The sequence below is a fragment of the Toxorhynchites rutilus genome, chromosome 1 (genome assembly GCF_029784135.1).
Source record: "Toxorhynchites rutilus septentrionalis strain SRP chromosome 1, ASM2978413v1, whole genome shotgun sequence".
NCBI classification, from domain to species: domain Eukaryota; kingdom Metazoa; phylum Arthropoda; class Insecta; order Diptera; family Culicidae; genus Toxorhynchites; species Toxorhynchites rutilus.
The window spans coordinates 21,467,298-21,539,386 of record NC_073744.1 but is presented as its reverse complement, the minus strand read 5'-3'; the positions used below and the strand labels follow the sequence as shown (position 1 = coordinate 21,539,386).

Here is a 72,089-nt window from a genome sequence, read left to right as displayed (position 1 = left end):
TTTCCCGCGTTCTCAAAAGGCAGCCGTTCATTCCACCGCTCCATTCCTTTTCCTTCCGGTTTCGCACACTCCTAGAAATTAAAAAGCACAAAAAAAACATACCCAACAACAAGTCCGCACGTGTTGTCTCCAATAAAGAACGACTGGAAAAACGTCACCTTCCGGACGCTTCTCGGTGTTTGTTCTTCTTCGTCGTCATGAAAAATCCCCTCGTCGGTTTCCAAGCGGAGAGAGAGGTGTCAGGGCGATAAAACGGCCCCCGGAGCCCAAGAAATAAAATATGATTATTCCCTGAGCTCATTTCCGCTGGCTGCTGCTTTTTGATATCTTCTCTCCGCTCGACCACCCACACCCACGGCACGGCGTCACGTAGGTTCCTTGCAGCATCCATTGGAGGGGCGAATAATTTCCCTCTTAAGCTTATTACGTGTGCCTATTTTTGCGACGATGATGACGATAAAGTTATTCATCGTTCATATCCTGGCCGCCTTTACTTACAACTTTCCAACCGTCAGATGGAAGGAAAGAAAATGGGGAACCACCTTTGTTGGGATGTTTTATCCCCCAGGGCTGTGGCGGCGGCAAAGGACACAGAGCAGTGAGGGGGGAGACGAGGGGACCTTTCTCAGCCGCATAATCCTCCCCTTACCAACACAGAAACAAATAAAACGGGAGACAAATACGGGCAGAAGTTTTTCATTGTTGTTAAGGCAGAGCAATCATCTGACGGTTTACACACAAAGAGCAGTCGAAGATCTCGAAGGGAGGAGACAGAGCATTGAATAAATTACCGCGGCATAAAGCGTCCTTGCCGGAAGATTCGGTAGAATTCCAATATAATGGTGTTGATGATAAGTAGTATTGCTACTGCTGCTGCTGCTGCTGCTTCCACCCCGCAGCGCTGACTTGCTCTTCCCGACAGACTCTCCAAATTGTGGTGCGATATAAATTGGATTCGGGACAGCGAGGGGCCCCGTTACCGTCTTGGGTTGCTTCCTTCTGCGACTGTATTGGTGGCAATTTCACATTTTTATAGAGCCCCCCTCTCCGCCCATATTTGCAATCTCGCTCGCTTGTGGAAATCAAAATTAAATGAAAATTTCATGATGAATTATCTCGATAACGACCGAAATATATATATTTATATAATTTCCGCACTTAGCCACTGCTCAGCTTTGTAATTATTTTGTATTGTTCGGAGGGATCTGGGGGAGCGTTTTCTGTCTCATCGCCAATAAAAGTTTATTCTGGACCCGTTCAATCCATAAAGTGGGATGGAAAGGTGGGTTGAGATGGTGGGACTTCTCCCCCATCCGCATCCGCACTGGCTGGCAGAAGTTTTTATCGGCTGCTAATTCATCGCGAGCGACGGAAAACTGCTGAGATGTTGTAAATGCATGGACAGTAAATAACAATAGAAATCCAATAAATAAATGTTAATTAAACTTTTTCGTGCTGCTTCGCTGGGTGTGGGATGAAGGTGGGCGTTGTGAATGGGAGAGGAATACAAAACGGGATACGGCGATGTTACATCGAATAACAATAGAATATAGTCCTTTTATTTCCGATGTGGTATAAACGAGTTTACGTGTTTAAGACTGCGAAAGAAAGGGAAGTACTTCATTCAATCGTATTGTATTATTTATTATTTTATAGTTACACCTATGAAGTTAGTACGAGCCGCTAGACATTCACTTTATGATGACAACTTTATAATAGTTGACGGTGGACATCGATTCGGTGCTTATTATTTGAAAAAAAAATGAAGAAACAATAATATCTTATTACTTATCACATCAATAAATTGAACGTAAGAACGTAGGGAAAAATCTTAAATTGTAAAAACAAGGAAAGGAAATTGATAACTTGCAAGGAAATTGAAGCAAAGTCATTGCCTCATTTTTGAAAGTGGCAATAATTTGTTCCAGTTTTTAATGCTGACGATGCTTCCGATCTGTGCAATTATCGATCCACTACCACTCTATCAAAAGTCAATTTTTTTTTGAAAATCTATTTGTAAATAAACTGATCTATTTTGACTTTCGGGAACACATTGGGGTACAATTTGATAATCGAAAATCGAGCACATCGTGAAAAAAAATATTATATCATGATACTAACTATCGAACAATTGGAAAATCTCAACCCCTATCCTTACGGAAATACCCACTTCTGATTGGTCGAAATTTACGACACATGCGGCGGGTCCCTAACAGAGACATCAAAACCGAGCTGCCTGGGGAAAATCGGCATTGCAAATACATGAAAGTAAGGGGGAACTTTTGTTCCTACCGAAAAGTGTTCCCTAACAGAGATATCAAAACCAAGTTGCCCGGGGGAAAACGGGATTACAAATATATGCAAGTCGGGGGCATTTTTATATTGCAAGTAAGGTTAGTGATACGATAAATTCTAGCAAGTAAAATCTGAATTTGGAACTTAAATGTTGGTTGCTTCGTGAAATTTCATATCAATGGCCGATCGTGTATGAAAAATTTAGCACAAGTGTTAGTGTAAAATTGTATATGGTGGCAGTTGTGTTAAAAATGACTGGATATATGAAACGATTTTTTTCTATTTTCATAAATAAAAACCAAGGAGTGTTCCTGCTCGAGAACGGGTCGTTTGGTTTAAGCTGTCTGTTTTGTGGTGGTCATTTTCACCCAAGGAAAGTTTATACGGCGAGAAAAATTGGAAAAGTGAAGAAATATTAGAAAAAGTGATTTCCCATTTGCTCTACATATAGTATTAGTTGCTGTTAGTCCAATTAAAATTCGCATTGGGTTGAATAAACACTCAGAATGTAAAAATTATAAAAGAAAATTACATTTTCCATTTCAAATATGTTTTCTCTATATTAAAGTAATATGTTTTTACTGATGAGGAACATTGATAATTGTGTTCGATATTGATAATTATCATATACAGGTCGGACTCGATTATCCGGAGTATTGATTTTTTTTCACTCCAAATAATCGAGTCATGAAAAAAACGAATTTTCTCTCGGTAAACGTAATATAATTATAATTTGCACCTAATTATAAAATGGTTTTATCTAGGTTGACACGTTTATATGTTTGTGACTTTGTAACTTTCTAACTTTGTAACTTTGTCTGTAGCGCTGTACCACATTGATAGAAATTTAACCCCCTTCCTGTTGACCGATTGATCTGAATTTTGGAACACATCTTTATCTCTGGTGTCATTATGAAACTGCGTATTCCAGGATCTTGAAAATCCAAGATGGCGGCCGCTACAAAATGGCGGATTATGTAGATATTTTCTCAAAATCCCATCAATATGGGTTTTCCCAAAACCCCATCAATATGGGTATCGAATGAAAGGGCTTTACTAGTAGAACACAGTTATGCAACTCCAAAATGGCTTCCACCACAAAATGGTTTAATGGCTGCCACCACAAAATTGCCATATATTTTTTTTCAAAAACCTTATCAATATGATGATGGGGACCATAATCCTTCCCTCCTTCCCCTACAAAGGTTTGAGCAAGACGAGTTATCTAAAAGATATTATTTTGTTTTCTCAGCATTGAAATCAGCTTAGCAAAAAAAAACCAACTGATTTTATTTACAGATATAAGTTCAAAAAATTACAATGTCAAAAGACAAGCCAATACTCAGTCTTGTCCGCTACAGAGCCGATACGGTCCCGACAAGGCCCTTGCAGCCAATTGGTCCACCAAGGTACAAGTCCAACCGCCAGCCTTGTTTTGGATTGACTTGAAATATCCCCATCCAGAGAAATCGAGAAATTTTTCTTTTCGAACGATTTCTAGACCGGCTCTTACAAAACTTTTGAATTCTTATCCTTTATATCTGTACAACGCGCGTGACGCTCAAACTTTTGTAGACTACTTTTTTTCCAACTACTACAATATAAAAACAACAAAATAAAAATAAAAATAGTCCATCATCACCAAGATCATGACAGACATAATAGAGACGAATACAAATTACAAAAGAAAAAATATAACATAAAAGAAAAATTGTTCAAAATTGTCTAAACAATATAATCCGTTTAAAAAAAACTTCGTCAGGTCATTGGGAATTGGGAATAATAAAAACAAAAAAAGAACAAAAAACTGTTCACTTTAAGATATCCGTTCGTATAAAACTTCGTCAATCAACATCGTTATCAAAATAAAAAAAAAATAGCTGTTAGGAAAATACAGCTTTAACGTGTGAAATACAGTTTCTCTTTAATTCTGCTAGTGTTGTTGCACGTTTAATATGTCTTGGGATCGAGTTGAAAACATTTCCTCCTTTAAAATATAGAGAATTTTGTGAAGCACATGTTAAGAAATGTGGTGTTTTTATTCTTTCGCGTTTCTAGTATTATATCTATGAAAGTCACTTCCCCTTTCAACTCGATCACACAAATATCGAGGCAGCAAACCATTAACTACCTTAAAAATGAACACCATAGTTACATACACAATTTATTGCTTCACAGATAACCATTGCAGAGCGTCCAGCATCAAAGATGAGGAAGTGAACCTATTACATTTTAGTGTTAATCGCATTACTTTATTCTGCAAACGCTGTAATATCGATATTTGTGTTCCATTGGCTAGAAATAGAATGGATGAACAAAAGTCTAGATGAGGAGAGATGATTGATTTGTATAGCTGTATTCTACTGCAAATAGTTAAATCGTTTCTTAGTCGACACAAAATTCCATACTTCTTGGCAATTTTCTTGATGACATTATCAATGTGAGTATTGAACTTAAGTTTGTCATCAATAATCCCGCCAAGATATTTAATCTCCCGAACGCGATCAATGGTCTCATCATCAATCACAATGGAGACGTTTTCATTTATTCGATTTCGCGAGATTACCATATATTTAGTCTTATTAATGTTCAATTTCAATTACTTATACTTCAACCATCTACTTAAAGAAAGCGAATTTCCATTCAAGTGCAAAAAGGACCTCATGTACATTCTTAGCTGCAATGAATAACACAGTATCATCAGCAAAAAAGAATAATTTCGCAATATCGTAAAACTCGTCGCATGTCATTTTTTTTTCATCCAAAATATATATTTTTATTAAGACTCATATGGCGTCAGCCTAACGGGCCGGGAGTTCAATATTTTGACAATGTTTGCTTACAACTATGTTAGAAATATGTAACCGATTACTCGCGGTTGGCATGTCATTGATGTACATAATAAATAAAATGGGTATCCATTGGGTATTTTCCAATTTTTCTGTATCTAATTATTATATTAATATTAGATATAATTCTGTAAATTATATCTAATTATCTAATTTAGTAATTATCTGTATCATTAGTAAAATTTTCCATTTCCATTCAAACAATTCAAAATTATTTTTTTTGAATTTTTATTTCTCACCTAACTTTTTTCGGAATATTTTGATGATATACTGTATTCTCTTAGTCAAATCATTTCATTTGATACCAATATAGAGGGGATTGCAAAAATACATGATCGCCCATTTTGTGGCGGCGACCTTTTCGAATTTATGTTGTTCATAATGTAGTGTATTCTCCAAAAAGGGCAAGCTGAATGAAACCATTAAAAAGTAAGTGTTTAATTGAGAACTGCGGCCATCTTGAATTGGATTTTTCATGATCTACTAGGTTCTACTAGTCAAACCCTTTCATTTGATAAACATACTGATGGGGTTGTGAAAAAAATATATATGGCGCCATCTTGTGGTGGGGGCCATTTTGGATTTGAATTTTTCATAAATAACTGTGTTCTACTAGTCAAGCCTAGTAGACTAGTCAATTTGATACCCATATTGATAGGGTTCTGAGAAAATATGAAATTCGCCATTTCGTAGTGGCCGCCATCTTGGATTTGCATTTTTCATAAATAACTATATTTTACTGGTCAAGCGCTTTTATTTGATACCCATATTGATGGGGTTGTGGAAAAAAATATATGGCGCCATCTTGTGGTGGCGGCCATTTTGAATTTGCATTTTTCATAAATAACTGTGTTTTATTAGTCAAGCCCTTTCAATTGATACCCATATTGATGGGGTTCTGAGAAAATATGTAATCCGTCATTTTGTAGTGGCCGCCATCTTGGATTAACATTTTTCATAAACAACTGTTTTCTACTAGTCAAGCCCTTTCATTTGATACCCATATGAGCTATTCAATATGGAATTTATATACAAATTATTCAAATTTTCCGAAAATCAAAAATAAAATACTCCGGATAATCGAGTCTAAAATTCTGGATAATCGAATCCCGGATAATCGAGTCCGACCTGTATTACATTGGTGAGTTTTTTTTTTTCTTTAGTTCATCCATACATAACACAGGAGACATCTCGTCTAGGATCACAGAGAGCGGTTTTCGTCATATCTCGTTCCTCTTCGGTATCTTTTATCTGATACGCACCATCCAACGACTGTTTACCATCCTTCTGTCATCATCACTCGATAACCACAGGTGGAGTGAACAAACAATACCCAACAACCACACCAAACGACCGTTTTCAGAACCACCAAATCATTATCAAAGAGTTTAACGAGGTGATTCTTCAAACATATCCAAAATCAACAGATAGCCTAACGGAAACCTACGTCAACTATGCGGTCGTGTCTCGGGCACAACCCTTCTGTGACTTTTTAGTAGTATTTTGTTGAGATTTCTTATACCAAATAACACGCCTTGAATTTATTCTCAATGTCAAGCTTTAGAGCCGCAAGACCACAGTTCAAGTCGGAAAAATCACACGACACGATCGGGAATCGAACCCGAACCCCCGGCATAAGAAAATGTCACTCTAACTAGTCGACCACGGGACCACTTAAATATTCTCATAACTTTTTACCAAAAACGATATTTTATTTTGTCACTCTTTTCAATATGAGAATTTCCTCACAAAAAGAACTCTTTTCCATTTGAGTTATTGTTCAACCCGGATATTCACAGCACCGTTATCAGTGCTTGAGAATTTACTTCTCCTGATCGGAACGTCAAGAACAATAAGAATAGCATTGAATGTTTCAATGACATTAAATCATCATTTGCAGTGGTAATAGCCGCCAATTTTCATTAAGTTCTACATCTCGTTAGCAAAAAATATATATAGGAGGTTGTGTCCAAGACACGACCGCATTGTTGACGTAGAACTACGCTGTTATTTTATATAAGCCGCATGTTTATAACTTCGGACACTATTTTAAAATGCTGTGAAATTTTAGAAATAACTGTTTGGTAAAATGTCATGTCATCATGCTACATGTTATTTAGTATTGCCTCAGTGGAAATGCACCTTTAGGCATCGTTCTTACAACGTAAACCAAGCGCCAAATAAGCGTTTGCAAACAGAGCCATACATTGGTGGCTTGAAGCTACTAAGACTATAAACACTTCCCATTATTTTGCATTATTCTCAAAAGAAACGCTTCTGTTAATATTACTGGTATCGAAAAAAGTTACATTACTCTCTCATGCTCAAGATAAGCGCAGCTGTCATCCTTAGTGGAGAAAGTTTTGCTACTGGCAAGCGAAACCAAACACATGCAACATTGCAGAACAAAATTTACTTTCCTGGTGACTGAATAAACGAAATAAACTGTTTCTGTTAATCTCAACAACCTCGAAAAGAGTAGCATTGCTTCATTATGATCAAGATTAGCGCAAATGCAATCCTAGTTGGAGGCAGTTGGAGTTGGAGCAGACTGGCACGCGAACCCAAATAACTTTTAACATTCCAGTACGAGATTCAGTTTGGTGCAATGATAGCAATGCCAGAGTCATCAGCGCGTGAGTAATTTGGTCGCGTCCTCAGCTCAAGACATGTGATGACGCAAAACAACGAAGAACAAGCGATGTTCATTGCCTCGAATACATAACGTGACTGAAAGTTTGCCTCAACGAGATCCACTGTTTATACTCTAGGCAAGAATTACCCTTCTTTCTTCTTCTTCTTTTCCTTTGTTGATGGGAACTTTAAATCTTATGATTTCCCCTTCGTTGCTCGTCGATAAGTTGCCCGTTATTCACAGCTCTATTCGGGAAAGTACACAAATGGACAGCACAAATGTATGGGGAAATGGAAACGCTTATAGTTTTCATGAATTCTAACCATTTACACAACAGGGGATCGTAATGTATAGCATATCAATCGAATCTTAGGGAATTTCCGATTCGTTTGGTATGTAAATCGCCAAAATCTGTTCGTGGCAAAAATAGTTATTAACGTTAACTTTATTTCATAAAAACGTGACCTGTTTTCTGATTTGGCACCCTTTTATGAAAGACGTAGTTCTACCGCAAAAACATTGAAATAACTTCTTTGCGTTCTCAACTGTGTTTTGGGAAACAATCATTGATTGTTGCTTCCAACAACATCGGAAGTATTTGTACATACATAGAGATACAATTTCACTAGAAGGTAATAACTGTTCATATTACAGAGATGTGTGACTTGCAATACTTCCCACAAAACCAAGGGAATGATGCCCCAAATAAGCACAAACATTCGTCATATTCATATCGCGTACCTTCGTTATAAACTCCTCATGTTAAATGTTCCAATTTTATCGGTAGGTGAACGATGTATACAATAGTAAATACTTATGTTGCCCTGAAGATACATGAATAAAGGATGCAAACTAATGATGCCATAGAGAAAGGTAGCATTTCACTCCACAATGAGGCTGTCAAAGGGTAGATTTTCAATTAAAACAATATAAAAATTATCTAGTTGACAGTGTGTCGCACCGTATGCTTCACGTTCACACAGCATCCCTGAAACCAACAAAATATCGATCCAAGCGAAGGGACAAACACTTTTTGTGAGCACACTCCGAAAGTCACAAGTGGATGAAAAACCACAGCATCCCAACACGTTCTGATGTCTCCTCCAGAAGAAGGAAAATGGTCCACAAAAACACGGTACGAACAAACCCACACACCTGAAGCCACATCACAACAAAGCACCACCGATGGGAAGAAAAGAAATCAATAAACTTAAATTTTCTGCAAATTTCCAAATTAGACATATTGATATTACATATTTATTAGCAGCGCAGCATCTCTTTCGTCCTCTCGGTCAAAGCAATTTTCTTTCCCTGTCGGAGCTGTTGGTTTCGGCTGACGCCAAGAAGAGCAGAAAAATAAAGCACCACTTTTTACAATCCATCTCGAAAACTGTTTGCTCACTCTCGTTAGTTAATTTTGCGGTTCTTGGCTTACACATATTTACCCCGGGATGCTCGGGATGCTGTCCCAGAGAATGGTCTTCTACGGACCATCGGAACTGTGTTCGCGACATCCGGGTCATGCGCAGAACTTGCGGGATTCGAATCGAGACCGCCATCGTGCGCCGAAGCGTAGTTTTCCCCAGCTTTTTTTAACTGTGGGGGTGAGGGTGTAAAACGCTTCGTGCTTGGATGTGTGTTTGTGTGATGGATCGATATACTCCCCCGCTAAGGGTGCAAGACTTGCGACGGCCATTTTTAAAACGGAGCACCGTACAAGTTTGTACATACAGTTCCATCAAACCAGAAGGGCCATGCCCTTCTCTCGCTTCCTCTCGGTGCACATTCCACGGATACGTGCGGGGCAGCAATGCTACAATTTCTCAGACATGCCTCGTTGAAATATTATGCAAATTAAGTCATTAAGAGCGGGAGAAGGCGAAGCAGAAAAGGGTAATTATAATTGAAGCTATATTTACTCGAAACAAATTAATTATATAGAGTATTTGCGTTAATGCTCTTTCATTACATTTTCTGGTCCACTCATCCACCCGTTGGCCCCTCTTCCACACCGAGAAAGGAAACTCGGTGGGGATTTTGTTCTACCAATTCTTCCCCCTTTCCGCGGGAGGGAGCGACCCTAGAATAAGCACTACACGCGAAGGGTCAATCTCATTCAATTATCAATATTGCTGCTGATGGCTTAATTAACCCGTCCGGGTTTAACTAACTTCCGAAGAAGATCAAAACATCGATCATAAATGAATTATTTGCTCGTTTCTCGCCAGAGAAAAAAAAACACCGAGCGAACGAAAACAAACCAAACAAATGGGAAGTAACCGATCCACTCGAGGAAAAAGGTAAAGCCAGAGCGCACACAATTGGCACACAAACTTCCCGAATGAAGGTAAGAAGATTCGGGTCATTATCTTACTTTTTTACGATTTTCTCCTCCCTCGAGTGAGCCGCCGAAACAAAGCCAAAAGTGGGATACAAAAAACCTAACCCAAAGAGTGTTTGACTTTTCGACGGCGAAGAAGGAAGCCGACGGCAGTTGCGCGTCTCAACACTTCCGAAGAAGTCGTAAAATCAACAGAAACAGAACAACGGCAGGTTTGTGGGGATATGCAGCCGCAGCGGTTCCGATTGATGGGAACAGTAGTTTTTACGAGCAATCGTTTAAATGAATGAATGTATATGGGAAGGAGAGCAGCGGATAATACGGGCTGCAGCAGACGAAGGTTTTGGGGGTTTCTATTGTACCGTCGGCGAAAAATTAAGTAGTGAGCTTGCGTCACTGCTCACGTCAGAAATGCGTTATAGGAATTGCACCCATGCGCTAAGCGAGAACTTTTACTGTTTGGGAGATAGATAGTTCAGGTCGGACTCGATTATATACAGACTTGATTGTATACTGACTCGATCATATATGGTTCGATTATATACAATTTTGGACTATATACATTTAAAAAAAATGTTTCAAATATCACTTCTTTCCAGCGAAAATGAAATGTTTCAACGTTGAAGTGATAGTTAATTGGGTTTTATGGAGTAAAAATCCAGGAATTGTTTAAAAATATATTGCAGCGAAATTTAAAAAATATAGAAGTTGGCTATCAAAGAACGATTTGTAGAGAGAGCTTTAATTTGGTTTATAGAAACATTCGAGTTTATTATGATTGTTTTGGAAAAAATAAGAATAACACATTGAAAACCCATTTTTTATGTTTTTCGCCTCTAAAATGTTACCTAAATCCGCTAATTTTTTTCCAATTCATTTATTTGTAAGGCTCAATCGCATAAACTTTGCCGCTAATTCAAGATTTGTATATACAAAATTTCAACTTAAATCTATGTTTAGTAGGTTTTGGCCGATTACTCGCGGTTTACTCGAGGTTAGAGTGGCAACAATTTTTGTGGCACGGGTCAGGTTAGGGATATGGGTATGAGGTATCGTTGTCTCAACCGAGAGTTGCCGCACGGACTGTAGCATTGTGCATAATGACTAGGGCTAGCATCTGGTGTTCGACTAAAGGGTGTGTCACATCAAATTGCATCACGGAAAAAACGCTGTAGAAATTCGCCCAGTAGACCGATCCTTTTGAAAATTTTAGACAGTAAAATAAAAACTATTAAACAACTATTGGCATTTTCTTTTTATTCATACTTCGAGCCCAAGCCCGTATCCTCGCACCTTCCTCTTTACCCCGTCCATAAGGTTCTGTACAACGTCAGGTTGTAGTTTTTTTTTGAACAGAAATCCATTTTCTCTTGAAGTCCGCCTCCGATTTGACAACTTTTGGGTTCTTCCGGAGGGCCTGCTTCATAATCGCCCAATATTTCTCTATTGGGCGAAGCTCCGGCGCGTTGGGCGGGTTCATTTCCTTTGGCACGAAGGTGACCCCGTTGGCTTCGTACCACTCCAACACGTCCTTTGAATAGTGGCACGAAGCGAGATCCGGCCAGAAGATGGTCGGACCCTCGTGCTGCTTCAATAGTGGTAGTAAGCGCTTCTGTAGGCACACCTTAAGGTAAACCTGCCCGTTTACCGTGCCAGTCATCACGAAGGGGGCGCTCCGCTTTCCGCAAGAGCAGATCGCTTGCCACACCATGTACTTTTTGGCAAACTTGGATAGTTTCTGCTTGCGAATCTCCTCCGGAACGCTGAATTTGTCCTCTGCGGAGAAGAACTACAGGCCCGGCAGCTGACGAAAGTCCGCTTTGACGTAGGTTTCGTCGTCCATTACCAGGCAATGCGGCTTCGTCAGCATTTCGGTGTACAGCTTCCGGGCTCGCGTCTTCCCCACCATGTTTTGCCTTTCGTCGCGGTTAGGAGCCTTCTGATCCTTGTATGTACGCAGGCCCTCCCGCTGCTTGGTCCGCTGGACGAATGAACTTGACAAATTCAGCTTATTGGCGACATCCTGGACCGAACTTCTCGGATCACGTCTACACTGCTTAACTACGCGCTTGTGATCTTTTTCACTGACGGAGCATCCATTTTTGCCGTTCTTCACCTTCCGGTCGATGGTTAGGTTCTCGAAGTATCGTTTTAGTACTCTGCTGACCGTGGATTGGACGATTCCCAGCATCTTACTGATGTCCCGATGTGACAACTCCGGATTCTCGAAATGAGTGCACAGGATTAATTCACGACGCTCTTTTTCGTTCGACGACATTTTTCCAAATTTACGAAAAATTGACAGTGAAGCATGGCCAACGTGATCTATACACTCTTATCTGATTATAAGCGAAGATATAATTCCTAAAAATTAAATTTCTACAGCGTTTTTTCCGTGATGCAATTTGATGTGACACACCCTTTATCTGTCGAGGGTGGGCGACGGTGAGATGAGGGGACAAGACAAACAAACTAATAACGAAAAAGAAAAAAAACACAAAGGCATTAAATTTTTATACTAGACCGTTTCACAAACATATAGATCAACCTCATATGGCAGATATCGCGAGTTCCCAACACGTCTCTAACAGGAACATAGGGTTGTTTTCCTTGGGCCTCAAGGGCATTCAAAAGGTACTCTCTGGCTGCGTAGTTATCCGTACTTTGCCAAACTGTGTGATCGATGTCATCGTAACCGCACTGACAGACATTGCTTTGAACAAGATTTATTCTGTAAAGATGCACTTCTAGCGAGAAGTGGTTGGACATAAGTCTACTCTTTACACGAATGAAATCACGACATGCGTCCTAATCTTTGAACCACGCTCTCTAAGAAACATTTGAAATAATTAAATATAACCCCCGACCAAGACTTCCAGTGTCCCAATCGGTTGCCAACTCAAGCGGGATTTCTGACGCAGTAATTGGAAAAATTCGTCGTATGAAATCTGTCTATCGAACAATTCGCCTTCCTGGGCACCCAACTTTGCGACAGTGTCCGCCTCCTCATTGCCAGGAATCCGCTAATTTGGAAGTTTCACAACTGTATCCTGTATAAAATTTCCAACAAAATTGTCCAGCATAGCGTTATTTTTTTAATTAGAGCCAGTTTAAAACAAACAGAGCCCGAAACAGAGAAAAAGTTCAATAACCCTGTCTTTGCCTAACTTCGAAGAAATGCGTAGAAATTTTTTTTAATATATCATCTTCTGAAAAATAATCGTTTTTTATATGAGAAAGGTATTTTATGAATTTAAGGGGATAAACCAAAAATTAAATTCTTCTTTTATATTCCAAACTAGAAATCCAGCCATTCCATGCCAAACCGATATAGTGGTCCTCAGATTTTCGTGAAAAGTGGTAGTTTTGTTCTTCATCGCAAAACATTAGATCCGTTTTTTTTCATTTTTTTTTTTGTTAGGGTCATTTTAGGGTAGTCCGAAAAATCCATTTTTACGCATTTTGCCAAAAATTATTTTTTTTTTCAAAAATTCATAACTTTCGAACCACTGGACCAATTCAGTGGTACAATAGTTGCAGAAAATTTGAATTATGTTTTCGTTATTATTGATTGTACTTTTCTTTATAGTTTTCATGTTCTCGGTATCAAAGGCGCTATTTTTTTAAAAAAAATATTCGATTATATACAGTGAAAAAAAAATCGGAGACTGTATATAATTGGGTCCGCCCTGTACCAAATTGTGTTCAGATGAGACATCAAATGATAAATACTGATGCCATATTCGGCATCAGCTTATATTCTGTCAAACATGTTCATCTCATTCATAACACAAGAGCATGCCAATAGATGCGACTAATCTAGATGCCTAAATCATTTATAAATTGGGGATCCGCTTCTGGAAATTACGGTTTGGATTGATTTGGAAGCTTTTGGGAGCATTTTGTGGCTTGCAAAAAGTTGTTCATCATTATCACGTTTTCATAGAATAATTTCAAAGGTCAGTTTTATACCGCGAACGAATTTTGATTATTAGTATACAAATCTAATCAGAAATTGTCTAAGATTTGGTTGATATGCCCAGAGATGCCAACCTTTCTGATTTTTCAGGATTTCCCTGACTTTTTGGAACGTTCCCTGATATCCTGACGAACTATCAATTTTGCCTGATTTTTCAGAAATGATCCTGATTTCTCTTGATTTTTGTACCTTTTTTTATGATTCGTTTATTTTTACAGGATCAGTTACATAAGTTTTGAGGAGCCGAATTCTTAATTATATTTTTATGACTAGATATAAACAATTTTCTTATTATATGGTTTGTAAGGTAGAAGAAAACCGTTTACTCGCGGTCAACTCGAGTTTAGAAGTATTTTTTCAGGAAATTGGGATATAAGAAGATGTGACTAAAATTTTACACAGTGTTCTTGGTAAAAAATACGTATCAGAGTGTAATATAACTTTAAAAAACTATTTGAATTCAAAGCCAATATGTTAAGATGTCATTTGCTCGTCAGATTCCAAGTAGAATCAACTTTAATGGTGAAACTATAGTAAATATATCTATGAGCGAGTCAAATAACCTAAGAAAAAAAACAATTCAACAATTTATCAACTGCTGATAAATTGTTGATTTTTTTCTAAAATATTCCTCATAAGGTGAGTAAATGTTCTTCTCAAAGAATGAATTCAAAGAAATTATGAATTATATCCCTATAAAAATCAAAAACATGTAAAGTGATACTGAGGATTTATCAGAAAAAAATCATAAACGAACAAAATTTTCTGCAAAATTCTCTTAATGGCAAAACCTTCAACTCTATGGCCAGCATAAAAATACCTGGAACAGTTTTCGAAGAGAAAACCAACATGTACTGGAAGAGCAGAATTTCTGAGCTGCGCGAAACATGACGAAAGATTATAGAAAAAAGGATTTAAAAAATATGATATCACAATAATAAAAATAAATAAAGTTGAACGTAGAATAAAATTGCGTGAATGAAAAAGTCCGTTTAAAAAATATGTTTTTGTTTTCTCAAAAATCAACGCGAACTTTCCGGGCAACCCAATATGAGCTATCCTGATTTATCCTGATTTTTATTTTCATTCTTCCTGATTTTTGAAAATTGTAGTTTGCAACCTTGGATATGCAACACATTACGATTCCCGAAACAATGAATGGTTGAAAATAATGAAAATCGGAAGCATTCTATGAATTTCTGTGTTTCTGTCATCTGTCATCTGTCATCTAAATCGGTTCAGTAGTTCAAATGTTATAAATTTTTGCAATAAGCAATTGTCGGTAGATCATCAAAGCAGCAGACGGGCCGTTGTTTGTTCGAGCGAAACGTGTGAGAAAACACTTGCAGCCGCTAGCAGATTACAGCAGGTAGGTATTGTCACTTTTATTTTTCCCTTTTTATTTCAGGTCAATTAAAAACCAAACCATTCAAATTATTTCCAGGGGAGTATTAGCTTTTAATTACACTGTATTTCAATAATTTATCTTCAAATTAATAAACATAACCTAAAACTAATTTTCTTCGCTGAGCTTCGTTGGTTCACGAGATGTTTGACTTTTTATATCCGTCGTGACGTCATTCGTTCGGTGTGCGGAAACGATGAAACGTCAGTGGCTCTACCATACAAATGAAACACAAATTTCTGCTGAACTCAAGAACTAGTTAGTTAAGCAAATGGAATCAAACTTGGCATATAGAGGATTTAGGGATCGATAAACATTTCTATGATGGTTCGACACTCCTCCACCTCTCTAAGGGGAGGCTACCATACAAATGAAACACAAACTTTTGCATAACTCGAGAACTAATTAAGCAAATGGAGCCAAATTTGGGATGTGACGGTTTTTGGGTACAATTAATGTTTCTATGATGGTATGACATCCCCCCTTCTCTGGAGTAATGAGGTGGTCCAATAAAAATAATACACAATTTCAACCAACATGACTTAACATGACAATCGAAAGTTTCCGGAGAAAAATGGGAAAATTTGAAAAATTCAATTCGAATTTGTTCTACAATTTCATATCGACAAGCGTTGTTAGTCCATTTGATAGTCCATTTGATGATTGAAAGTGGAAATGGATTTTAATGTGATAAAACGCGCTCCTAAATAGTCTTCTATCTATATAAATAAAAATAGATCGTCGAATGTGTTGATAAGAGCAAAAATCGAGAAAGGAATTGTCCGATTTAGAGCTGTCTTCATTCTATCATATTTTCTGTATCAAACATTTATTTCATGTAACGGAGAAACCTGTTATTTGCAAATGGATGAAAAATCTTGCACGAGAATTGTAATTATTTTAAAGGGTAGATTAGAAGATCAATCAATGAACAGGTCTGCGATTGGACCCATGAACGTGCGCTTAGTAAGAAAACGTGGATGTGATAACGTAGAATAAATTTTGGGCGGGACGAAGTTTGCCGGATCAGCTAGTTTTCTATAGATTTCAAGCTTTCTTGAGTATTTGCCTATCGCGAATGCTGTTACGAAATAAATGTTGCCCATTATAAATATCCTTCGTGGAGAAAAAAATTGGAACAACAAAACAGACAGTGGTGTCGAGTGATGCTTTCGCACTCGGGCGGAAGAGTTGATTTGCAAACCCCCCCCCTTACCAAAAGTATTGGTAAGAAAACAAATCGTACTTATGTACTATCGCAGCGCAATTTTTATTGTGAATTTATTTTGTAATGAATTTTATTCTGAGGTCAATTTAAGGGGGGCGAAATCCCCATGTAACGAGGATACTGAACCGAGGCGGCCTCAAGACTCCGAGGGACGCAATACGAGTCGGCTGCCGACCCACCGTCGGAAACGGTGGTCTCTCGCAAGCAAACCTGTGTTCCATCGATTGCCCAGTTAGCTGGAAACATAAGAGACGATTCGTTAGTTAGGTCGGATGGCGTTTGCTTGGTCTTTGCTCTGAAATATATCATTCATATTTGCATGCAAAAAATAATAACGAAGCTTCTCTGTCGGGTTGTGTTCAACTGTTCTTTATCATCAGAAGATTTGAATCCTTTTGACGTAGGACTACGTCTAACCGGAAGATATAGGGGGTGAAATGGAAATCTAGGCACTGAACAAGTAGGAAAAAATGCAAGATTTGGAACGCTTATAACTCGAGCATTTCTCAATAGATCGCAATGGTTTTGGCATCAATTGATAGGAAATATATCTACGCATCTATCATAATGAATAACATTTCATTTTTCTTGAGATAAATAATTGAATAATTGTGAAATATCAAGCATTGTCCAATTGCACTATGTGCCTATTTTTGATTGGTCCATTTTGTGCTCCTCAAATCGTACCGACCAAAACGGGCAACCAGAGCAGCAGCGAAATAGAACGAAGCACCATTGGAAAGGAAAAAGAAAAAAATGAACGAAACATTGGTCGCTGTCTCACACATGCGTAGAGTAGAGTTTTCAAAGGGCCTTTCTCAAGGCTAGAGACGAATGAACTGCAAAAGTTTAAAGTCTCTATAATTCAAGACCTTCCTTCCTTCCTTCCGTAACGATCATTCTCATTCAAACCGTACACCACATCGGTTCGCATCAAAACACTTCAACAAACCAACCCAAGCAGCCATGTCTGGACATGGCAAAGGAGGAAAAGTGAAGGGAAAGGCAAAATCCCGCTCGAACCGTGTTGATCTGGAGTTCCCCGCAAGGGTAGCTAGGCCGAGCGCATTAGTACCAGTGCACCAGTCCACCTAGCCGGCGTTATATAGTTTCGGCCGTCGAAGTGATCGAGTTGGCTGGTAAAGCTGCTCGCGACGATAAGAAAACCCGCATTCAGAACAGAACACATTCGGTTCGGTGGACATCAAGACAACAACAGGCAGTTGCAACGAGTGGCAAACGCAATCGCAAAACGGCAGCTGGTAGAAGAAGAAAAAAGTTTGTTCTTTGGTGGCAAATCCAGAATAAGGCGGCATCGAGGGCGTTCGAAATGTTTTTTTTTCAAAACCACGAGTACTAAGTTTTCTAAAATTCCATAAAACACGGCGCTTATCAGGGCCATTAAACCTTTCAAAAAAGAGTTTAGGAAATACAGTTCAATGCTTTCTAAAATAATATCCAAAATAATAATAAAACACAAATTGATTTTTTCATAATTTGTTTGCCAGTATATGATGAGTATGTGAATTTGGCAGTTGTTCTGAGCTTATTTATGGTTGGGGACCGATTATTCAATATTCATTCATTTTTAAATTGCTTCTAGATTGAAAGTACAGTAATTTACATTTAGCTCGACATTCAGCTAATTGGACGGACCTGTAATGCGACATATTTAGTTGGACATTTTTGTAAACATAAAGTTCGAGGTCCAAATTATGACCCCACATCGAAAGTCGACACTGTACCACTGTCATCGCAAATGTTCAATTACAGGTTAAAATCGCCTCCAATGCGACACTGAGTGGTGTTTCGGCACGTCGCATTAAATGTAATTTACTGTACAACATGTCACAAGCTGGATGGGAAGAAATTTTTCAACTGTGAAAGCTGTGGCGAGTGGCAAACGCAATCGCTAAACAGGAAGGTTTAGCCGAACAAGATGGGGATATCGAGTGATAACAAAACAATAAACTCTTTAGATTAAAGATAATTTTGTGATCCTGAAAAGGACCCTTTTTAGCCTGCATGTGAATCCAACGAGCGAACAAATCGTAATGAATGTATTTTTTTGCCATCGCTGCCTTTTAACGCTCTTTCGTTCGTCTCGTTGGACTCGCCCCTTTGGCTTAGTCTGCTGATTTGTCTCTATCCTGTGAGTGTGTACCGCTAGAGTACAAAAGGCGCGGATCCGCTGAAAAATATATCATTCTCTTTCAAACCGTAAATCAGTGTGGTTGTGTGGCATCGTTTCACATCACATCGCATCAACGGATTGGTGCCGGAGCACCAGTATACCTAATAGCGGTTATAGAATTTCGGCCGCCGGAGTGCTCGAGTTGGCTTGCAAAGCTGCTCACAACAATAAAAAAACCCGCAAAACCGAACAGAACAGAGCACATTCGGTTCGGTGGCAACAACTAGTTTCAGCGAGTGGCAAACGCAATCGCAAAACGGAAGCAGGTAGAAGAAGGAAAAAGTTTGTTTATACAGACTGCTTTGGTGGCAAAACCAGCCACCGTAAAACACAGCGCTTTTCAGGGCCATTAAACCTTTCAAAGAAGAGTTATTGAAAGTTTTTCACAATACCAATGCATTCTAAAGAGACATAATATGACATATAATATAAACTGATTTATTTTGTTTATCTTGTTCTTGAACTTATTGGTGGTTGGGGTCTTTTAAATTGATCATTCAGTTTTCACAAACCCATGCATGGTTTCCGAATTAAAAATGGCTTCAGATTACAACACATTGTATGCAGGATGGCATTAACGAATTTTCTCGGTAGCAAGAACTGCTTTCTTTGGTTGATAACTGATGTTGAAAAATGAATGACGTTACATCTGCATTGTATAGAAAAATAACTACGGAGCAACATGATGAGCTATGTATTTCCTTATTCTCCTTTCTTTGTTTTTAAGAGGCTTTGAACTTTGCAGTTCACTCGCCTCTATGTATTTCCTGCTGCTCTGTTCTTATTATAAAGGGCTTTAATCCGAAGGTCATTCGTCCATGTATTTACTGTTGGTTTTTCAGAAAGCTTATAGCTCGTTTATTTCTCGACAGATCGTAGAGCTCGTCTCCAAAACCTCAGTTCTTTTTCATTTTTATTTACTTTGTTTGCGGAAACTACAAATTCATTCGTCTCCGAAACACGGAAACAGTTTAAGGTACGGTAATGTGCTCAATAGTGAAATATATGATAGTGAATGAGCTGATGACCACCTATGCATCCCCATCATTTTGATTGTACGATATGTGCATACGTCGAAAGATGCCCGACGTTGAACATTTAATAAGTACAAAGCCTTCGGAAAAAAATCAAGAATTAACTATAAGACAGCGAGAAAAAATTGAGAAAGTTTGTAAAAAAAAACGCAAAAACACAACACCAAAGGTTCTTTTCAGAACCCCCAACATGTTCATGAAGAGTAAACAGTAAACTAATCCATTTTTCAGGTAGATAGGTAGGTATTCACGTAGCAGAAGAAAATAAAACAATATATTTAAAATATATATTTAGCAAAAGCTGTCCCCTTTGTATAGTCCTACGTCACTCCGGTTATGTCCCCGACATTACCCACCCGTCTTTTTTTTCATCCGGGATTATTTACCATTCGGGTAAACATTCTATCGAGATAAAAGGCATTCGAGTGATCTCGTTTTTCGTAATCGCTTTAGTATCTCGCTATGTTAAAATACCTTGATCTCCTTCCAACGCATTATCTATCTTTTTGTTTTGCTTTTATTTACATATTTCAATATCTCATTCTCTGAATTTTATGGCGACTGCTCGAAACTGACAGCTTTCTTCAACGTTCATGGTCTAGTGATCCAATGACTTAAAATTTGGCACAATTGTTGCGGTGAAACATTCCGCTCAAAGACCCCTTGTACAGCCATAAAGTTAATACAGCAAAACGTAGACGTAGATAACGTATGAGAAGAATTGTCAGCGATAAGTCAATCAGTGATAGCGATAAGAGCGACAAATCAAAATATCGTATTGTTATCTTTTGATAAAAGCGTGAATTCCAATCCTATGAGGTGAATTTAATCGAATTGTCTAACTATTGAAAAACTAAACCTACAGTAGATTTCAGACAAAATCAGCTAAAATTTAGATTCAATTTGGAAACCAATAGAGAATGTATGAACTAATAATGAGACTAATTGTGAGTAGAATTTATTGATTTAACCTGAATTTTGTACTGAATATTGAAAATAAACTTTCCAGCTTTGAGCTAAGCTCACGTAAAAAGAAACGAGTTGCTTCAAGGCACAATCCATTCTACAAAAAACCACAAAGACACCCCCTAAAAAAAGTGTATTTGGGGGCTGTTCAGTTCCAGTCGACCCCACTGGGAAAAGATGAATCATCCAAAAAAACACACAAACTAGCGTTGGCAGAAAACATCTTCGGCAGAAAAAATAGCTTGTCTCGGGCTGGAGGGTGAAATGAACGAATAAAAGTTTCTTCTTCAATAGCTTCAATATGTTTGTATGTATGGGAGCAGACATCTCTTTCTCTCGGACGTTAGCTTGGAAAAAAAAAGTCCAAACTATGTCAACGGGGATTAAATCATAAAAATGCAAGGCTGTTTTACACGACCACCCTATCCATATAGTCGCTGGTGCTGTCGCATAAAGGCGTGATAATATTACACCTCATTATAAAATGAAGTTGGAAAGTGTTTTCTAAGAGTAACAAAGAGAGCATAAACGTGAATCTTTCTCGGTTTTGGCCATGTATGTGACAAAGTATGCGAAAAGCTTCAATGCGTGCTTATCTGCAATGTGTCTCTTGTTTCGCTCGCTCATATTGCTCTTATATCTCTATATTGCTCTATAGCATATATATTTAACAAATGATATACAGGTTGGACTCGATTATATGTGATTCGATTATATACAATTTTGGACTCGATTATATACAGTTTGGAAAAAATATATTTTTTTTATATTTCAAATATGACTTATTTCAAGAAAAAAATTAACCTTTCAACGTTAAGGTGTTATTTAAGTGCTTGTTACATGTACAGTGGGGTAAAAATCGTGATTTTTGAAGATTTAGCTGGAATTTTCACCAATAATTGTTTATATCGATATTGCAGCCAATTTAAGAAAGATAAAAGTTGGGTGTCAAAAAACAAATTGTAGAGCAGTTAGAAAGCTTTAATTTTAATGATAGAAACAATCAAGTTCAATATGAATTTTTAGGATAAAATTACTAATAACACATTAAAAATTATGGATTTTTAAGTTTTTCACTTCCAAAATGTTATTAAAGTCCACTAATTTACATGTTCCACTACTATATCCTGTGCTAAATTTCCTCATCTTTCAAATGAAAGCAACATAATCGTATTCCATAGCGTACTTTGTAATCTAGAGTCAGTGTGAGGCATCAAAGTCCAAAACAAAAAAAAAAGTTCAACAACTCTGTCATTGTTGAAATTCGAACATATGCGTAGAAGGATTTTTTTCATAAAATTTGATCGTCTATCACTTCCTGAGAGAATTTGGATAAATTAATTTTTTCATGTGAGAAAGGAGTTTTCTGACTTTAAGGGGATGAATCAAAAATCAAATTCCTCTTTTATATTCAAAAAAAGCTAATTAATCCATCCAACGAAACTATCCTGCTTAACATGATCCATGAAACTCTCGACTAAACATGACATCAAACGGTCGAGCGCTAAAACAAATCAAAACAAAACAACAACGACTACGAAAAAAATCGTCTCGAAATGATGCTTAACATGGAATCGGTTTGTCGGAAGAGCGTTTCTAAATCATCAACTTCTTATGAATGAAAACCCAAACTGTGGCTTCCCCTCCGTTGTTTTTTATCGCGCTTCTGGAGATGCCAGAATCACACATCACATCGGATTGGTTAATAAAAACAACGAACGGATTAGAGAACGAGAGAGAGAGGGAAGCGCTCGTTGTTTCTGTGTTTTAAGCCCTGGCTAATTTGGAATCGCTACTGTGCGGCGACGAAAGGAAGTGCACACCACACGATTTTTTTTCCTGGATTGGTTAAACTGGGGGCACCCCGATTGGTGCTACCACTTTATGGGTCATTATCACTTGGAGAAGCTGTACCGGGAAATTATAAGCAGCAGAAATGATCGAACACGCGGGGAGCATCGAAAGCTGGACACCCTCCCCAACTATGTTCCGATGATATAGGGCATAAAGTGGTACAGTTTGACGTTTGACGTTGCATGCCTCGGAATGGGGACCGGATGACAGCCGCGTTGTACCCACCGCGATTGGGCGCTGCGATGCTGTACCCATCGTCGCTAGCCCCGCCGGCGCGGCGATGGAGAGGAAATGATTAGAGCAGTAGCAGGGATTAATTAATTGCTTTTAAATTAATTACCCACTATTACACTCCGCACCGATTCATTGACAGTGGTGTAGCGATACGGGGAGATGAAAAGGGTGCGAGCGGAGGAATACAGCCGACGGAAATCTGGGAAGCGCGGCTGCTTGTTGTACTATTAAATGCGATCAAGCGGCTCAAGTCGCTCACTCAGCCGGGTTGCGGCGGCGGTGGTAATTTGAGTGAGAGAGCACCCAAAAGGAGAAAAATGAACGGAGATTCCGAAAAAAAAAGTTAGATTTGGAGTCCGCTGAGATGTGATGATGAGAAATGCGATCGCGATCGTAAATCATCTCGTTTCGTTCGGTCTTCGGATGTTAGTTAGGAGGGGGGTGGCGCCGGAAGAAAGAGAGTAGTTGGCAGCGCCACCAAGCCGCGGACTGTAAACGTGTAATTAAGTTGTTAAATTGATCGGTTTCATGTCGGTCGTTTTCTCCTAGTTATCTGTGTTGTTTGTTTTTATTATTCCTGCGTCCCTCGGAGATGGCTTCCTCCATAGAGCTTCTCCCCGTTGAGTGGCCTTAGAAGGCGATGTGCCGTTTTGTGAGAATCCAAGCGCCATTCGGGCTCGATATGTACCGGGGAAGCGCCTTAATTGCCTAACATTTCCTATGGGAAATCGTTCGACTTTTGGCTGCCAGTATTTGGTACGATGTATAACCGAAAAAAAAGGAAAAACTGTCAAAATAGGTAGAAGAAGCAAAAGAGAGAATAATGCAAATATGTATAGTGAAAAAGGAAAATAGAGTAAAATAGGAAAAAATGAACGAAAAAGTATGGAAAATAAGAATTATGAAAAAATGGAAAAATTGATTAGAAATCCTATTCCTAGTAGAAATGTTAGGAACGCCATTTCAAGTAACAAGCACAGGGCGGACTCGATTATATACAGTCTCCGATCTTTTTTCACTGTCTATAATCGAATCCTGTATATCACCGGGTTTTAAATTTTTATATGTATTTCTTAATATTTTTTAAGAAGTCTTGTAGAACATTTAAAAAATGAGTCCAAGATGGAAAAACTATTTTTAACGAACTTTGTGAAGCATCGAATTTTTATGATTTTGCGAAACTTCGAATTTTTGTATGTTAACAATCATTTTTGGTCACAAATTATGAATTTTGATGTGATTTCAAACAAAAATTTTATGAATTTTGAATTTCCAACATAAGATTTTAACTGCTTATAATTCAACCAAATACTAAGACAATGCAAATCTCCGTTTAAGTGCAATGCTGCGGATTCCAATTTTCTAACTGCTATGAACAGAGCTGTATCGTCCGCAAATAAATTTATATCGCAAAAACGTAAGACTCGTTTCATGTCATTTATGTACATTATGAATAAAATAGGCCCCAACACGTTCCTTGTGGAACACCGAACGTACTAGCTATTGGTTCAGAAACAGAATTAGCAAAAACAGTTCTCTGTATTCGATTACTCAAATAACTTTCAAACCATTTGAATGCCGAACCCTCTAAACCAAAGCGCCGCAGAGTCCGTAACAACAAGGGCCTGGAAATAATTTCAAATGCGCGTTTCAAATCCAAAAACACTGCAATGACCGCTTCTTTGTTCTCGATATATTCCTTCCACTTAGATAACACCAAATTCAAGGCGGTTTCACAGGAATGTGATTCCCGATATCCCGATTGCTCTGGTGCTAGTAATGAGTTATTATTCAAATAGTTCACCAGCTTTAACGACTAATTCTAGCAGTTTTTCTATAGTGTGCAACATATTGATAGGACGAAACTCTTTGGATTTAATCGTCCCAGCAATTTTTTGTATTGGAACCACTAACGATTCCTTCCAAACTTTGGGCACGTGCCCAGTTCTTAATGAATCATTTATCAGGTCCGGCAGGGAATGTCCAATAACATGAAAGCAATCTTGAACAACTTTTGCATTGACGTCATCAATGCCAGCCGACTTTTCTTGAGCTTGAGCTTGAGCTTGGGTAGACTGTACAATTCGTAGTTGCTCTCCGTGATTGACCTGAACCAACCAAATTGCACAAAGAACACACATAATGACACTTGGGACTAGTAAATCATTCTCATTGTGCAATTTTCGGTGATTCGAGCTTTAAATGGTCAATAACGACGTCAATGCCAGCCGACTTTTCTAGTACAAAACAAATTCTTTTAAGGTCCGAAAAAGTTATTGGGTGAAAACAATCCAGTTTACATCCACTGGCCGTCGGCTGTACTATTTCGTCAGGTTCACTTACCAAATCGATACTTTCATTAATAAGTGAAACACTGTCAACGAAATATGAATTGAACTTATTGGCTATTAGGTTTTCTGATGTTATAACTGAATTCTCGAAAGTTATGGATCGCGGGCAACTGTTTTTAGATTTAATCAACCTTTTCAAAAATTTCCACAACTGTTTGCTATTATTTTTGTTCTGATCGATCTTTCTCTGGATATAATCTGTTCTGACTTTTTCAACGATCTCGAATAATTATTGCGAGCAACTGTATAATAACGCCAATCGATAGCACTATTAGTTCTACGAAACTTTTTGTAACATCTATCTCTCGCACGTTTCATTCGCAATAAGTCAAGACAATACCAAAAGCTCGTGTTTTCAGTCTCGACCAACTTAAGTTTGACTAGTTTTTTAGTACATGTTCGCAGAGAATCTGTAAGAAAAGATGCCCTGGTTTCTGAATCACCCGATACCGGATAAGAATCCAAGCTTTTAGTTACAAGAGCACACAGAGCCTCCTTCGAATAATTCTTCCAGCACTTTGTCAAAACTCTATCATTTGTTTCACAGTTAGTATCATGGAAATTAATAAATATAGTTATATGATCAGTTATTCTCAGTTCATCAACGGTAAATGATTGAACCGTGTCGAAATTTGTATAAATATGATCAATCAGTGTTTTGCTGTACTGGGTAATTCGTGTAGCTTCAAAAACCGTTTGTTTTAATCCGAAATAATTCATCAGGCACTTCAATTGGGAAGAGTTTAGGTCGTCAAACAAATTAATATTGAAATCACCAGCAATAATATTAATTCCACTGAAATTTTAAAAATGCTCTAACCAGTTATCTAAAAGTTCAATAAAACGCTGGTCACTAGAACTGGGAGAGTGGTATAATAGTCCGTAATTTCCAATCTGAATGCTTCTCTCGATAACTATACCCAAAAACCAATTGTTATCAATCGCTTCGTTGAACCGAATGTTGAAACATATTGATTCCTGGATATACATAGCAACCCCTCCAGTATGTTTGGAGTGCGACAAGCAAAAAACAGCTCTATAACCCAAAATATAGTATTGGTCGAAAGCTTCCGCATCTACTATATGAGTTTCTGTGAGAAATACCAACGATGGACGTTCGTTACCTACAATTAGTTTCAATTCACTGAAGTGTGTAGGCAACCCAGCAATATTGAAATACAGAATATTAGAGTTTTTACTTCGAGCACTTGTCGTTGTTTGCTATTGTTCGTACCGAGTGATAGATTTCCTTTTTCCTATAATGTTTCTATAAACTGGGCAGTCTGTGCTATATGCTGGATGACCGACGTCCAAACTTAGCTTACGTTCTTTATTCATTTTTCGGCAGTTAACGCATTCGGTCGATATCGATGAACATTCAGATGTGGAATGTTGCTTACTACATTTAGAACATTTTTCATCATTTGGACATTTTTTACTTATATGGCCGAACTCTCCACATTTGAAGCACCTAATAACATTGAATGTTTCTACTACGGGACACCGATCCCATCCTATGTTGACTTTTTCAGCGCTTATTAAATTTTTGAAAGACTTACTATCAACTTCAAGCACTACGTTATATTTATTGTACTTGAAGCGTGGATTCTCATAGATAGTAACCACATTAATGTCACCTATCCCGATGTTTTCATTTTGACTTTTCAACAAGTCTATAAAAACATCAGAGGAATACCGATCAGACATTCCCAAAATTTTCACTTTTGGTTTTAATGGTTTCGGGACAACAGCTTTATATTTTTCACCTAATTTGCTTTCAATATCGGATTTTATTGAATTACATTTTTCTACTGTTGCACACTCTATAATAATCGAGCCTTCGAAAGCGTTTCGAAAGCTGCGGACATTATGTATTTTTGGATCGAGTTTTTTCTTTATTTCATTTCGGGTACTATCGTTACTTTGAATCGACTCTACCGATTTAACAACAATAACAGGACCAGCCTTACGTTTTTCTGATATCTTGGGATTTCTCGAAACAACGTTCGCGAAAGATAATGTGTCAGTAGTATGAAAAACCTCGTCGTTTTTGGTTTCAATGAGAATTGGTTTATCATTACTATTCGACATAATCTTTATTTTTCTTCTAGGATTAAAATCAGATTCCGATCGCGTATCCCTTTGAACAATTCTTTTCCTGTTCATTGCAACTATATTCTGACTTTCAATTTCATGTTTTTTGTTCAATATATTTTTTTCCACAATTCTAGCAATTCTAGCTATGCTGACAATCGTTTTCAGCCACAAATTATGAATCCTGATGTGATTTGAAACAAAACAGCTCATTATCAATCTCCTTCTGAATGCAGCCATTTTCGAGATATTTAAAAAAAATATTTCTAATTTATTATCTTGGGCTCTTTCAATAGTATTGTCGTGTTATACCGTCATGTTCATGAAATTTTATGAATTTGCTTATAATTTTCAACAACTTTTCCAAATACATCAATATGGTTAAAATATATGTTTAGGAGTTACGTTTAAAAAATATTGAAGACGCGTGGGTTAAAACTCTTAAACATAACATGGGTAACTCCTAAACATGTTGTTTAAGCAAATTCATAAAATTTCATGAACATGACGGTATAACACGACAAACATATTAAAAGAGCCTATTTAATATAAAAAAGACAATAAATTGGAAATATTTTTTCAAATATCTCGATATCAGCTTTTTTGTTTTAAATCACATCAGAATTCATAATTTGTGGCTAAAGATGATTGTTAACAAGCAAAAATTTTAAGTTTCGAAAATTCATAAACTTTGAATGTTCCACATAGTTCGTCAAAAATAGTTTTACCATCTAGAACTCATTTTTTGAATTCTCTACATAAATTCTATTTTATATGAAAAAAATTGCAAATATAAATTTAAAAAAAATTAAATTAAAAAGGACAATAAATTAGAAATGTTTTTTTAAAATATCTCGAGAATGGCTGCATTTAGAAGAAGATTGATAGAGCTTTTTTGTTTTGAATCACATCGGGATTCATAATTTTTGGCTAAACATAATTGTCGACATACAAAAATTTGCTGTTTGGAAAATTCATAAAAATTCGATGTTCCACAAAGTTCGTCAAAAATAGTTTTACCATCTTGGACTGATTTTTTTAAATTTTCTACATGACTTCTATTTTGTATGAAAAAAATTTAAAAAATTTAAAATATGTATTTTAGATATTGCAAATATTTTTTTTGTAAATAAAAAAGGGTACTGATTTGTTTTCTCAGTGTATATTTTTTTCACGTTTAATCATCAATACTCTATAATTCTTTCTAAAACATTATTTCGGTACGACACATAGTTTTTGAGATATAAATTATCGAAGATTTCTCTTACTAAAATCGATAAGCCCTTTTCAAAAGTTACATTTGAGTCAAAAAAATTTGTATTGCTGTGAAAACTTATATTTCCTCCAACCTAAACGGAATACAGGTAAACTTCGATATAACGTACATTTCACCTTCAAAATTGTACGTTGTATCGAATTGTACGTTATATCGAAGCATAATAAAGTACTCACAAACGTAGTCTATAATACATTATTGTGTTGCTGTTTTAGTGAAGTTGATGAATAACTTCAATCAGAAGACGAAGCCAGCCTTTCTCATGATGTTTTCCTTCGTACTGTTGATTAAAGCTTGATTCATTTAGAATTCGAAATTACAAAACCAACTGTATTTCGGGATTGATTGAAGGTACACAACTTGTTTTAGCATCACAATACAGATGATTCATTGTTCTATCAGAAAAAAAAATTGAAAAAAATTTTCCTTTACACTTATGAAATGTGTACGTTATATCGAAATTTCCCTGTACTAATTGTACTGTACTAATCTTTCATTCGAATAAAAAATTCTCATGTTTTGTCATTTGTCGATTTCATTTGGAATTGCTCAAAAATAAAATTTTAAATGTACTGTTACAAAATCGTACTCAATAATTGAATTTAATATTAACAACATATAAAAACTAAATAACGCCACACCGTTTTTTCGTTTTTGAGACACGATTTTTCAAAGTCAACCGATGGTTCGAAAAAAAAAAAATTTTCCCCCTCACACCCCGACCACCTCGATGTGTTGACGTTGAGAGTTCATTTGTTGCTATGTCCATTTTCGCACCGCTCAAACTCTCAACACTCATCATACTGGTCGGGGTTTGATTGAATGTTGTACGACGACGATGTTGAATTAAAGAGGCTTTAAACTTTTCAGTTCATTCGCCTCTAAAAATGTTGTATCTTCCGCCCTTCTCTTATATATGCATCGCGCTTCGATGCAACATGATTCTCTGAGCGGCGCGAAAATGAGCACAGCAACTTCATTCCCAGAACCCTTGCCATGTAAGCTTACTCTCAAATTGAATGGAATGGAGAAATGCTGCTTGTTTCATTAGAAAGCATGTACGAGTAAAATTGACTTCTTTCATCGTTACCTTGTTCACTTGTTTTACTATTTCCACTATATATGTCGCGAACAAAAACATACGTGGGGATCTTTTCTTTGAATTTGTGTATTCGGAATCAGAATCTAACCATTAATTGAAGAGATATCAACGTTCAAAATCATTCACTTTTTCCACACGAAACTTTAAAATAGGTCTCTATATTGAAAAGTTTAACGTAGTCCCACGTCAACAAAACGGACAAAAATCCAAAAATCTTTCAGTTCATTGTAGGGTCAGCAGCAGAGATGTCGACCTTCCTGATTTTTCAGGATTTCCTAGACTTTTTAACACGCTCCCTGATATCCTGACGAACACTCAATTTATCCTGATTTTTCTGAAATGATCCTGATTTTTCCTGATTTTTGTACTTTTTACATTATTTGTAATAAATATACTGGTTTCCATGTCAAAGTTTTCTGTCATGATAGTTCTCCGGTTCGCACTTGTATATATCTTACATTAGTTTAAATTCTCTAGAACCAAAACTGTACTTAACATTTTTATTATCTCTACTCCAATTGTTTCGTGGCTTTCCAAAACAGTGCTAGAAAATTATATGAAACCAGATTGTCTGATGAATTTATGGAATTACAACGAGATTAAGATTGAGGAACAACATTGCATTATTGAGAATAATGGTGTATGTAGAAGTATCCCCAGAGTTATTAGTGTAGGAATACATTTCAGAGTGTAAAATTACTCAAGAGAAAAAATTTAAATCCACAGTCAACATAAAAATATTTTATATGTTATTTGTTCGTCTGATTCTATACAGAATCAACTTTAATGATGGGACTGTGGTAAATATATCTATAACCGTTCTAAATATCATAAAAATTAGGAAAAAATTCCACTGCTGATATGCTTTCCTCATTTGTTGAGTAAATATTCATTCCAAAGCATGGTTGATGAATTCAGTGGAAATTTGAATATCGATTTCTCTGCAATTGACTTTGGTGATGCTGTAAGTTTTTCGGAAAAAATAGAAACGATTAAAAGGTCAGGCGAAACACTAGCATCTTCGCTTATGCGAAGATTTATACCATGCTTATTAATTCATTTACATATCCGGTCTTCGCCCGAAGGAAGCTATACTCTGTTTCTGGTGGGACTTGGAATGAATTATGTATTATGAGCTACTACCAAGCAACCGATTTCTCACATGTATGGCTCGCAGCAGTTTCCGACGAGAAAGCAAACATGTTCTAGGAGGATAGAATATTTAAGCTGTGTGAAAGATGACGAAAGATTGTGAAACAGAACTATGGATATAACATTAAATTATAATGCTTTGATTGAAAATAATGTTTTTGTTTTCCCAAAAATCGACATTAACTTTTCGGACAACCCATTATGAGCTATCATGATTTATCCTGAATTAGATTTCCATTCTTCGCGATTTTTTAAAAATTATAGTTGGCAACCCTGGTCAGCAGCACCGGAACTTTCTAAGGTGCCCCATTGTACGGATTTCGCTTTCTGTGCCCGGGAGAAAGGACCGCATTTTCAAGCGTCTGTGCGAAATGTGTAAACAACGACAACCTTTGTTTCATTTGGATATAAATAACGGAACGCAGCCAAAATTAAGTCGAATGCTATGCGTAAAAGTGAATCCATAAGTAAATTAATTAAATTTTCTACAGAAACAATACAATTTTTTTCCTGAATATAATCAGAGCAAAAATAAGCTTCAAAATCGGCTCAGCAACGATACGATGACCGGTATTTTGAGATTAAAAGATTTGATTAAACATCGTGGCGGCAGTTGGAATTCAGAAGAGCTATGTATAAGTATCATGAAACACACGAATATCTTGCAATTATAAATGTAGTATTTGTAGTAAATAAAAGAGTATTCTTTTCATGCTGGTAATAGTCGTTTCTGTACAACGAATATTTTCGATGGTACAGATTTTTGGAAAAAATGTACAGATGAGAAAGATTTCTAACCCCTCTGGTACAGGTTAAAATGTGACAACACTGCTCCCAGCTGTGTCACACAAATCGAGTGAGTAAAAAAACGGCGAGGCGCAATTCCCCGGGTTATAGTTATAAAATGTTTTTTCTATGTTTTCTATTGGAACGTCGCTCTAGACAGCGAGCAGGCTACACAATATGTGGCGGCGGTTAATTTGTTAATTTGAAAATATTCAATTCAGATCGTCATAACACATCATTAGGGTCACCGAAAATTTGTTGCACTATGTTGCGCTATGTGTTTGAAACCAGGGCCACTCCATATTAACCTCCCTTGCCTAGGGTTTAATTCTCAAAAAAGTGGACCAAATTTAAAAGCGTTCGATGGGTTACGCATCGAGTAATTTCGCTACTCTGCAGAGGTTTTTTTTGAAGAAAATGGATAAAGTAGATCTTTGATCCCATCAAGGCGCCTCTATATATACCAGGTGAATCAATCATATGAAATGCACTTTCAGCCATATTGGAATTGCTGTCGGTATTGTTTACAAACAGCATCAGAACGCTGCCGGCGGCTCTCTACTAGTGATCCCCGATTTTTAAAATTAATCGTTCATCAGCTAATCGAATACTTTTCATCAGTTTGTTATTCGATTCGATTAATCGCCCCAAATAATCGATTAATCGATTAATCGTCACACTGAGAGGAGAGAAATAATTAATTAGACTAATATTTCTCATCTGCTGGAAAGCATTCTAGAATCAAAAAAGTGTTCATTCCGCCTGAAAATCTCTTTATTCTCTTTTACGCTCACCTTAACTTGTAAACAAAGCTCAATTCGCGTTGATGGCATTGTGCTTCATTTACCAATTTAAGAGAGCGTCAAAGATAATGATTGATTTTTGGGATAAAACTGCAGCGGCACATAACAGAGCAACACATTGATTGCATTTATGCTAAAAGTGGTATACTCCTCATTACAATAATAGATGTATCTTCTGAACATCGGCATTCGCGGAGTTACAACATCCAATGGATGCTTAAAACTAGCAACAAGTTTTTCAGACGCCCAAACCCCCAGCTAATGCCAACCGTACTCATTGCTAACCGTTAATTTTTCGCAATTTCCCCTCATTTGCAGACCGTTTTCCGCTCCGAAATTAATATCAATTAAGCGCGGCGCAGCATTTCCCAGCCGAATTTCCAAACGCTTGCCGCCATTGTGTTGTGTTGGTATCGTTTTTTCGCCCCCGATTCGGGGACGAGAAGCAGAAGCCTTTAATGACTTCATTATGTCTTCGTTTCCAAACCATAAAATCCCCGTTGCGTATTTCGGCAAACAAAAACAGAGGAAGTGAGCGGAGAATTTCCTACCTGTTCAAATCAAACTAATTAAAGATAATTCGGGTGCTTAGGCAAAAATGGGAAATTACCCACGTAAGACACACACCGAAATGGCGAGTGAGCACCTTAATTGCAACTCGCGTCGACCTCTTTGGCAGTGTTTTCCGGTGTATCCATTTTCTGATTACCATTCATTGGATGGGAGGTGTTGCGCAGACCCCGCAATTTTGGCAACACTGCCCTAAATATAAATCTACCTTTTTCCCCCTATTCAAAACTGCTTAGTTCTTTATCGCGGATTTTCCCTCCGCTCAGAGATACGACTTCCGCGATCTTTAATCCACCTTCAACTGGTAACAAAAGCTAATTACTCTTTCGACTTTGCGATCTCACAGCCCGGGACGAAATGCGTGAAAAAAAAGACAAAACCGAAGCAATTGCAATCCCTAACAATTCGAAAAGGCAAACTTTTATCGTGCAATCGTAATAAAATTCCATATTCATAGCTCTGCTCTGTTGGGTCGGCCTGTAAAACGTAAAAAAAACTCTTCCTGGAATTGACCCGGCCCACAGCTGCCACCGCTACCTACTCGTATATAGTTTCGCTGCTCATTTGACTAATATTTTAATAAAGCCATTAAGAAGTTGGATTTCACGATTTTTTTTTTCGTTCGAACCCGTAGTTGTCGTTGCAACAAAGGAAGGAAATTTGTTACTGTTTCCCTCCCGCGCGCCGACCGCAACGAAACGTATCTTCCGATAAGAAAAGCCTGCGAGGGCGGTCATAAAAATTGAGCCGTTTTCCCTGAGAGATTAGCAGCAGTGGGCATAAACTCGGTGTAAGTTAATGAGCAATATTTTTGGTTTCGGGGAAAATGAATGGAATTGATAGAATTCCATTGATTACTATGACATGCGTGAGTTTTTTTCCCTGTATTTTGGGGAAGAGGATAATTCCTGAACAACCAGTGGAACTGTTGTAACAATTCCTCGAAGTCACAATTAGTGGCATAATTAATGAGGTGACGATAACGGTAGCTGGAAAAGATCGAATTAATAGTTTGGCTTTGTTTTAGGGTGCCACGGTTTAATAACCATAAAGTCCGGTGCATTGTACCCGAGAAAAGTTTAAGATCTCATTGAAATATTAACTTTCGTCGGAGACGTCAACTTTCTTTTTTTTATAGTTTTGTGAATATAAGGCATTTTTGTATGGAGAATCCTTAAAAAAATATGTTTTACTCGTAAAATTTTTGAGTGTAAATTTTCGTGTTTGACATGTTCTTGACATGTTTCTAAATAGAAAAATGTTAGCAAAGCGTGAAGATCGTGATAGTCTATATTAGGTAAATGATTTTGGTTTGTCCAGTTCAAAATATGATCACATCACATCACATCACTTACCTCAGTGAATCCTGATTATTACCTCTCCCTACTAACAACTATCCCTTCCATGATAAACGCTAGGGAACCACGCTATGAAGGCGAACCTTCTGACCTTCGGGCGGCGAATATCATACTAACATTCCTTCCCTTCCCCCGGTGATTATAAGGACGTGGCCGGCGTCGTTATTGACTATTCAAATTTCGAATCACCGAAACTCGCACAATGAGAATGGTTTGGCTATGGCTACTCCCAACCGTCATTCAGTGTGTTCGTTGTGCAATTTCGCTGGTTCAGGTCAATCACGGAGAGCGACTACGAAGTGTACAGTCTACCCAAGCTCAAGATCAAAAATGTTGCGAAACAAACATTAACAATAATTTTTCATGCAAAAGTTGTTGTTCGAAAAAGTTTTTCCCTGTAAATGTGCTCGTTTTCCGATGTATAGGTGACTTATTGGAAATTATGTGGGCTATTTATATCTACTTTTTCGCGAACTTTAAAAATACAGAGTTTTCGAGAAAAATTAATTTTGATTTTCAAAATATTTTTTTAATGAAAAGCCAAATAATTTCCTACGTTTCATTCTTCGAATAAAATTTTGTAGGTATGATAGATTTTGTGTGAGATTTTTTTTTGAAATTTTGAGTTTTTTCTATCGACAAACCTTAATTTAAAAACTATAAGATCTACAAAATGTTGGTTAAAGAATGGAACGTATGAAATTATCTATGTATTAATGAAAAATATCAAATAATTTTTCGAAAAAAAAATCATAAAAAATATACATTGAAAAATTAAATAATTTTTCTCAAAAACATGTGTTTTTCATATTCTGGGGAAATATATGCAAATGGCCCTTACGATTTCCAACAAGTCACCCATACATCATAAGATGACCCTTACTGGGAAAAAGTTTTTCTGACAACAACTTTTTCATGTTTTATTTGAAAAAAAAATATTATTGATTAACTCGTAACATTTTTATATATCAGTTATCGCGATTTACATGTTACATGAAAACTCTTTTCTTTTTAAAAACATGTCAAAAAATGTCAAACGCGAGAATTTACACACAAAAATGTTACGGGTAAAACATTATTTTTTCAGGAGTCTCCGTACAATAATGGCTTATTTTCCAGATCTATAGAAGTTAGAAAGTTGACGTCTTTGACAAAAGCTTATATTCTAATGAGATCTAAAACTTTATCGAACACACTATATCGCTATCTTGACTTTAAAAAAAATGAGGATTAGTTGTAAGTTTTTTAAAGACATAAAAAAATTGTTTAAAAAAAATTCTCTTTCAAAGTGCTCTTCCAATGCATGGACGACTTGTTGGAAATTGTAAAGGCTACGCCTAATACGGTTTTGAGGAAAATGAATTTTAATTTGAAAATTTTTTTTTCACCGATATATTTTTTTAAATTTTGGTATTTTTTTATAAAAATTTAAACAATTTCCTACATTTCATCCTTTGCCCAGAATTTATTAGGTATTATAATTTTTGAGCTATGATTTTTGACAAAAAATCAAGAATAAATTCTAGTTGAATTCAGTTTGCAGGAACGCAAGTTCAGGCCATCACATGGCTTGTAAATAAAATATCGGAGATTGAGTAGTCAGAAGATTCATCAATTGTTTTTTTTATCTTTTGCCAGAAATAGAAGAATTCACGACAACTGTCAATTAATTATATCCTCAATTGAATGATTATGAGGTGGTGCATGATCTCTCTTTTCCTTGAGGCTTCATGAAGAAGCTGATTTGGAACTTCGAAGAACATAAAAAACTGAGAACTGAAATGGTAAGCGACGATAGTAGATGCAGGAGAAACCTACACTCTTAGAAGCACAATTTAGAAGAGGAGATTCAAGACAACACAAATGAATACGTTTTATGTTATGAATATCGTTATGCCGATATTTCTTTAGATTTAAAGATATTACAAAAATACGGCTCGTAATATTATTAGTAATATACACTGAAGTCGCTTTTTACGCGATTTTTTTCATGCGATTTCAGGAATTTACGCGGTTTAATTTCACGCGGATTTTGGAATCTACTCGGTTTTTTTCATGCCTTACGTTTTAAAAAAATATATTGAAAAGTATCAAAGGGAGGGTCTTTTAATATACAAAACTTTATTGTCCATAATTTTAAACAAATATATTGATTCTGAATTCCAATTTTTTGAAAAATGCTTTGTTTCAGCATACTTCCTTATAAGAAATCAGTCGTAATTAAAATCAACATATGATAATGAAAATTCTTATCGCAGTGTTGCTAGTTTGTTTTATATTCTGCGAAATGGAAATCTGTAACAGTTGTGCAATGAACATGACATCTGCCGAAGTTGCTTGCGCTGGCTTTTGTAAAGCAACTTTCCATTTCAAATGCGCCAGAATAACAGAAACATTGTACAAGGAAATCATTGGAAATCCCGCTGTATTCTGGATGTGCAAAGGATGTCGCGACATAATGGGGAACGCACGCTTTAAGAACACAATAACATCGATGAATTCTGTAACAGCGGAACTGAACAATATGCACAAAAAGGTTGTCGAAGAGTTGAAGACGGAGATAAAAGACAGCTTGATCGCCGAACTGCGACTGGAGATACAAGGAGGCTTCAATAAACTTTCTCCGGCGCTTTTATCACCCTTACCGCATCGTTTTCAATTTGGCAATCGATCATCGCCAAAGAGAGCCCGCGACGAAGACCTCGAACGACTCGAACGGCCAACGAAAATATTCCGTGGTACAGGTTCGATGGCAAACGGGGCATCTATTGCTGCCTCCGTAAGGACAGTGAGTAGACTTTGGATGTACCTGTCGAAAATTTTACCCGAAGTCTCGGATGCGGATGTCCAGAACCTCGCCAAGGAATGTTTGCAGACGGATGACGTAGTGATAAAATCACTTATCCCCAGGGGCCGACCGTTGAACACGTTAACGTTTGTGTCGTTTAAGGTGGGTATCAACCCAAACTTAAAAACCAAGGCAATGGACCCCTCTACTTGGCCGCAGGGGATCGAATTTCGCGAATTTGAGGACAATGTTTCCAACTCACGGCATTTTCGGAAACCAGCGCCGATAGCCGACCCAGGAGCCTCAACGTCGACGTAACAACTCCGCCACCCCCAAACAGTACTGTTATCCAACTAGTGTTATCTACGCAGAGCTTGCACGTTGTCGATCAAATCATCTGCCCTTCCAATCTTGACACTGCGGCGACATTATTCTCAAAACATTTGACACTTTATTATCAAAATGTTCGAGGCATGCGTACAAAAACTAGCGAGTTCCGTAGGAAAACGACGAGTTGTGACTACGACATAATTGTTCCGATCGAGACGTGGTTGCGCCCAGACGTAGTAAACGCTGAGCTTGCATCAAACTACAGCATTTTTCGTTGTGACCGTAATGCTAACACAAGCACTCTACAACGCGGTGGTGGCGTTTTGGTCGCCGTTAAATCCGATATTCGGTGTTGTGCGTTTACGTTAACAAACTGTACTCATCTCGAACAAACGGTCGTTTCTATTAGTCTTCCCGGGACAACTATTTACGTCTGCGGAATTTATATTCGCCCGAGCTCTCGTCCTGATATTTATGAATCGCACGCAGCTGCTGTTCAAGATAAATAAAATTGATCCTCACCATAACCCGTTTGTTCTCCGGCTTGAAATCGTGGCTGGAAATCAAAACCCTATCGGCGTAAGTGATGTTGATGATTTCGATTTTAAACGATGTGACTTCGTAGCGCTTAATGACCTGCTTGCGGCGGTTAACTGGGATGCTATACTCGGCGACGCATCCACAGACCAGACAGCTGCACTGTTCTATGAAAAGGTTTTTAGCATACTCGACGATCAAGTTCCACGAAAACACAGGAGTTCCGCAATTCACTCAAAACTCCCTTGGTGGACACCAGAACTACGACACCTTCGTAATATCGTTCGGAAATCACGTAAACGTTTTTTCCGCGAAAGATCTTCGTGCAACAGGGATAGATTAAAACACCTTGAAACGATCTACAATGAATGTCAAGAAAACGCGTTTCGAAGTTACAACAACCGCACCGAATCAAACTTGAAACGTGATCCAGTATCTTTCTGGTCCTACATTAGGAACCTGAAAAATACTACTCCAATTCCCTCAGGAATGACGCATGATGGAGCTACTGCGGACTCGCCCGAGAATATCGCTGACTTTTTCGCGAACTTTTTTAGTAGCGTGCACAATCGTGACACTCCCAGTTTATCAGCGGCTGGTCGAAACATTCCATCGTTTGACATAAACCTTCCGCTATTAACTTTCGCCCCAAATGACGTAGCTGCAGTTTTGAAAAACCTTGACGCTTCCAAGGGTGCCGGTACAGACTGTCTACCTCCAGCATTTCTAAAGGAATGTGCAGATGCATTAAAAACTCCTATCAGCACAATCTTCAATCGTTCCCTGAGCGAGCGTAGGTTTCCAGCGGTGTGGAAGATGGCATCGATCACTCCAATTCACAAGTCTGGTAGTGTTCACGCCATTTGTAACTACCGAGGAATCTCGATATTATGCTGCATTGCTAAAGTTTTTGAAGAACTCGTCCACCTTAGTCTCTTTAATGCGGTTCGTTCGTTCATAACTGATGCTCAACATGGTTTTGTGAAGAAATGTTCAACCGTTTCAAATCTGATGAGTTACATGAGCGTTCTGTCGGAAACTGTAGAAAGTCGCAGTCAGGTAGATGCTATCTATTTTGATTTCTCGAAAGCTTTTGATAAAGTCCCCCACGAACTGGCTATCGCGAAACTCAAACATATTGGACTTCCTGAATGGATAACTGAGTGGCTCAGATCGTATCTAACCGATAGAAAAGCTTTCGTGAGAGTTGGAAGTGCTCGTTCCCGTACATATCTTATTTCATCCGGCGTCCCTCAAGGGAGCGTTCTTGGGCCCTTGATTTTCATTCTCTTCGTCAATGATCTCGCCAGCCGGCTGAGGTCTGGTAAGCTTTTCTACGCTGATGACCTAAAAATATTTAGGAAAATCTCTTCCATATTGGACTGCTATGCTCTACAAGCTGACGTGAATGAATTGGTTGCATGGTGTGCTGATAATGGCATGGAGTTGAACATCAGCAAGTGCAAGACAATCACATTTACAAGGCGCCAATCGTTTCTGTCCCATGACTACATAATCGGTTCTGCTGTTATCGATCGCGTTACCTCCATTCGAGATCTCGGGGTAATTCTCGACATCAAACTAAAGTTTACCGAATACATCAACAACGTCATCGCAAAAGGATACGCTGTTCTAGGGTTTGTCCGGCGGAACACGCAGTCCTTCCGTGACCCGTACACGCTGAAGGCTCTGTACAGCTCAATGGTTCGAAGTGTCCTTGAATACGCAGCATGCGTGTGGGCTCCTTACCATACAACGCACATCATCAGGATCGAAAAAGTGCAACGCTGTTTTATTCGCTACGCCTTAAGACAACTGCCATGGAATGATCCCGCTCATCTTCCTGATTACGAAAGTCGCTGCATGCTTATTGACATAGAAACGCTTTCGGCGAGGCGGAAGAAAATTCAACGTCTGTTCGTCTTCGATTTACTGTCCGGAAACATCGACTGTGCGGAGTTAATCAGCGAGATACGGTTTTACGCTCCCACCAGACAGCTCCGCGAAAGACAGCTATTGGCGATACGGCCGCATACAACGTCGTACGGGCAAAACTGTCCTTTGTCCAGCTGCTTCCGTGCGTTTAATGAAGTTCAATGTCACTTCGATTTTAATGTATCTAAATGTGTTTTTAAACGTAGAATTAGGAATATTAGGTAGTATATTAGCTTTGTGTAACTGCCATCATATGTACAAGGTTTCAAAAAAAAACGGAAAGGGTGGAGTCAGCGACAGGCTGATTTGCCGTGAAATCGTACTACAAATACAATCAGTACAAAACATAGCTTCCGTTTGACAGATGACCATTTAGCATGTTTATGAATAGTTTTCAGTACAAGGTATTACCAAAGTAGTAGTAGTACAAAAATATGAAAAGCTTGCTGAAAATATGCAATATCATGTTTTCAGCGATTCATCAGTTACATAATAAGCATTTAAGATATTATGTGTTTAAAATAAAATTGTTCGCAGTAAAATAAAAACATGAAAAAGGATATTGTGACTATAACTTATTAGTTTTGGGAAGAAATCATTATATTCGCTACCTCAAATAACTTGGAATGAGTAAATATATGGTAATTTTATTATCAAATATAAATATTTCTACTTATTTACGATCACTTGAAACATATTGTTATCGTAGCCCGCCGTCTGTATTCCAAAAAACCGTCATCCAAAACATATTGGGGTACAAATGAAAATCGAAAATCAAGCACATCGTGAAAATTGTCCAATTTCAAACGCTTATTGCTCAGTCATTTCATGATGGATTGATGAAATTTTTGCGTTAATCGATTTCGGAACTCCATAACAATTTTTTATATTGAAGAAAATAATATCTGTCATGGAACTAACTATAGAACAATTGAAAAATCTCAACTCCTATCCTAACGGAAATACCCACTTCTGATTGGTCGAAATTGACGACACATGCGGCGGGTCCCTAACAGAGACTTCATAACCAAGCTGTCTGGAGGAAATCGGCATTGCAAATATATGAAAATCGATGGCATTTTTATAATGCTCAGAAAGTAAAAACTATAAAAGAAATTAGCTTTTCCATTTCAAATATGTTTTCTCCATATTTAAGTAACATGTTTTTTACTAATGAGAAAAATTGATAATTGTTTTCGGTATTGGTCCATACATTTCATCCATACATAACACAGGAGGCATCTCGGATCACAGAGGGCGGTTTTCATCATATCTCGTTCCACTTCGGTAACTTTTATCTGATACGCACCATCCAACGACTATTTGCCATCCTTCTGTCATCATCACTCGGTTAACTCTGGTGGAGTGAACAAACAATACCCAACAGCCAAACAAAACGGCCCTTTTCAGGAGGCCACCAAATCATTATCGAAGAGTTTAACGATTTAATTCATCAAACATATCCAAAATCAACAGATAGCCTAACGGAATTCTACGTCAACTATGCGGTCGTGTCTCGGGCACAACCCTGCTGTGACTTTTTTAGAAATTATAACATTTTCTTGGCTTGTAAAGGATCTTTGTGATTTGTTCATTTTTTCATTGAATTCTTAACTTGTGTCACGTGCATAGCAAAATGTCAGTAGCCAAATTATCTCGAGACACTGTAATTATACCCATTGAACGAAACGAGCGCTTCGAATGGATCCAACTCTTAAACAACTCAATTTCCCTATCAATCCGCCGCACCCACGCTAACCATCCACCGATTATCCACCATAACCTTTCTGGGCATACTTATCAGGATGTTTCATTCCTCCCCCTCCCCACCTCACCAATTTGCTCGTTTATCGCCTGTTCCAGCAGTCAAATGAAGTCCAAATGTCGTGGAAAAAAAAGTGCGGGAGAGGAATGAGTACCCGATATACACCGTCGATGACAAGAGAACAATGCAATTAAACGTGTTCATTTTCGGTTAATGGCAATGGGTCTCGCGATCCACCACAAAACAGTCCAAACGAAACAAAAACCAAAACTAACAGCACGAAAGTAAGCAGTAATCGAGAGAGCCTTATGTAAATATGTGAAGTCACCACCCCGAGAGTGGGAGGAAAGGGGGACCAAGGAGAACAATTGAGCCACATGAAATCGTGAAAAGTGCCCCATAAAGAAAAGCTCATTAAATGTCTTTATTAGTAGCGGTTTGGTTTGGTTTGGTTTGGTTGGTTGTTGAAAATTGGAAACGAAGAGCACAACAAGAAAATATTATAATCTGGCGTTTTGGGTGGGGAAACACGAAAGGGCAGCAGCAGCTGCTGCCGCCGGGGAAAGTAATCGCCACTAATAAAGGAAACCACTGTTGAATGGTAAGTGTTTGCATAAAAATTATTCAACTCTCGAAGGAAGCCTCAGCCCCCGATGAGTGTTTGGTTAATGCTGCCTTTTGCCATTGTTACGAGACCGATTGCCATTTGTAACCTATTCTTCTGGCGAGTGGCAACAATCGTGAGACTGATATCTGCCCTTTCTCACAGACGAGGGAGGAGGGGTTGAGGGTGAGCAAATATTAACTATTTGCACACAGCATCATCGATGTCGTCGTAGTCATTGTCATCTTCTCGAGTATCTTTTTTCTAGGTTAACAGTTAGCCTATTGACAGATGGCAGAAGCGTCGTCGTCGACAACGGCTTCGAATGAAATTGAGACATCTGTCAATTATTGCTAATTCCGCATGGGAGAAAATCTCCGAGCGATCGATCACAAATGAAGCTGTGAAGGAGTCAATTAAAAAATCATTTTCAGTTTCGCAAAGAAAAAAGTGATATGATTGTATGACCCCCGTTGAGAATGAACAGAATAGGATTAGGGGTCTAAATCCTCCCGAGACCCTGTGGCAGCTTTTTTGTGTGAGGTCTTTCTTTTTCCTTCAACATTCCTGAACCGTATCGATGTCAAAGTTCGTGTTGGTTCAATAGGAAAGTGTCATTTTTTTTGCGGGATCTATGAGAAGTGAGTGATTTGTAGCTTATTCTCGGATTATCTCTTGTACCTAAGGCCGGGAACCGATGCCAAGAGAAGAAAGAGAGTGTGACGAGGATTTGATGAAGTCTATCCACTTTGTTCCCTTTTGACGAAGGAGATAATCACCAACAATAAATGTCAATTCCCAAATCGAATTAGCACAAAAGATAGAACATGATATTTTTGTGTTTTTTTTTCTATTGGGATACTTTGACTTATAGAGTCGTCATTTCCAACTTGAATACTATACAATAGAATATCTTTCCTCCTATCAATTGTTGACATATTTGAAATAGTTTTGAGGAATAACTAACTCCTGATCCAGTGATCAATGCACTAAATTCATCACTTTTATATCATCAAAACCATTCCCTGCTAATCAGAGCTGAATGACCACAGGATGGTTAAAATCTCTATAAATTTCGGTCGTCACACCGGGTTACTAGGGTAGGGCGGGGCTAGTTGGTCAGTGTCTTAGAATATCAACAAATACTCACGAGAAACGAATACGATTTTGTTCCAGTGTCTTTCTTTCAGCTTGAAACACACTGCCCTCATTATATTGATGACAATAACAAACGAGTTCATTTTGTTCATATTGCTGTTGCATGAGCAAATTTGCTATAATGAATGAATGCGACATTGAGTGGGGTTTATAACTTCGTTGTTATTTATACTTTGGATATCAAAAGCAACAAATTGATATTCATCACATCCGAAACGATATTCGCTCTGGCAGTGAATTTAAGTTCAAAATAAATTTTATTTGGCGAGACGGTAGCAACGGCATATGCAGAATGGATACAACGAGTGGTTTTAGCTACCGTCAAGTCATTTTCGACATCGGGAATTTCATAAGGTATTTCCGATTACGGCATCCGGCAACTACAAAACCCAACCGCATACAGCAGCCTCAGGTTAGAAGTTAACAACAGCTGATATTCATTCGGCTGAAATGAAATTCAGTTCTGACGTTTCCGATAATCAAGATGAAAATGACACTGGGTGGAAAAAATAAACATCAAAACATATTGAAGGACAAAAGTTCATTTGCTCATATTCAATGGTTGCCTGGATCTGTCATTTTAATTTTCGTTTGGAATATATAGGTTTTCGATGCAACCTAGCCCGAAAATCTATGCATTTGATCTTAGCGAAGATGATTTTTTCCAACACTGGTTGGTCATATGGGTAAGTTGGTCAGTGACGATATCTTGGAATCTGAGCGTCCAAACAATTAGCGATCTATGGATGAAAAATAGCGAATTTCTGATACAAAAAAATAAGCAAATCATAAAAACTTTCTATTAAGTAGGTTAAAAAAATACGGACATGGTTCCGTTTTCGCCAAGAATCAATCACGGTTTGCGCATTATAAAATGTGTTCTAAAACTGGTTAATAACCATGAAAAAAATCGGCTCGAACGTAAAACAAAGCTTTATTGTACGTATTAGCTTTAAGTGTTAATGAAAATCACTTTTAAAATTATTTTTGTTGAATTTTCATGAATATTCTTTTTCATATATAGAGAGGCTAGTTGGTCACACAAATTGATCGTGTGAGAGCAACGCATATAAAATTTTCAGGTATACTGTGTTTCATTACGCAAGCTATAAACAAATATAGAAGGCATATGTTTTACTACTAAACCCAGTGTATTTGAAACGAGACAACCACCACACAAACCACTTGCAATATAATTGACATATTTATATTTTTTGTTGTAAAATTTTCATTAAATATAATAAACACTATCATTGAATATCAGAACTCACAATAATGCATTGAGTAATGTAGCATACCTGGAGGCTATTTCTATATACTTTGGGGCGTACGGTACAAATGTCATCAAAACAAACGCAAGCGGTTGTGCGTCGCAGGGATGCCAGGTAATTTTCTTCAAATGTCTTGACATGGTACGAAAATATGTCTTCATAATATTGGAGGAAAGTTCTTCACACAAAAACGGAACTGTGATAACTAAATTTGTTTATTTCAGCTTTGAAATTTTGGTTGTAACTCAAACCATATCCATGAAACTAATTGTAAAAAAGGCATGTAACCGGAAGACCTTCGATTTATGAAGTGGTCGTTTGAAAGATCTAGGTTAATCTATTGTATAGTAGGGCCAAAATAATAGAAATTTAATGTCAAAACCATTCGAATTTTCGAGCGCAAATGATCTTATATCCTCTAGAGAGAATATGTATTCGGACCTAAGTGGTGCGGACTCAATCCACATCATTTTCAAGCAAATTCATGCATGTTTTCAAGCGATTTCTTGCAATAAATTCTTAGACCACCAGAGATGCCAGATTTACAAATATGTTTGTGAATTTACAGACATATCTGTAAAACACTTTTTATTTTTGTTGTAGACTTTGGATATAACAATATTTCACAGGTTTTTGAAAAATAAAAGGGCTCTATTCATCACATCAAAGATATTTGACTCACCATATGCCATTTTTCCATAGTTTTAATACAGAAAAGTTATTATATTTAGTTTATATCAATACACATGACGTTAGACCAGCGATACTCAACCTGCGGCCCGGCAGTCTTTCTGGTTGGCCCATCTGGTGTGTATGAAGTTTGGAACTCATACACATAAGTACTTTTGCCCTGACATAATTGCAGACGAAAGAGAGGATACGGTTATTCACAATTAATGAAAAATTGCATTCTCTGCAGGTAACGAAAAACCTTGAACGAGAATTGTCTCTGATAATTATTTTTTGTTCTAGAAATAGCATCTCTGAAATCGAGATATTTTATGTAAAAACTTCTCAGCTTCCAAGAAAAAATATAAAAAAATATAGCGCCCCCTAGTCCAAAGCCATGAAAACATTAAAAAACGACTACAATCAATAATTACGAAAATAGGATCCATATTATCTGCAAGTTCAATATTTCTCAATTAAAGCTCATTGGCTTCAATTTGATATGTCGATCATCTAAATCGGTTAAGTGGTTCGAAAGTTATAAATTTTAGAAAAAAGTCATTTTGGGAAAAAGTGGAAAAAAAAATGATTTTTTGGATCACCCTAAAATGGAAATGGGCACCCCAATGAAAAAATAAAAAAATACGAGTCTAATGTTTTGCGATAAAGAACAATATTACCACTTTTGGCGAAGATCTGAGAACAAAATACAATCTTACGTGCATCACGATGTACAAAGTATTCATGAATATGTGAAAATTAACGTTAAAAGACATTTCTATAGATCTGCACACTTTTACAGACTTTTCCACATTTTTAACAGACATTCACATGTTCTTACAGACTTTTTTTAAAAATAATCTGGCATCTCTTCCTTCCACTTTTTATCGAATATTTTCAAATCGCAGGAGTAAACATTTACGTGACTCTGACTTCGTTTGTTTTTATTTCGTTCGAAAAAACGTTATGTCAAAGAGAGGGGACATTAAAAAGGCGTAGCTCAGTGAAAGGCTGAGATGCTCTTTCAGAGATACAATGGTTAATCAAACAATTGACGGAAAAATGTAGTTCGTTCATTTTGTTATTTTAATTTTTTTTGCCCCTGACAACAATACCTCTTTTATAGTGTTGATTATCATAAGAAAAATAACACTCCTGATCGTTGGATCTCTTTTGACATTTCAATTGGATCTTTTTTGACAGCCGTTTTGATTCAGTCCGCACTACCTAGATTCGGACCGCTTCGATCGCTGAGACAAAAGCCCTACTTTTTTGACGATATTTTCGGTCAATAGTTAGAATTCCATGGAAATAATATCTTTTAAAAATCCACGTACGCTATAATACTGAAATTTCTTCACATATTTCATAATGTCTTCAAAGTGTCTTCACAAAATCAAATGTCTTCAAAATGAAGACATGTCCTCAAACCTGGCATCTCTGGTTCGCCACAAAGTGGAAGAGAGACGAAACCGCTAGAAATGATTGTCTGACTAATTTTCAACGATGATAATTTGAAATTTTCATTAATTTATTTTATTACTTACTACATGATATTACAGTAATTTACATTTAATGCGACATTTTTTTAATTGGACATACCTGTAATGCGACACATTTAATTGGACATGTTTACATCTAATTGGACAGAGAAAAATCCGCACTGACAGTGGTTAGTGTCGACGTCTGGTGGCAACTTTCGATTTGGGACAAAACTCGATAGTGTAATCTCTATCAGATTAGAAGGCACGAATCCAGTTTTCAAATGTTAAAATTTGAATGAAAATTTCTACATCATGTTATTTAATTACTTTAAACACGTATTTTTGACTCTTACGTAGCCGTTTGTCTATACATTTCTGATATTTTGACTGAAACTTTTCATTATATATAATATAAAATTATCTTCAAACACGATTTTCGTATGAGATTTTTTCACCACCTGTAAAAAAAGTGTTTTTCATTTAAATAGAATACTAATTTGATACGGATAAGTTAATTTTTATTCATAATTTTTATTTTGAAAACATGCTCATTCCGCCTGAAAATTAATTACTATCTTTGACGTTCCCGAAATCGTGACACGAAGCTCAGTGCCGTCATCGCAAATATCAACAAACACAGCACAAACGAAAAACAGAATGTGAAAAACAAGTTAGAACCAGAAAAGAAAAACATCAAAATGGACTCAGATAACATTTTGATAAATCGTGGTGAGAGTGTTCTACAAGTGGCTGACGAAACGGGCTTTCCACCGTCGAGAATTTACGGAATCGAGAAGCAAGAAATAGCATTGAGGCATTGCAAGGCGTTGGCCAACAAAACTATCCACTGATTTCGAGATAGTAATGGGAAATATAAAGGTAATGAAACCAGATGCCGAAATCGACACAACTATCGTTAAGGAAGGATACGATGTGAAACTTCAAAATACGAATGCAATCGCTCAGCCCATGGCGCCGAAGGAATTAACCAAGAACATTCATAAACTTATCAAAAAATGTTTAGATGGATATTTTAATGCTATTTCCGCGTGTTCTTATCTATATTAATTCATTGCAGCCTCAAAACACAAATCTTATTTATGTTATGGATTAAGGGATGTTCAAGTGCCTACGCGGAATAATGAAACAGGGTAAGCAATGTGTATATTGTGTGTTGAAATGGGTGTTGCAATTTACAAAAAAGTCTAATAAAGTCATATATCTAATCGGAAGTCTCTAATTCGCATCTCAATTTTTACAGGATTGTTATTTTCGCTGCAGAAAAGTGGAAATCATGTGTCGCTTGCCAACTGTTTGTGAGAAACGCAATATCCCATATTGCTATACGCCGAGTCGGAAAGACTCGGGAGCAGCAATGGGTGTGAAACGAGGCACAGTTACAATGCTAATCCGAGAGCAGCCCGATTATCAAGAACAGTTCGATAAACTAAAAGTGAAAAATCAATGCCGTCAACACGAATATACCATTGTGCGAGTTTTTACAACACGAGTGTTTCAACCATTTTTCCAATCAAGACAACTTATGGTGTTACAATCAATTATTTTGTATTTTTGTTATCATGCCATATACCTAATTACAATTCACTATTGTTATTCGCCAAGAAGGCGAATAATTTCATTTTCATATTCGTTTTTCCATTTTTCGACTTCCACTAATTTATGGTCATCACCAACAGCAATAAGAACATTTTTAAGTACATCCATGATGCTGATAGCCTTCTTATAATCATTGCGTTTTTCGGATTGACTGCTCCAAGAGTACATATAACCCGAAGTACTAAGATCACCCTCAGCACTTTCGTTAGCATCGCAATCTTGCTCTTCATGGTCGGCCTCGAAAAAGTCACCACCAGAGGCAATATACTGGGTCAATTGCTCGTCGGTATATATTTGCGCTACATCTATGTTGTCTGAGTTGCTTAGCCATTCTTGAACTTCTTCTTCGGTCAGTACGTAGTTTGGATCAACGAGTTGCACTACTTTAGAAAGTAACACGCGGGGGTCACTTGTTGGTGATGAAATTGTGAAATCGTTGAACGAGTTATAGTTTTGATCTTGACTGACACTTAAGAGATTGCGCCAACAGTTAGCAATCGTTTCTGGAGTTATAGTGGCCCACGCATGAGTCGCTAGTTGAATAGCGTCATAAAGGCTAAATGATTTGATAACTTCTGTGACTGGGCAATCGCTGTCAGTTTCCAACAGAACACGGCGCAGAAAATTCGATTTGTAGATAACTAAAAAATAAAAATAATATTCACTATCTTGGACTCGAAAATGTAATGACATTGTTACCTTTAAAAGCATTGATGATGCCTTGATCCATAGGCTGCAGAATGCTTGTCACATTTGGAGGAAGGAAGATCACCTGAATTTCTGCGTCATCCACTTGAAACTTATCTTTACTGCAATGTGCGGTGCAATTATCTAAAATTAGAAGCGCTTTAGCCGGTCTATTCTGTGCAGCTGCCTTCCGTTTGATTTCAGGAACGAAGACGGAGTAGAACCAATCAGTAAACGTCGCACTAGTTTGCCACGCTTTCTTATTTGAAAAATAGTGTATCCCATCAGGCACGCCTTGCGTTTTAAAGCATCTAGGATTTGCTGCGCGGCCAAGTACTTGTAATGGTAATTTGTGGCTACCACTTGCATTGCTGCAAGGTGTAATTGTCAGTCGCTCCTTCAAAGACTTGCGTCCGGGTGCAGTTTTTTCGCTAAAACTAACCAATGACTTTGAAGGCAAGGCCTTTACAACTAATGCCGTCTCATCAGCGTTATAAATATCATCAGCACTATAGTTGTTTGAAGTTATAATCTCCGTCAATTTATTCTTAAACGGTTCAACCGCAGCAATATCCGCGTCAAGTTTCTCTCCAGAGACAGTTAACGTTCTGATCCCGTTTCTAGCTTTGAAGCTACGTAACCAACCATAACTTGCTCTAAATCGACAATCGGGCGTCGTGCACGATGTTTCGTGGAGAAGCTTGCATTTTTCACATAAGAGTGCATCTGATATCGGTATGTGTTTCTGACGTTTTCCGTAGAACCACAATAAGACGGCTTCATTCAGCAATACATGCGTCGGAAGTCTTATCCGTTTGCGAAACTGGATCGTTTTGTTGGCCATCGTCTTGCAATGCCGCAATGCTATTTCTTGCTTCTTGATTCCGTAAACCGTCGACCGTGGAAGGCCCGTTTCGTCAGCCACTTGTAGAACAGTCTTACCACAATTTAGCAGGTTCAAGTCTATGTTCTTATCTTTGATGGTGAGGACATTATACTTTCGTCTCTTGTATTTCACTGGACGGTTATGTTTATCGGGCTTGCTGTTAGCTTCACTGGCAGTGATTTGTTCTAAAGCAATAGAACAGCTCGAATGAATGTTGGCCGATAGTACATCTTCTAAATGTTCATCTAAATATTCTGCTTGCATGTATTCTTCACCAATGTCTACGAAAGTTGAGTCCATTTTGCTGTTTTTCTTTTCTAGTTCTAACTTGTTTTTCACATTCTGTTTTTCGTTTGTGCTGTGTTTGTTGATATTCGCGTTGACGGCACTGAGCTTCGTTTCACGATTTTGGGAGCGTCAAAGATAGTAATTAATTTTCAGGCGGAATGGACACGTTTTCAACATTAAAATAATGAATAAAAATTAACTTATCCGTATCGAATTTGTATTCTTTAGAGATGAAATACACTTTTTTTTACAGGTGGTGAAAAAATCTCGAACGAAAATTGTGTTTGAAGACAATTTCATATTATATATAATGAAAAGTTTCAGTCAAAATATCAGAAATGTATAGACAAACGGTTAAATAAGAGTCAAAAATACGTGTTTAAAGTAATTAAATAACATGATGTAGAAATTTTCATTCAAATTTTAACATTTGAAAACTGGATTCGTGCCTTCTAATCTGATAGAGATTACACTATCTAGTTCGGGACCCGAATTGAAAGTCGCCACCAGAAGTCGACACTGACCACTGTCAGCGCGAATGTCCAATTACAGGTCACAATCTCCTCTAATGCGACACTGAGTGGTACCTCGGCATGTCGCATTAAATGTAAATTACTGTAGTTAACTGTTCTTGTTTTGATTCAATTATTTTATTCATAATGAAGGAAACTTCTAATGGAAAAACGCTTATTATTTGCTCAAAAATAACATGCCTATTATTGACCAATGTACCCCGTGTGTGGGGTTAGTTGGTCAATATATTCTGAAATACAAAGATGTTAAATAAAAGAAAAATGTCAAATAATTGATTCTCTGGTTATTTTTCATTGAAAAGGTAAAAGGTGAGCTTCATTGTGGTACATAACATTCTAACGCAAAACTTCGTACTACAAAGTTGTAACCAAATTTATTCAAAAATGTCCAACTAGCCCCACCCTACCCTACCTTAACTTCCACAAGCATTCGATACGCTTCAGCTGCACTTTTCTTCCAATGCTAAATGGTCCAGGAGATGAATTTAAGTGGAAATTAGCATTTAGAGCTCGACAGTTATTCTCTAGACAGCAACTGTCTTCGACAAAGCGCTCATTTTCATGTTATCAATAATAGGGTGACCAAAATTGTCGTTGAAATAAAAAATATAACTTTCTTATCTTTATAGATAGAGGTAAACATAGTTCGACAATGTTGTAGTCCCAGTAATTTAAGGCACCCTTGTAAAACTTTTTTTTTCTATCTCTTGAAATAACCGATATAGCACTTTTTTTCTAAGTTGCGTTAGGGTCACCATGAAAAAAACTGTTTTTTTACTCTGACTTTTATATTTCAAATTCTACATACAAACTGTCTTAGAAAGACTTTTAGAACATACTAACACAAATATTTTGCGACTCAGAACTTGTCAATATCTCAACTTTACTCAAAGTTATTGTATTTTTTTTTTTCAAAAAATACGCTCTCTTTAATTGCTTGCCATTCTTTCTGGGGGAAACATAAAAAATGTTTGTTGACGGAATTTGAAAGAACAAATTTCACTCTATATAATATGTGATTTTCAAAGATATGTTATGTTTTGTATTTGAGTAAATTAAAATTGAAATCATGAGCTTTTGGGTGAAAACCAATCAATAACTTTGAGTAGGATTAAAATATTGGCGAAATCTGCATCGCAAATTGTAGGTATGTAGGTATTGATAAGAGCTTGAGCTTGAGCTTGGGTAATGCCAAGACGGGTCTATGGTACTAGGTGAGGCCGTTTCGTCACTAAGTGGGATAGGGGAGCGGTATATGAAAACAGTACGGAAGAAAGCAGAAGGGGAATTATTTCCTTAAAGAGACAGACTGATCACAAGCGAGCTTGGACACAAGCGTATTGTGTTTTGTTTACAAACAAAACACAGTAGACTTCCAAGATGGCTGAAGAGTGGTTTTAGCAAGTTGGCCCACCTTAGGATATACTTCTACGCGCCTTGGGTAATGCATCGCAAATTGTAGGTATTGATAACCTCTAATGGGCACCTTACACGATCAACCGGATTGACAATAAGTGTCTTCAATATCGTGACAGCTAGGCTTTCAACATCTGATCTAACCTCAATCAATATTTTTCCACCTTACACGGTCAATATCGCCCTCAACCCGAGACAACGAAAATATCCGCGATGGCTAGTGGCGACATTCGAGTTTGGGATCCAAACTATTCTCTATCAGATTAGAAGGCTAAAAGGCAATTTTCAATTGGTAAAATTTGAATGAAAATATCTACTTGGTAATATTTAATAAGTTGAAGCGCGTAGTCCTAACCTTAACTTAACCTACTTCCTCTGAATTTTCAGATATTCCTACTAAACAGTATTATTATAATATAACGTCAATTTCAGACATAATTTTTGTATGGGATTTTCTCACCACTTGCAGAAAAAAAAGTGATTTGCATTCACATAGAATACTAATTTGATTCGTAAAAGTTAATTTTCATTCATAATTTACACTTTAGAATTCGGTTTTTCTTCTCAAAAATACATCATAATACTCGTTTCACAAATACAGACTGTTCCTTTCAGTTTCAGAGATGCCAGATTATTTTAGTTTGCGAAAATATATGCAAGTTATTTTATCTGCAAGCAAATGTTTATATTCCATAAATGAGACTATGACAGTAGAACCCCGATTATCCGCGAGCGGGTGATCCGCCCTGCGGATTATTCGTGACTGCGAGTTCCATAGTAAATCAATAGGCCTTTCCGGAATTTGTTAGTGAGTGGTAGGCCCATGCTCTTTTGTTGTGGTCATGGCTTTTACATTATTTAGCCACTGGTGTACACGACCTTATAGATGGATAGTTGATTGATTTTTGTATTGATAGAACATAGTTTTTATGTTGAAACATCTCTTTTCGTGTTTGCATTTTTTTGTCCTTTAATGGGTCATCGCGATATTCGTTAATCGCGGTGAGTTTGCCCGACTATTCCGCGGATAATCGGGATTCTACTGTAGCTTGAATTAACACATGATGTTTTTTCATCTGTGATTTCCCCAGATCTTCTCATTCTCCAAATTTTATAGCGGAGTGTGAAGAAGCACACAACCCGCTCACTAGCGCAAAGAATGACCGAGTTCAACGTTAAAAAATTCCTAAAACGTTGTTAAGTTTCATCCACTCTCTCACCATCACATTGTCAGTTTACTTTGAAGTTTTGATTTGTATCGTGAAAAGTACCGTATTTTGCTATTCAAAGTATCGGTTTTCCAAACCAAAAGCTTCCATTTATGATACCTACAATTTCAGTAGTTTATAAATTTTAATTGCAATCGCAAAAAAGACTAACAAAAATTAAATGTGCGCTTGCATATCTGGCAACTCAGTCTGGAAGTCCGTGAGGTAAAACGTCAACATCATGCATCTATATGAAATGTCACGATATTGATGCTCGAAAATCAGAAAATCCGGATTTCTGCGTCGTCGGCCATGTTCAGCTGTCATTATGCTCTCAAATGTCATCATATTGTCAATAAAGTTGACCGTGTAAGGTCCGCTTAAAAGTCGTACGAAGACAATTTTGATGTAGAATTATGAATATAAAAGTTACAGTAAAAAGCAGGTTTTTTCATGGTTACCCCAATAAAACTTAGTTAAAAAACAACTTTGTGGGAGATATTTATTCTTTAGACAAAAACTGTCTTCGACAAAGTTGCTACATATGATAGAGCGCTCATTTTTATGTTATAAAAAATAGGGTGACCAAAATTGTCCAACTTTCCTATCTTTATAGATAGAGATAAACATAGTTCGACAATGTTGTAGCCCCAATTATTTTAAACAACTTTGTAGAACAATGCTTTTTTCCATCTTTTAATATAATCGATTTAGTGTTTTTTTCCAAAGTTGCTTTAGAGTGACCATGAAAAAGCGAAGTTTTCCTGCTCCAACTTCTACATTTAAAATTGTACATCAAAACTGTCTTCATACGACTTTTCGAGCTTATCGAGCCCAACATTTTGCGATGCAGAACTTGTCAATATCTTAATCCTATTCAAAGTTATACATGGTTTTTTACCCAAAAACTCATGATTTCAATTTTTATTTGATTGCCTTACCAAATGATTACCCGAGAAAACCCTCCAATCATTCCTCACTTTCCTCATTCTCCGTAGAATAATCAGCATTACTCCTTTATATAAGACGCAATTGATTCAACTCATAATTAAACAAATCAAATTAATTAATGTTATTTTCTTTTATTGTTCCACTTCAATTTGTTTAACATCAAGCTTTTATTTGATTAATTCTCGCCATATTTATTTTCTTCGTTCTCCGTATCCGATTTCTGCGAGCAATTATCCTCCTCTTCTTGTTCGGGCTTCTCCTTAGCAGACTCGTTGGCGACTCCATCAACCTTCTCTTTGGCCGGTTCGTGGGCCACTTCTTCGGTGTTTTCCTCTCTGCGCTGCTGATCCATTATTGTTGGTGGAAATGTCTGGAAAACGAAAAATATTAGATCGTCGGTCTCGATCGATTTGAAATATTTGTTTCCCAGTATCCATCTGCTTCGTTTCTTTCAACGAAAAAATGGACTCCGGGAAGCTTTCGTATAATACTTACCAAAATAGAAGTAATCTTATATTAACCGAGCACACGTTTAAACGCCACCAAATTTCGAACGGGAATGAATAATGGCGACGCAACGAAACTATATTTAAGTTCAATTTGGATGAATGTGTATGTATTAGTGAGTAGTTTTTGCGTTCGGTTTGGATCGGAACAATTGAGAAAAAGAAACTTTATCGATCCGATTTTTCGGCAAGATAAGTATAAAAAAATAAAACATGAGAATTATGAATCCGCTATGACGCCAAAACCAAGACGGGTCTATGGTACTAGGTGAGGCCGTTTCGTCACTAAGTTGGTTAGGGGAGCGGTATATGAAAACAGTACGGAAGAAAGCAGAAGGGGAATTTTTTCCTTGAAGTGTGAAAGAGACAGACTGATCACGAGCGAGCTTGGGCACAAGCGTATTGTGTTTTGTTTACAAACAAAACACAGTAGACTTCCAATATGGCTGAAGAGTGGTTTTAGCAAGTTGGCCCACCTTAGGATATACTTCTACGCGCCTTGGCCAAAACGTTGTTGACTAGAGATGGGCAAAACAGTTCACTTCGATGAACCGTTCAGTCGCTAACCGTTCATCTATGTCAAGGATTCTCAAACTATTTTGGGCAAAGGACCCCTCCTCCAGAATGAAGTGATGACAGTAGATCTTGACGTTTCATGCAACTTAAAGACACTTAGCATCAACTTCGTTTGATATACATTCTTTACTTTTATGGGAAAACGGTTTTAACCTACGCACAACAATATTTTGTGTGTAACTTAATTCGTTCCGTTTCCACAAGATGGCTCAAGGTGCTATAAATAGTCAACGGCAACAGCTAGAGAAGAATGAACTGAAAAAGTTTAAAGTCTCTATAATTCATTACCTGACCTTGATTTTTGCTGAATCGTGAAATGCTGACATATGTCAACCAAATATTTGTTCACGAATATTTGAGTTTTGCACAACAAGTTCATTTTTTACTGCGTTGAAAATGTCGGGTTTCGTTGCAAATAAGCACCATTTGCGGGATGTTTTGGTTTTTCCTGGTCCAGGAGATGAATTTAGGTGGAAATTAGCATTTAGAGCTCGACAGTTATTCTCTAGACAACAACTGTCTTCGACAAAGTTGTTACATATAAAAGAGCGTTCATTTTCATGTTATCAATAATAGGGTGACCAAAATTGTTGATGAAATAAAAAATCTAACTTTCTTATCTTTATAGATAGAGATAAACATAGTTCGACAATGTTGTAGCCCCAATTATTTTAAACAACTTTGTAGAACTATACTTTTTTCTATCTTTTAATATAATCGATTTAGTGCTTTTTTCCAAAGTTGCATTAGAGTGACCATGAAAAAGCGAAGTTTTTCTGCTCTAACTTCTATATTTAAAACTCTACATCAAAACTATCTTCGTACGACTTTTCGAGCTTATCGAGCCCAACATTTTGCGATGCAGAACTTGTCAATATCTTAATCCTATTCAATGTTATAGATGGTTTTTTACCCAAAAACTCATAGGGCCATATTCCAGAAAACGAGACGAGAAATTCGTCTCGTCTCGTCTCGGCTTCAGTCACTGTCGAGACGAGCAAAATATCCCATTCCAGAACACGAGTTTCATTGAAATGTTTTATTTGGTAGACTGGAAAGACTTGTTTTTGTTTTGAGAAAAACAACAAACAGTTTTAAAATTGATCAATCGATACTCTTTTCTCAGTGCCAAAAAATTTAAAAAAAAACATAACAAAAAGGATTAAGTTTCATATATCTTTTGGTTTCATTGATATTTTTCCTCGAGCATATGGTTTTATCACTCAGACGTTTTGTTATTATGAATTTATTGGGGGCAATGTTTGTTCACCTAATCAACGATTTATCAAGAAAAGTTTTAAATCTAAATATACGTATTTCCAATAAAGAAGTTGTTTTGAATTACTCATTTTCGTTCAATATATGAAGACCCTTTTCGTGCCGTGTTCATATATTCAAAACAGTCATCTAGCATCCCTGAATATGAGATCAATGTTTACATTTGGTTTTGTTGTTTGGGAGAGGTCCATTTGAAAATCTGTAAAATCTTGCATTTACTGAATTGAATTTGATGGTTGCAGTTGAAAACATACATTGCTTATGCGATACTAGTTTAGCCGTGAAACAATTTTTGAAGATAAAGGCGGAGCAGAAGAATACCGATGCTTTTAATCAACAAGGTGAACAAACACATCAAACAAACTAGACGATTCGACTGATTCATCGACGAGCGCGGCCGAACGGTCGTCGAGCCAGAGGAGCTACTCGTCTGTTTTTAGTCGAGCTCGGCTTCTGGAATATGAAAATAAACGAGACGAGCGCTCGTCTGCTCGTCTCGTTTTCTGGAATAAGGCCCATAATTTCAATTGAGGGGCTTATAATGAAAGGGGTGTAAGTGATTTGATCGATTTCTCTACATCGACTCTCTCTTTTGGTCATAACTTAGCTGCAAATACATTCCGTACTGTATTTGGCAATGTGGAAGATAGGTCAGAACCTCATCTATCGGACTCTATAGCAAACTTAAATTGGATCGTTTTTGCAGTTGAGTTATTAACTAAAGAAAAAGTTGATGAAGAGAAGTCACTTACACCCCTTGCATTCTAAGCCCCTCAATTTTAATTTGACTGCCTTACCAAATGATTACCCGAGGAAACCCTCCAATCATTCCTCACTTTCTTTATTCTCCCTAGAATAATCAGCATAATTCCTTTATATAAGGCGCAATTCAACTCATAATTAAACAAATTATTTAATGTTATTTTCTTTTATTATTCCACTTCAATTTGTTTAACATCAAGCTTTTATTTGATTAATTCTCGCCATATTTATTTTCTTCGTTCTCCGTGACCGATTTCTGCGAGCAATTATCCTCCTCTTCTTGTTCGGGCTTCTCCTTAGCAGACTTGTTGGCGACTCCATCAACCTTCTCTTTGGCCGGTTCGTGGGCCACTTCTTCGGTGTTTTCCTCTCTGCGCTGCTGATCCATTATTGTTGGTGGAAATATCTGGAAAACCAAACATATTAGTCCGTCGGTCCGTGTCGATTTAAAATATTTGTTTCCCAGTATCCATCTGCTTCGTTTCTTACGACGAAAAAAATGGACTCTGAAAAGCTTTCGTAGAATACTTACCAAAAGAGAAGTAATCTTATATTCACCGAGCACACGTTTGAACGCCACCAAATTTCGAACGGGAATGAATAATGGCGACGCAACGAAACTATATTTAAGTTCAAAATAGTTTGAGAATCCCTGACTTAGATAAACGGTTAGCGACTGAACCGTTCATCAAAGTGAACTGTTTTGCCCATCTCTAGTCAACAACGTTTTGGCGTTTTTTATACTTATCTTGCCGAAAAATCGGCTCGATAAAGTTTCATTTTCGCAACTGTTCCGATCCAAACCGAACGCAAAAACTACTCACTAACACACGTTCATCCAAATTTAACTTAAATATAGTTTCGTTGCGTCGCCATATTTCATTCCTGTTCGAAATTTGGTGGCGTTCAAACGTGTGCTCGGTTAATATAAGATTACTTCTCTTTTGGTAAGTATTATACAAAGCTTTTAAGAGTCCATTTTTTTCGTCGTAAGAAACGAAGCAGATGGATACTGGGAAACAAATATTTCAAATCGACACGGACCGACGGACTAATATTTTTTGTTTTCCAGATATTTTCACCAACAATAATGGATCAGCAGCGCAGAGAGGAAAACACCGAAGAAGTGGCCCACGAACCGGCCAAAGAGAAGGTTGATGGAGTCGCCAACGAGTCTGCTAAGGAGAAGCCCGAACAAGAAGAGGAGGATAATTGCTCGCAGAAATCGGATACGGAGAACGAAGAAAATAAATATGGCGTGGATTAATTACATAAAAGTTTGATATAAAATAAATTGAAGTGGAACAATAAAAGAAAACATTAAATATTTTGATTTGTTTAATTATGAGTTTAATCAATTGCGTCTGATATAAAGGAACTATCGCTGAAAGGAATTATGCAGGTTATTCTACTGAGAATAAGGAAAGTGAGGAATTATTGGAGGGTTTCCTCGGGATTTGATAAGGCAGTCAGTTCTTACAATTTTCCCAATTCATAAACCCCATTTAGTACTTATCGCCACAACATGTGGAAATGAATAATTGATTACTTTAAAATAAAAGAAAGCGTCGGAAAATGGCAACTCAAATTGTCGATGTGTGCGTGTACCCGTTTGAGCTAGAAATGTGCCATTCGCTCATGAGCTGTTCATCCGACTCGCTTCATCATAGTGAGCGGATTCGGATCGGCACACAATGAGCCTGATCACGAACGCCACTTCACGGTGAAAACCAAATGAATTCTATATAACCTTGCATACAATTCATTTCGTTTTCACCGTGAAGTGGCGTTCGTGATCAGGCCCAATAAAAAGAAATGCTGCTCTTCAGTTCTCATCGGAGCTACTGAGCTGTTGAGCTAATGAGCAGCTGAGCTGAAGAGTTGTGGAGCGGTGGAGCGGTAGAACCAGGGGTTAGACATCAATTGAATATAGGCTACCCAAAATCAAAATCAATATGGCGTCATTTGTCTACCAACATATTATTTGCGAGGATTGAAATCGTTGAAATCACGGAGATAGTAAAAATAAAGAAAAATGCACTGCTTTTTTACTAACTGCATGAGCGATTTTCATATTTCGGTTTCACATGGAGGTGTTCACATTTAACATGGAGTTTAAAGTAAGCCACTATTCGACTATATAACCGGACCGAGTTGTAAACAACAGTAATTGACAGAACCAAAATGTCAGTGAACCGCAGCAATACACTGGCAATATGAGGGGTTTGACGTTTTAATCATACCCCTGCGTAGAGCAACAAAGAGTGTGAGTGGTGAGATGCGTGCAGGGATACCATGTGATTTTTTCAAATGTCGTCACATGGTACGAAAAAATGTCTTCACAATCATATCGGAGGAAACTGAAATTCGTAACTTAATTTTGAACAAAATTTGATAGCTTATTCAATGTTTATTCAGATTGGTATTGTTATTTAGCTCATTTCATAAAACTTACCTTGAGGTTTTGAAGTTTATTTCAATAAATGTGAACAAATAGTCGAGGAGGCGATCTGGCGTAGTGGTAACATCCATACCTCTCACGCTAAGGGTCATGAGTTCAATTCTCACTCCCGACATTCTTCCAAAAAATGGAAGTAACAGTGACGAACCAGCAAAAAAGTGTTGAAAGTCAGTATAATACAGAAAAAAATGAACAAATAGTATATTTCGCAACTGCGAACTAAATTTTATGAGTTTGGAAACGATAATTGGCTTGATAAACAGTTGATTGAGTAAATATAGCCCCAGTTCTGATTGTGACTCAAACCATATCCATAAAACTATTTATTGAAACGGTATGTAACCGGAAAACCTTCGATTTGTTAAGTGGTCACTTGAATGATGTAGGTTAATCTGTTCTATAGTATAGGCCCAAAATAATAAAAAAAAACAATGTCACAATCATTCTAATTCTTGAGCGCAAATCAACTAATGTCTCCTAGAGACAATATGTGTTAGGCCGGGAATCCCGTGAATCCCGAATTATTTTCACTACGCTCATATATTTTGATGTTTCGAATGATTGCTAGATAATTTCATAAAAGCATTTACAATGCAATAATCGACCAGTTTCATAAGGACAGAATTTCTTACAAGGATCGTCCGAGAGGATTCCGTAATGTGCTTGATAAAAAAGCGCTTGATCCAAATCCATTAAACAACAAGAAACAAATACAATCAATAATTACAAAATCAAAATCTAAAACTTTTGCAGGTGTAATATTTGTCCAGAAAGAAGAGCCAGAAGAGCTGGAAAGTGTTTTCTAAGAGTAAAAAGAAGAGAATAAACGAGAATAAAACTACCAATTTTCACGAAAATCTGAGAACGACTATATCGGTTTGGCATGAAATGGCTGTATATACAGGTAGTTTTGTTCTTTATTGCAAATTATCAAACCCGTATTTTTTTTTTTTGTTAGGGTGACCATGTCCATTTTAGGGTGGTCCGAAAAATCCATTTTATCACATTTTGGCCAAAAATGACTTTTTTCAAAAAATCATAACATTTGAACCACTGGACCGATTCAGGCATTCGGCATATTAAATTAAAGCCAATTGGCTGTTTTTTTTTGGAAAAAATACTGCAGCTGCAGAAAATTTTAATAATGGTTTCGTTATTATTGATTGTATTTGTGTTTATAGCTTTCATGGTCTCGGGACCAAAGACACTATATTTTTTTAAATATTTTTTCTGGATATGTCGAAAACAGAGAGTTTTTTTGAGTTATGATTTTTCCAATTTAACCGATGGTTCGAAAAATCAATTTTTCTTCTTTTTTCCAACACAAAAATTCATGACTTTTTTTCTACTGGACCGATTCAGACGATCGACACATAAAATTAAAGCCAATTAGATAGTCTTTTTTGAAAAATATTGGACTTGAGAAAAAAAAAATGGATCTTGATTTCGTAATTATTGATTGTTTTAGTTTTTTATAGTTATCATGGTTTCGGGACCAGGAATGCTATATTTTTTCTTGATAGCTGATGTTTTTTACATAACATATCCAAAAATCAAAGATGTGTTATTTTTCTTTTTAAGTTATTATTTTTCAAAGTTAACATGTTTCAGTCTTCGTTCAATATTTTTATGCGACTAGACTGGATGTATACGACTAGAATTCTATTAGTTGGCAAATGTGTCATTTTTTTCAAAAAAGGCTAGCTAATTGGCTTTAATTCCATATATCGATCATCTGAATCGATCCAGTAGTTCAAAAAAAATATACATTTTTGAACAAAGTCATTTTTGAAAAAAAGTGAAAAATGATTTTTTGGGCCATCGGTTAACTTTGAAAAACTCAAAAACGAAAAAAAGCCTCCCTGGTTTCGAGATTTGTTATGTGAAAAATCCTCAGCTTTTCAGAGAAAATATAAAAAATATAGCGCCCTTGGTCCCGAGACCTTGGAAACTATAAAAAAAACAGCTGAGGGCATAACAAATGTCGTAACCCAGAGAGGCGGTTTTTTCATTTTTCAGTCATGATTTTTCAAAGTTAACCGATGGTTCGAAAAATAATTTTTTTTCTTCTTTTTCCAACACAAAAATTCATAACTTTTGATCTACGGGACCGACTCAGCGGATCGACACATACAATTAAGGCCAATTAGATAGTCTTTTTTGAAAAATATTAGACCTGAAAAAAATGGATTTTGATTTCGTAATTATTTATTGTATTAGTTTTTTATAGTTTTCATGGTTTCGGGACCAAGGATGTTATATTTTTTTATATTTTTTATTGAAAGCTGAGGTTTTTTTACATAACATATCCGAAAATCAGAGATGCGTTATTTTTCGTTTTGAAGTTATGATTTTTCAAAGTTAACATGTTTTCAGTCTTCGTTCAATATTTCTATGCGACTAGACCGGATGTATTCGACTAGAATTCAATTAATTGGCAAATGTGCAAGTTTTTCAAAAAAGGCTAGCTAATTGGCTTTAATTTGATATATCGATCATCTGAATTGGTCCAGTAGCTTAAAAGTTATGAATTTTTGAAAAAGTCATTTTCGGAAAAAAAAAAGAGGAAAAAATTGATTTTTCGGACAACCCTAAAATGGAAATGGTCACCCTAATGAAAAAATAAAAAATACTGGTCAATGGAATGGCTGTATATATACATATCTTTCTCAGTGTGGGCCGTGTATTTGGAAAACAATACGAATAGCTATCAAGCGTGCTTATTTCAATGTATCTCCTGTTTCGCTCACTCATATCAACCTTCTATTCCTATGACATACAATTATTGAGAAGAAGCGCATTTTCTGTTATTTTTAGGCTCATTTAATGTAATAAATCGGGATGCCAAAACATGTGCTAAAAGTTAATTTTGGTAGACCTCAAGTCTTACATTTATTTTCAGCTGATGTCCAGAACATATATTGAGGTGTACGTTTTGCCCATTTTTTTTAAACGGAAGATTTGGAAACAAAAAACTGTTTTAAAGTACCGGAGAAAGTCGATGGCGAAACGGACGGAATGAGTGATTCTGCTAGAAAAATATCCATCATCAAACCACATCAAATCTGGACGAAAAGTACTTAATGCAAATTAAGCTAAACAGCGTTTAATCGTTTCTCCTCCAACGTGGAACCAATAGACAGATAAGGGGTGGGGATGTAAATACGCATGGAACGGCTCCAGGGGGGCAATTATGCGCACGATATCTCGCACCGTTCTCCGCCGTGTGTATACCTACTCATGAAATTCGAACGATGATTTGGACGGACGGCACGCGCGATGGGGTGTCTCGGATTTCGATCCGACCCGACCGTCAGCTTCCGCCCCTTCGACTCTGTTTAGCCCCACCTCTGTGTCTGGTTGTGGTGATGATGGTGATGGTATAATATTCAAAACGGTTGGGGCAGGTAAATATTTGCGGAAAGCGATTTGCATGAACGAGCAGACGGTGATCTGGAGGGGGTCTTGTTTGAGTAGAGACTGTTGCCTTGAGCGGTTGGATCAAAATTTGATCCAAATTGGGCAAATATTTGATGCGGATTGGATCACGATCAAATATTTGATTGTTCTTTGCTGGCAGAGGAAACTCCGGATCGGAATCGGGTCAATTAGCAGATTTTCATCAGACTTGCTCACGTACCACATATTTCACGTAGTTGAATATGTAACGAATTTATGAAAGAATACGGTTTTACGGAAAAAATCATCATCACCGAGGGTTCAAATAAGAGCATCCACCCAAACGCCGACCCTCATTAGGTTTCCACCAACGTTTCGTCTCCCAACCCTGCCCATGCCGCCAAATCACCGCCCCATATCGAATGAAGACGCTGATGAAATAATAATAATCGAATCAAAAATAATTACGCGCTATAACACTCACCCCCGCGCGGCTGCCTCTCTCGCTTCTTATCCTGCTGTCAGCAGTTTAGCCACCAGCGGGAGGTGGTTCCGCAGATTATGATTTTATTACAGCCCCGGAGACCCAGCTATGGCGAGCGGCAAAGGTTTCCGAAGACGATGACGCGGGACGACGCGGCGAAAGTCACTGACGATGGCCCGGTGGGTGGTATCCGGAGGAATCACTTTCCATCCATTCACTGGGGGTAATTTGGAAGGATAACCTGCTGATTTGGTGGCCTGGCTGACGGCTGGGATGGTCGGACTTTTGAAGCGGCCGCCGCCGCCGAAAGCGCCTCCTGCTGGGAGTGCTTACCACTCCGATGTGGCTTTCAACCGAACGATGGGTAGCGAGCGGTGGAGTTTTCGGGGGTGGGGGTTGAGAGTGGAACTTATATCGAGCGTGTTAAATGGGTCACGTAGAGTGGTTTCCAATTGATCTGGTTTTGATTCAGATGCGCGGCGCTGTGTTTGTTTAATGACATTTGTGAATTTCGATGACATCAAAACAACAAATGGGAAAGCATCTTGCGAAACACACAAATTCGCGTGCACACACACACACTTGGTCCCGCCGATATTTAGATCCCAATCAGTCGCATAATAAAATGTCTATTTAGTCGCAATACCCGCTACATGTGTTTGCACCCGCGTTTGTGTCGACAGAGTGCGCGCGCGTGTTTCTCGGAATTAATTAAATCAAATTAAAGCCCGAGTGAATGCGTGTAATGGTAATTATATTTCACATAATTAGCAATAAAAAGCAAAACAAAAAAAAGGGTAACGCTTCGAAGGAACAAAGTATGAACGACAGCGGCGCACCCAGAGCTGCAAGTGCACAACAATTTGATTATGTCTGTGCGATGGCTTCCAAACCGCAACCTGTCGATGCGATGGAGGAGGGAGTGGAGTTTGGAGCTCAATGCGTGCCATATCGGACACCATTCCCGGGACAGATTTCCGAGAATTGCAACGGCTTTGCAGCATTGAAATGCGTTTGTCTTCTCCAAGCCTTCTGTAATGGTGGGGGGGGGGAGTTTGGTAGGGACGCAGGACCAAACAAGATCCTAATCGATGAAGAGCCGCAAGTCTCGCTGTCTGACTTACGACGAATCGACGGCTGGTGGTGCTGTTGATCCAGCACGGAATATTTGTGTGCGTTTATATATATATAACCAACCGACCAACCAAACGACTGTCAGCCCGCCAGAGGACACATCGGGAGATGAACCAGATCCACACAGTAGACGACTAAACTGATGGCTGGATGATGTTGAGCGTTTAATTGATTAGAAGTCGAGATTAGAGCTTCGCTTCTGGTCTGCGGCGGAGGGTTATCCCAGCGATTGGAGAAGAAAACGAAACGGAGCGAACGGATTCTTTCTTTTTTTTTTGGGCGCTTGCCGAGAGTGAGTTTATACAAATACAAATTAACCGGGACCAGAAAGATGAGATAAAAAGGAAATTAATATCACACGGAGCGGTGAGTTAGTGGGAAGGGAAGAGCTCGCGAGGCAGGGTTCGAGCAATCGGTGACGACAGCTTAGACAAGTCCTCTGTCCAGATGATTCGATCTTGTCGCGCAGAGGTTCGGAGAAGTCTGACGGCAGATGGTTGCGCCGCTGCTGCCACACATATTCGTTGATTAGGATCTCTGTGAATGGAATCGATGAGCTCTGTGTTCTGTTCGGGCCCTTTGGTAGATTGGATCGGTTCACGGGAAATTAAAAAATAAACTGGACCGATGGCGTAGAGAGCTAGGAAAATATTTTTTGTTTTGAAAAATCTCCGAGGAATTCATCGATTATCAAAGAAGGAGGGTAGAAGCGTTACGAAACTGTATCTTCGTCTATCTGTCTATACAGTCGATTCAATGATCAGAACATAACCTCAATCTAACGAATATTGAATATATTTTTCCGCAAATTTATTTTAGACTGCTTTAACACATTCCTGATTTAACACGAAGAATCATAGTTCATAAGATTCATATTTGGTCGGGGTTCTGCCAGAGCGAACCAAGCTCCAATTATTCCATGTAACCGTGTTATTGACAGTTCGCAACGGCTCCAAAGCGAATATTCTGTGTAGCAGACTGCGAAAAAGACGAAATTGCATTCAACTAGAGCGAACCATAAACCAACAATATGGCATACTGCCCATGATTGCATAGGAGACGTAATCGACAACACCATTAGTGTTGGCAAAACGCATTTTTGTTGTTTTTTGGCCTACAAGCATAACCATGCAAATTTCCGATGAAATGATCTGTCCAGTTGAAGGATACTATAGACAAAAAAAGGGCCTAGGTGATTTTGCGGATTGAAACATATTTTTTCCATTTGAAAAACGCTTGCGTCTATTTATGCGGACAATCAATCGTTTCAATGAACATTTGTCCGCATAGCTAGACGTAATCACCAGGTTGCTCTGTTTGTAGCGTTAGTATTTACAATTCCGATAATAGTCAAAACGTCTCCGACGGTAGTTTCAGTTTTTATCGGATAAAATCAAAAAGGTTTGGAAGAAATTTAGTGAAATGTCTGGAAAAGTTGCTTTTGATTTGTTGCGAGTCTATGATAGCACTTTTTTCCTGAAGAATACTCTGGAATATGATAAGAACAGCAGGTTCGTGTTTTTTCAATTAATTGAATTTGTAAAGGCAATCTGCAATGTTGGTAATTTTAGCAACATGATTCACCGATATCACGATCAATCGCATAACGATGGTGAAGTGACTTACTCCAACGGTATGAGTAAATGCTGAGTCTGTGGAATAATTCAATGTTGAATCCGAGGAGTTATAATGCTAAGAGCCAATATTATTTTAATTTTACTACTGATCTGATTGTTTCATTATCTACTCGAAGATTCAAATGCAAAAATTTTGGTAATTATAAAACTAAAAAACACAATTGCTTCTCTTTGTTTATCGTGTACAGAAAATAGTAATTTTCTGAACAGTGTTTCAATGGTTTCTTATATTCATCTATTAAGAAACACTAAGTAATCAGACACCATCGTGACATACATGTTTGGACTCTACAAAGAATGCGATTCGAATGACAATTGTTGTTCGTAATACTGACAATTGTTGATTTTCGAACGATGTATGAAAGCTGTATGGAACTACGTCTGTTATGCGGATGAACAGTGATTTTTCGGAAACGTTTTTTCACAATTGCTCTAATGTTTTCGAACAAAAAATGTTTGTTTGCATGTTGAGCAAACGTATTACACTGTGTATTGAATGCGAAACAGCGGAAAAGTCGATTTTGTTCATTTTGTCGTTTACGTCTCCTATACAAACATGGGCAGCATAGGTACTGATCGTTTCCTTCAAAATAGCAATTTTTCCTATTGAACCGAATCTTTATCAGATTTTTTTTTTATTTCGGACAGTTCATGGGAACAGTTGTCGTCGGGATCAGGTAAGTAAGATAGTCAAAGTTCTGCTATGATGTATAAAATCATGTTAAGAGGGCAGATCTGCATTTTTCAAAACTGAATTCAGCCATAACGAACCATCAAACATGAATGCATCGGATTCGATCTCGAACATCTCGAGTCAACGGTACCCTCTGCAAGACAACCGGGACGCACGCTGAGAAGCTCTTTGGAAGCTCCTTCTAATCCCGTAACAGTCGAGCCATCTTCCACCACACTCTTCAACTTCGCTTCCTACCGTCGCAGTCGTCCCGGCCCTGTATACGAAGGTTTAGAAGGGGTCTTCCAGCCTACACCTCCCGGCAAGTATACGTGTTTTGTCAGTCGATCTGTCCCTGAAGATCCTCCAAATTTCAGCCCTGTCTCTGACATCGACCATGAAGTACAACAAACGCTTTCTGTAAGCCAGCCTAATTCGATTGTGTCCTGCATAAGTCAGCTGATTTCATCTTCGAATCAACCGGGACGCACACCACAAAGTATTATGGAAGCCTCTCCTGACCCCGTAACAGTCGAGCCTTCGTCTTCCGTCACCTCTACACGCTCCGTATCCTGCCGTCGCAGTCGTCCCGGCCCTGTTCACGGAGGTTCGGAAGAGGTCTTCCAGCCTGCACCTTCAGGCAAGTACGTGTGCGATAACAGTCGATCATTCCTTGAAGGCTCTTGTAATTTCAGTTCTACTTGCGACCCTCTTATTGTTGATGAACACGTAACATACGATAGCCTACAGTACCCACTTCTCTCAGGATGTGCTTCAGAAGGAGACGATCGTCATTCTGTGGCTGTTGGTACTTATTCACATAACAGTGATCGCCATCTTTCAACTTTGCACGTTTACTACCAAAACGTTGGTGGTATGAATAGTAGCATTAAGGATTATTTGCTGGCCAGTTCTGATCTATGTTACGTCTATGTGACATTATTGCACTCACCGAAACTTGGTTAAACGACCGTACCACATCCACTCAGGTATTTGATAAGAGTTACGATGTTTTTCGCTGCGATCGCTGTCAGTCAAACAGTTCGAAAGCTTCTGGAGGTGGAGTGCTGCTTGCCATCCGCCGTGAGTTAAAACCCCGCATCGTTCCAAATGACTCTTGGTTAAGCATCGAACAAGTGTGGGTTGAAATTAAGATGTTTGATCACTCGCTATTTCTGTGCGCCGTTTATGTACCACCAGACCGCGTCCGTGATGTAGCTTTGATGACCGTCCACACGGATTCGATAGCAACAGTGCGTTCTAGACTCAAACCGATGGATGAAATTGCTATAATCGGGGATTTCAATTTACCTGGAATCAAATGGAGACCTTCGAGATCAGGATTTCTGTACCCGGATGCCAATCACTCTACACTTTCGACATGCACAGTCTCCCTATTGGATTCGTACAGCACCAGCCTGCTTCAACAGATCAACCATGTCGAGAACAACAACGGAAGAATTCTGGACCTCTGCTTCGTTAGCAGTGCTGACTCAGCTCCAGTTATTTCAGCAGCGGCTGCTCCGCTAGTTACAACCGTTCCTCACCACCCCGCTCTGCACCTTGTTTTGGAAAACCGTGCTTCAAATCAATTCCGCAAAACCGCAACTGCAGTGTACTATGACTTCAAAGAAGCTGACTATAACGCCATTTCTAACGTCCTGTCTACTATCGACTGGGAAGATGTTTTAGATTGTGACGATGTAGACAATGCAGTTCAAATGTTCTCCATTATCGTGAACTATACTATTGACAGGCATGTACCGAAGCGAACTACTTTAGAGCATTCGCATACTCCATGGCAGACTAGGGAACTAAGTCAAATGAAAACAGCAAAGAGAGCGGCATTACGTCGATTTGCCAAGTACCGAACCGTGCCACTTAGGAATTGTTATGTGCGACTAAACAATGCATACAAGCGAGCTACTCAATCGTGTTATCGTAGTTACATAACTAACATGCAGCTGAAACTGAAATCAAATCCTAAGTCTTTTTGGAAGTTCGTAAACGAGCAAAGGAATGAGTCCGGTCTACCTTCTACAATGGAGTACAATGGGCGCTAGAGTTCTGACACACAAACGATATGTGACCTATTTGCTGATAAATTTGGAAGCGTGTTTTCGGATGAGTCGATAACACCCGAGCAAATTGAATCTGCTGCTGGAAACGTACTTTTTCTCGGCCAGTCTTGCTCCCATATCGAGGTTGACGAGCCAATGGTACAAGCTGCTATGAACAAACTCAAGGCGTCTTGCTCAGTTGGTCCTGATGGTATTCCGTCTATTATATTGAAGAAATGCGCAGCTAATCTGATGATTCCTCTTTGTCGCATTTTTCGCTTATCGTTGATTAGTGGAAAATTTCCAACTTCCTGGAAGTCGGCGTTTTTGATTCCTGTACATAAAAAGGGTGCCAAGATTCAAATCGATAACTACCGAGGAATTTCCGCACTAAGCTCGGTCGCCAAACTGCTTGAGCTTGTTGTCTTGGAACCGATCTTTAGTTTCTGCCAGCATTACATTGTAGAAGACCAACATGGATTTATGCCTAAGAGATCTACTGTAACCAATCTGTTGACTTTCACGGCTTATATAACGGAAGGTTTCAATAGCGCCAAACAAACAGATGCGATATATTTCGACCTGACAGCAGCGTTTGACAGCATTAATCACGAAATTGCGATTTCTAAAATGAAGAATTTGGGGTTTGGCGGCAGAATAATCAGTTGGCTGCGGTCATACCTAATCGGTCGCCAGCTAGCAGTAAAAATTGGTGATCATTTCTCGCGCAAATTCGACGCGCCATCTGGGATTCCTCAAGGCAGCCACCTGGGGCCGTTGATTTTCCTCTTGTACTTCAATGACGTCAATTTTAAGCTGAACCTTCCGCGCTTGTCATTCGCCGACGATATGAAAATTTTTTTTATAATCAACTCGACTGCCGATGCCTGCCTACTTCAGCAACAGCTGGATAGTTTTGCCGAATGGTGTATTGCTAATTGCATGAAGGTGAACCCAAGTAAATGTGCTATTATCACCTATTCAAGAAAAAAGGAACCGATCTTGTTCGATTATAAACTCTTGGATACTTCCATCGAGAGAACCAACTGTATCAAAGATCTAGGGGTACTTCTAGACAGCAAACTATCGTTCCAGCAGCACATTTCATATATTGTGGGCAAAGCTTCCAGAAGTCTGGGCTTTTTGTTTCGAATCGGTAAAGATTTCAATGACATATATTGCTTGAAGTCTTTGTACTGCTCGCTGGTACGTTCGACTCTTGAGTACGGCTGTCAAGTTTGGAGTCCTTACTACCAAAATGGTGTCGACAGAATTGAAACTGTACAGCGCAGGTTAGTGCGCTTTTCTCTTCGACGCTTGCCGTGGAGGGATCCTTTTCGGCTACCCAGCTATGATAGTAGATGCCTTCTAATCAATTTAGACACCTTAGCTGTTCGCCGCAATGTCGCCCGTGCTATGCTAGTGTCTGATGTCCTGACGTCGAAAACAGAGTGTCCGGCGTTGCTCCGTTCATTCCAACTACAGGTGCCTCCAAGAAGTCTGCGGAACCAAAATTTGCTGCGTATACCGGTCCGGCGAACAAATTACGCGACCTACGGTAGTATATCCGGTCTGCTCAGAATGTTCAACAGAGTTGCAGAGGGCTTTGATTTCAATTTATGTAGGGTAGCTATTAAACGTAATTTTAAGAGAATATTAACCCATTTAAATATCATTAGGGCATAGATTCTGCCTGTTGATTATTGTAATAAATAAATAAATAAACAAATACAATACATTCTCGATAACTTCTGGATAAAAATTCAAAAAAAAATGCTGAAAGTACATCTTACTATGGTTTATCTAATCTATTTATACAATTATATAATTTCGCATAAAAAAATTGAAATGCCAAAAAAACAAAATTTTCGTAATTTTATCATAGTAAGTTCGAACTATGAGTATTTTTTCCATGCTTCCTTTTCCAAGCTTTTGTAGCAATACTTTCCATAGCGCTGGTGATAAGGTTTGGGGCTCTTTTTACGAATACACGAATACAATACAATAATAGATTTTAGGAAAATGAAAAAAAATATATTAAAATTACAAAAAATGAAAATAAAAAATAATTATTAAGAATTTATTAAATATTTTCGTATCGCGCAGCTCTCGAAATATTCTGAAAAAAGATCGCCAATATCAAAAAACACATACACAAACAAATAAACATACATATTTAAATATAAATTTAACCTGTAATAGGTCTCAAAATTCTAAAAAAAAAATCTTATTTTTATTGTACCGCGCAACACTGTTAAAAATCTGGAAAAAATCACACATATCTAGGAAAGGCTTAGAAATACATTTAAATACGAATTAGAGTAGCAGTAAATCTCTGAATTTCCAAAAAAAATTATATTTCAAGATTCTTTTTAGTACTTAAATTTTTGATGAATTTTTTTTTATTTTTCTCGATGCTATCGAGAATGGCGTAAAAAAAATTAAAAGTTTTTTTTTACCATAGATTGGTATGGTAAATCACAAAG

General features: G+C 37.7%; 1 protein-coding gene, 2 long non-coding RNA genes and 1 pseudogene across 3 annotated transcripts; 2 read left to right on the top strand and 2 right to left on the bottom strand.

Moving 5' to 3' along the window:
- Positions 1 to 47,628: 47,628 nt before the first annotated feature.
- Positions 47,629 to 48,750, top strand: LOC129779885 (H/ACA ribonucleoprotein complex subunit 2-like protein; annotated as a pseudogene).
- An 8-nt stretch (positions 48,751 to 48,758) lies between these two features.
- On the bottom strand, positions 48,759 to 50,537 carry LOC129779878 (jerky protein homolog-like). The gene is made up of 3 exons (XM_055787624.1): positions 49,364 to 50,537; positions 48,856 to 49,305; positions 48,759 to 48,784 (listed from the first exon to the last, which is right to left on the bottom strand). Exons 1-3 carry the CDS (start codon positions 50,535 to 50,537, stop codon positions 48,759 to 48,761), a joined length of 1,650 nt encoding a protein of 549 aa, XP_055643599.1.
- A 4,207-nt stretch (positions 50,538 to 54,744) lies between these two features.
- Positions 54,745 to 55,238, bottom strand: LOC129762238 (uncharacterized). The gene is made up of 2 exons (XR_008740587.1): positions 55,129 to 55,238; positions 54,745 to 55,003 (listed from the first exon to the last, which is right to left on the bottom strand). It is a non-coding gene; the product is annotated as an uncharacterized LOC129762238 (long non-coding RNA).
- Positions 55,239 to 58,592: 3,354 nt separating this feature from the next.
- LOC129762236 (uncharacterized) lies at positions 58,593 to 59,080 on the top strand. The gene is made up of 2 exons (XR_008740586.1): positions 58,593 to 58,702; positions 58,828 to 59,080. It is a non-coding gene; the product is annotated as an uncharacterized LOC129762236 (long non-coding RNA).
- The last annotated feature ends 13,009 nt before the right edge of the window (positions 59,081 to 72,089 follow it).

Coding starts and splice junctions, on each gene's coding strand:
- LOC129779878 (XM_055787624.1), bottom strand. CDS start 50,537: ATGGACTCAACTTTCGTAGACATTGGTGAAGAATACATGCAAGCAGAA. Junction 49,306..49,363: donor CATCATCAATGCTTTTAAAG/GTAACAATGTCA, acceptor TTTATTTTTTAG/TTATCTACAAATCGAATTTT. Junction 48,785..48,855: donor TGCTAACGAAAGTGCTGAGG/GTGATCTTAGTA, acceptor GATTATAAGAAG/GCTATCAGCATCATGGATGT.